The 72,089-nt window shown below is 30.0% G+C and overlaps 3 protein-coding genes across 4 annotated transcripts; all 3 read left to right on the top strand.

Moving 5' to 3' along the window:
• The first annotated feature begins 8,589 nt into the window (after positions 1-8,589).
• Positions 8,590-13,986, top strand: LOC132935724 (repressor of RNA polymerase III transcription MAF1 homolog). The gene is made up of 7 exons (XM_061002339.1): positions 8,590-9,352; positions 9,414-9,582; positions 9,646-9,783; positions 10,401-10,557; positions 11,934-12,136; positions 12,204-12,326; positions 13,159-13,986. Exons 2-7 carry the CDS (start codon positions 9,500-9,502, stop codon positions 13,322-13,324), a joined length of 870 nt encoding a protein of 289 aa, XP_060858322.1. The 5' UTR covers positions 8,590-9,352; positions 9,414-9,499; the 3' UTR covers positions 13,325-13,986.
• Positions 13,987-42,650: 28,664 nt separating this feature from the next.
• LOC132933998 (uncharacterized) lies at positions 42,651-58,832 on the top strand. Of its 2 annotated transcripts, XM_061000279.1 has the most exons (6): positions 42,651-44,441; positions 52,412-52,857; positions 53,089-53,303; positions 53,426-53,613; positions 54,468-55,244; positions 56,908-57,048. In XM_061000279.1, exons 1-5 carry the CDS (start codon positions 43,900-43,902, stop codon positions 54,808-54,810), a joined length of 1,734 nt encoding a protein of 577 aa, XP_060856262.1. In that variant the 5' UTR covers positions 42,651-43,899; the 3' UTR covers positions 54,811-55,244; positions 56,908-57,048. The 2 variants fall into 2 exon arrangements, with proteins under 2 accessions (XP_060856262.1, XP_060856263.1); XM_061000280.1 differs by lacking the exon at positions 54,468-55,244 and having other exon boundaries at positions 42,693-44,441; positions 56,908-58,832.
• Positions 58,833-64,932: 6,100 nt separating this feature from the next.
• Positions 64,933-70,793, top strand: LOC132934596 (zinc finger protein on ecdysone puffs-like). Its single transcript, XM_061000936.1, has 10 exons — positions 64,933-65,555; positions 67,370-67,495; positions 67,554-67,675; positions 67,757-67,877; positions 67,941-68,231; positions 68,301-68,402; positions 68,461-68,542; positions 68,632-69,030; positions 69,398-69,669; positions 69,812-70,793. The coding sequence occupies exons 1-10, from the start codon at positions 65,280-65,282 to the stop codon at positions 70,187-70,189; spliced, it is 2,169 nt and encodes a 722-aa protein (XP_060856919.1). The 5' UTR covers positions 64,933-65,279; the 3' UTR covers positions 70,190-70,793.
• The last annotated feature ends 1,296 nt before the right edge of the window (positions 70,794-72,089 follow it).

Here is a 72,089-nt window from a genome sequence, read left to right as displayed (position 1 = left end):
GCGTTTGAAATTCATATTTTTATAACATTTGATATTCACTCGATATCTCATGTAACGATTTTCTTATTTTGTTGTAATTAAAAAACGTATGACTGTAGATACTTGAAAATTTCACTGAATGTTTGTATTAGCATTTTCTATAGACGATAAAATTTTAAAAATAATTTGATACTTTTTGAGCTGTTTACGGACATTGTCAGTTTTCAATTTTTTTAGTTTTTTTTCTATAAATATCAATAAAATTTTATTTGTTGGGTGAAAAAGCGTGAAAATAATAAAATTTAATTATATAAGGCTCCTGATATATCGTTCTAATAGCAGTTGAAAAATATTAAAAATACATAGGCTCAATTTTTTTTTATAAACATTTAAAGTTCAAATGTTGACAAAATTTATAAATTTATAATTTAATAATTATTTTGTAGTTAAAAATTTATAAAATGTTCAACTTGTATAGCTAAGGATTGAAAATTGAAAACAAGGCTCTACGTAAATAGGTTATATATAAATTACTTTATTCACAATAATATCATCAAATATACTTGGTAATATCATAGACTGACTGACTGTTTTCGCTCAGAATCGTTTTTCTTATACAATGATATAATATCATTGAATTCAAATTTAACACCATCCATTACAGTGACCCACCTACTGTACATCAGAGCGACATCCAATTACCCACCTTTTTTAGCTTACATCAGTTGATTGAAACTTATTATACTAGCTGATCCCATGCACTTCGTTGCCCATTGAAAATCCCAACTTTATATGAATAATAAAATGTTTTATTTTATAATATAACGGTTAAAATATACTAATAGTGATATCGTTACAACAATATTCAATTTATTTTGGATCATAATGTATTTTTATTCGCTTTATGGAGAAAAGTTAGACCATTCAAGTTTTTGATTGAATGCTATATTTTATTAAAGTGCATTTGAATACACAATATTTTTTGTTTTTCCTTCTGGTGTGTACACAAATAAATCAAAAGGTTTTCCTACGCGTGTATGTGGATACAGGCATACGTCCATTTTTTTCTTTTCATTTTCAAAGATGTTATTACGTGATATTACGTTTTTCTGTTCTTACAGTGATAACCAAAATGCCTTGGAATAATAATAATAATAATTATTATTATTAAGACCTATAGCAACCATTTACAAACAAACATTTCCATCGTAAATCTCAAAACCCCTGTCATTTGAGCAACTCCCCGGGTAGGACATCTAATTTACCTTTTTTAAATTAGCCTATCTTATTCCGGGAGGTCTATAATCTATCTCTGTACCAAATGTCATCGCAATCGGATGAACGGTTTAAAAATGTATAAAGGACACACACACAAAAATTTATTTTTATGGAATATACAGAATTTTGATTACCTTCTACACTATTTTAGTACTTTGCATTGTATATAATTTTATATTACATATTTTTGGCTTTTACTTTTCTTTTTCACATAAATAACAGTGACTACAGTAGCATCAGAAATGTATCCACCAATTATAGAAGTACCTAAAACCCGAGAATGAAAAGGTTTTATGTAGCTCAATGTTCAAGTATATAAAATGTAGTAACTATAATTTACCTACTTTAAAACAATACAATTTACTGGAGAGTCTAGGTAATGGGATTAAGAAATGTTAGGTGGTTCCCCAGTCAGATTTTATACATTGAAAGTCGTAAGTTGAAAATCACGAAGAACCTATAAGAGTATAATATAATCAGTGTTTGGAAGGAACGAGTTCCAAGAGGAACGAATTATTTTTTAAAGAACGGCACGATGAATGAATTCTTTTTATAAAAAAAGAACGAGGAAATGAACTAGTTCTTTTTTTCAATCAAAAATAACAAAATTGTTCGTTCCTTTCTAGTTCCAATAATTTACACAGATAATGATGTAAATAATTGAAATTAAGATTTTTTGTTTTAATGTATATAATGTATATTGCTAATTAGTGATCGTTATCGAGTATCGACGTTAAGACAATCGACATGCGTTAGCCAATAATATAATTTTGAAGAAAATCTCAAAATAGATCTATAAAATATGTACCTATACTTGTAAGTTGTAGTTATATATTATAATTAAAAATTAAAGTAGTATGCATATGAAATAAAAACATAGTGATTATATAAGAATTTTTATTTTATTTGGAACTAAAAAAGGAACCCGTTCATTTTCCAAAGGAACGACAAAGGAACAAATTCTTTTTTTTTTAAGGAACAAGGAACGGAACGAATTCCTTATTATAAAGAACTTGCCAAACACTGATATAATATAATATAATATAGAATTATAAACTTATAAAGTTATAAAAATTAACATTATAGTGTTTTTAAATCGTTGTTGAGTTTGTTCGACAACTCCAGAAAAATCTAAAACTACGCCACTAAGGTAAATATAACTCCTCGTATCTTTGTTTAATTTTGATATCTTACGTTTGATGATTCAATACAAGATTCCCCATGAATAGTTGTTCTTAGAGACAATGTATTTAAAAACAATGTATGTATTTTGAAGAAATTTGATATTAGTAAAACTTAAAATATTGATTTTATTTCTCTTACAATTAGAATTATTTTGTTGCTATTTAAAAAATATTAATTATAGGGACTTGAAACTTTTTGCCATAATGTACGAGTGAAACCTCTAAATACCAGCCATTTCAGTCACTGAAATTTGTTCCTATATTCGGAGGTGTCGACTATGTAGAGAGTTCAATTTGTAGAAAGTTTTAAGTTTGTATAGCTAGTTTCCAAAATAAATTCCACTATTTGGAAGTGCTTAATTGTCCTGTATTTAGATGTGTCCATTAAAGGAGGTTTCACTGTATTATTGTTGTCTATGTACAGTGAATATTCAAAAATAATTTCATCCATTTTAAGCTACTTATGTATACGATAAACCTATTCATACCATTTTACAGTACTAACAACTAACGTTGGTGTTGACTTAAGTTAATAACAATAATAAATAATAAAAATATGTACCTATATTGTATAATATAATATAATCTTATAAAATAGGTAGGTATTAAGGTATATACAGTATTACAATGTGTCCCGCGAGGATTTACCCATTGCGATAATGCGATATTTCCTGAGATAATAAATATATCATAAATCTGGACTACACTTATTTTATTTTTTAATTTTATTGAATTTTTTGGTAAAAAAGTTAAAAAAATATTTTTTATTTTTTTTTTATATTTTTATTTTTGAAACAATTGAAGATAAGCATTTTATAGAGTTTTTTTTTTTGTGAAAATGTTGACTTTTTAACATTTTATTTTCATTAATTTCATGATTTTTAATAATTTTTTTAGTTTATAAGTAAAACGGCAAAAAACCGGTTTTGTCCAGGCGGTGAGTTCCCCTCTACGGCTAATGGGGATATCCACGCGGGACACTATGTTTATATATACTTTAACCTACCTACTGTTCTACTGTATTACTAATCTTGTTAATAAAGGCTATGCATTGTCGTTACCAATTTGGATCTCCATTATTCCCTGTTCATAACCAGTCGGTTCTCGGTGTACCGGTTACAGTCAAGCTTGTCTTATAATTTCTTCAATAAATGCCTTCATGATTTTTCCCTTCCATTATGTCCACAATTTATCTGTCCTTCAAATATATATTACCTAGTCATAAATTAATATTGGGGCTCAGCAGATGACTAAACATTTTTCCACACCTTTCTCTTATGGTATTAGACAACATCCTCCCCCCTTGATTTAATACTTGTAAGTTATGCTTTTAATTTCTGTCCAATATATTACTAATAGAAAACAAAATTACTAAGTATGAACTGAAAATGACACACTAAATATTATACAATTCTCTTTATCGTTTTTTGTATGAAATGATGTATCATTGAACTCAAATTTAACACTTCCATTAGTCATTACAGTGACTGAGATTACTAATTACTTACATACCGATAGCAGAGTGACTATTCCTGTTTTTTAAGTTTAAAAGCAGGCTGACCGCTTATTATTGCATTGTGTTTGTAAGGTAAAAATATTTTCATAGTATTGATTCATCAAAAAATGAATAACAGAACTACCTACATAACAGATAATAATTCCTGTATAAAACGATTTTCCATACTCCGTATGTAATATGACGTATTGTATAATATATATATAAATATTACAATATATTATATTAAAAGTTAATAATCATAATATATTTTATGTAAAATATAGCTTATAGTTATATTGACACATTATTTATATCATATTATATCATAAATTAAATTAAATTAATTTTTATTATAGGTATAAACATATTATATCAATGCTAATTATAGTAAATTCTGTAGCTTATACTAACTACTACTTATTTAATATTGTAATTGTATCATATTTAATATTATTATTATTATATATTGTGTCATTATAAAATACAGTTGGACAGATAATTCACTCGACATTTTTGAGAGATATAAACTTTATTTTTTTAGATTTGATCATCGTGTTTATTATTTATATAATAATAATAATAATATTATATATTATAATAGTATCTACCTAGTTCCTATACCTATTGTGATATGATTTTTAGTGCTCCAAATTTCTGGGAGCTAAAATAGACGAAGTATACACTAGAATGAAGAAATTTATAATATGCAAACAATAATAGTAAATAATGTTAAAAAGCTGGTAAGTCTGTAAGGCTCTGTGGTACATTAGCAAAATAATGAAAATAATTAACTGTGGCAAGTTAAGTTAATTAAATTAAATTGTCTTGAATTAAGGTAAAAATAAACAAAAAAAAAATTTAACTGGATAAGTTTAAAGTTGAGATAGAAAATAAACTTAACTTAACTCTGTTAAAAAAAAGTTGATTTTTTTCAAATTTCAATATTTTTTAAGTCATCACGTATAACGCTGTGTAAAAAATTAGATTATTATAATATATTAGAATTAGAAAAAAATGACCAAAATCGAAAAAGAGTCATCGAATCAGTATTGTCTAGTTGGTTCTGCAGACACGAAAATAAAATTAACTTAACTGCATGACAATGATAATTAACTATAAAAAGATAAGTTACAACAATAAACATTTTAACTGAATAAGCTAAGTTAAGCTAGTTTAAAATAAAAATAATTAACTATAGTTAAGTTAAAAAGTTTAAAAAAATGAATTGACACTTTCACAAAATGTTTATATTATCATCTTATATACCTACCTGATGACATTTTCAAAATATTTTGACTCTTTTTGAGCTATTTAAAGATATTTAACATTTAAATATTGTAAGGTAGTGGACAAACAGCATTGAATTGTAAAATACGGCCTGGTATCGCAACAGGCAAAGACCTAAGTATCTAAGATTTATGATTTTAAATTATAAAAAATATATAATATTTGTTTGAAAATTATATAATAGTTGTCATAAGAATTATTAAATACTGTAGTATCGTCCTTTGGTCGAAATTCTACCAGAAAACCATAATATAGTAATTAATTGTAAGATCCATACGCTCTAAAGACTAAAATCTTGCATTTCATAGCACACACACAATATGTGTCGGACGGTTCGGTATCGTCGTTTGTGCTTCTTCTCCGTATTATGCGAATGAAAGTTTTGCGGAAAACTATTATTTTATTTTATTGTATACATTTGTTAAACCATTGCTTTTTATGTATTTCATACTAATTGACTTCGACTGAAACATTTTTTTTAATTTGAATTTACTGTTAGTTGGCATTACTGCTGTTTTTCTATTGTTGTATTTTATCCGCCTTAACGGCAAGTGGTAACATATTTTGTACAATATTGTTTTGTCTTTTGTGTTCAACTTGAGTACTTGACAATATCTTTCCAAGGAATAGATAAATCATATACCATATATTACTATTTTCTATTTTTCTCCCCTTATACGTATAAAAGAAATAATATGTTACTCGTTTTAGAAGTACTTACATGTATTTACTTATAACTGCTGGAAAATTAAAATGATATAAACCTAATATTATAAAATAAAATGTTTGATATACTTTACTTTCATAAAGTGTATTAAAATTGATACTTATTATATTCATAAACTTTTTTAGAAAATGTTGTGTGTGGGGGGGGGGGGGGGGCGGCAGAATGTTATTCGCAGTTAAGCCCTAATTATAAATGGATATAAATGTACTGTTATAGTATTAAAATACGAAAATTTAGTCCTAGAACCGCGCCTGTTAAAAAGTATTGGTAGGTAGTAGGTACGGTAGTAACGGTAAGCTTACAAAAGCTAATATAGATAATAGCATGTTATAACCGTTATAGGTAGGTACTGTAATTATAGGTGCCTAATAGAAATAACAAACTGCAAATCGTTTCGTTTATATATTTTTTCTGACTATACTATAAAATGTATGATATAAAAAACAAATAGGTATTATTGTATTAAATATTATACTTTTGTTAGATTAAAAAAAATTATAATTATTACTCATTATAATATTGTCATAAATCATAATTATTTATTGCATATTGCTTTATTATATTTTAACTATATTTATTATAAATCTACCTATATGTTTAATATAAACTATTGTCTATTACGCAGTCTTGTTATTATTGTTATTGGAATTGAATTCCGTAAATAAGGATTATTACTATTATTAATTATATTTTAACTTAAAACTTTGATATATTTTACATTTTTAAGTTATATTTCTTACATATTTTTTTTTAGAATTCTGAGTATTATACAGTATAGTACTATAATAGTTGTAGGTATCTAATATTAGTATTAATTTGCATTAAAAACCTAGAATATCACCTATGTTTTTATAAAATTGTTTCACATATTCATATAGTATATATTTATTTCATATATCATATAAATGATGTTCATCAGCGTACTTCCCATATAAGTCCTTGTTTCTGCTTACTGTCTTTTTACATTATAAATGAGTTGAGTACTATATCCGTGAACATAACATTTTGTTAATCTACTATTATACTATACTACTATGTTGCGTCGTTGCGAGCATATATAGAGATCAAGGTCTAAAACAATATTATTTAGAAACAAAATGAATAGGTACTAATATCACATCGCTGTTGTTCAGAACGATTTGTGGAATGGTCAATGAACTATTAAGACAAAGTTTATCAAGTGCGACCAGGAAGTCCATATTACTTGTGAGTTGTGACCCGTAAATCGTGATGAGTACCTATGTACCGTGTGTGGAATATGATATTAGGATGTAGGTATCTACCTAAAACCTTATAGGTATGCCAACGCCTTTCAGTAATCTTCAATATTGATGACCAAATAAAAAATACAAAATTTCAACTGTATTATACCATTGCAGAGTACAATCTATATTTATATTAAATGATTATATATTATTATAATAGTATATACTATATAGGATCTACCTACCGCGGACAAAGATATAGATATACTATAATATAATTTGATACTCGTCATTTAAACTTGTTGTTTTTCTCGCCGTAAATATCGTGACAATACCATGATATAACTATATAACTAGTTATATATAATGTAGTTACCTATACCGCGGGCCGTGGCTAATGGCTATGCGCTACGAAATATGGTCAATGCACTACGGGAAACATTGGTAGGTAACGTAGTTTATACATATTAATACATTGTCCGATCCCCTGAAGTGAGGGTTTGATAGAGGAATTAATGTATTTGTAATGTAATTCTTTTTAGATTTTTATGCCTAATCACCATAGTACCATACGTTTATTTATTATAATATACAGACCAAACTATAATACTATTATTTTGTCTATATAGACGTAATATTACCTATTATAGTCGCAGACACAAAAAAATGAGCATTGGCCCCCGCGACCCGTTGCTCTAACCCATTGCTGTAAACATTGGTTCTCAACATTCTATAGGCGCGCTACAGTCACGAAATATAACGTACAGGGACGAAAAAAGAACACTGACCAGCGACCAGGTGTTTAATAAACTTAAACAATAGTCCCTAGACCCAGTAGACCCTAATTATATTCTTCAAAATCCTTTAATTTAATTCGATAGTTAAAAAAACTTGGGTCATGGTTGATAATCACTACCGAAAATCGCCGCTTGTTGCTTGACGGTCAGCGCTTATTTTTTGTGACGGTATCTATAGATATTTGATATAGATGTAATTTTATTGTGAGTAATAAAATCACTGAAGTAAAAACCGTGGAAAACATTAAAATAATTTCTGTATTTGGAGGCGACGCGGCACGACCGACGATCACTCGACAGTCGACATTCACTCACCCACAAGGCCACAAGTCACAACCCAGTACCCACCAACAAACCCAGGCCACCCCACCAACCGTTAGCGACGCAACACAATGTCACAACTGCATAACGTCGGGTGCGGGCAGCTGTTTTCCAAACCAAAGGCCGTTGCCGTAGAGGTGTGTGCGCGTGCGCCATCGGGCCCCTCGATAACTCGTTCTCTCTCACTCACCGCCTCCCACGTTCACACACGCACGTACCAGTGTACCACCCGACATAGTAACCGTACCGATCGTGTGCGTGTGAGTGCACGCATGCGCGCGCTCGCGAGAGAGGCCCAGACTGCTCAGAGGGAGTGAGTGAGAGCAAGAGAGAAATGTTGATATTGCGGTGGCGTCGGTTGCCGGTGTTGTAGGAGAAGGATGGCACTATGGTAGATAGGCGGGTTGGTACCGCGTTTGAATGATAAATATTAAAGATTCCCGACTGGCTCACTACCAGGCCACCAGCATACAATAACAATAATAATAATAATAATAATGCCAGAAAAATAAATAGTACAAAGGAGTCAAGGTCGTCAACACAACATCCCACAAAATTGTATTATTAGATATTGGCGGCGGCGGCGGCAATCGGCATTTTGGATTGGCGGTCATTTTTATCGCTTTATAGCGTCCGTATCTGAGCGAGTGTGTGTGTGTGTGTGTGAGTGTGTGTGTGAGTGTTGAGTGAGTGCGCGCGCGCAGCGAGTAAACAAAAACAACTCGATAAATAATAAACGTTCAACGGACAAAGCAAGTGTTTCGACTTTCAAGTAAGTGTTGCGCGCGACCGTTGTCGAGGCGATCTGTGCGCCTTTTTTTCGTTAGACATTTCGACCCTTCATATGTGCCCGTACGGCACTCGAAATCGATACGGCGAGTACCTTGGTTGAGATCCATTGTTAGCCATCACCAATTTTTCACCGATCGTCGGCGAACTATTTTAGACGTTTGACCGTAGGCGCACTGTTATTTTATACTGATCACAAATCGTCATTCGTAATTATTTGCCCTTCGGAAGTCGGTGTCGGCGACAGCTTCATACCATCCTGCTCTGGACAGGGACCTTGTCAGTCTGTATGGACGCCGGTGCTATTGGCGTAAAAATGGAACATTTGATGACATACCTGGATTTCAGTAATTGCTGTACACAACGAAAACGGTGCTGCCCGCACAATCGGCGGATATAAACGAGATTGACATTGCAACATTGTAGTATCCACCATGAAACTATTGGAGAGCTCTCAATTAACCGAGCTATCAAGAGCACTTTGTGTAGACCGAGGAGATGTTAAAGTCGTTGCCAGGTAATATTGTTTTTATACTCATCATTCAAATGTACATGTTGGTCTTAATCTTTTTTGATATAGGATCGAAAGCTATTCATGCAAAATGGTAGGCGATGAAAAACACAAGTATAAAAAGTTTTACTCCCAGAGTGGCACACAGCCAGGTGACCTCGAAGCACTGGGCTGTTCACCCAACAGTGATCCACGATATGGAAGAAGGTATTAAAAACCAAAACTTACAGTTTTATGTAACTACAGGAAAAAAAAATGTATTTAAGTTACCTTATCTCTTATATTTTTATATTCATATTTAATACATAGGTATTACCTACATACTTTCTTTTTATTTCATTATAGATTAAAGTATTGACACAAACAATATTTATGAATAAAGCAATGGAATTAAATATTATAGGGAATTTGTACTAAATTACTAAATGTAAATGGTTGTCATCAAATTTGTTTGATCTTACTACTTGATTGAAAACCTAAGGAATTTTTTGTGTCATTTCAATAAAATAATGTTCTGACTTTTTTAGTAAAAATATACTTAAATTATATAGTTATTTAAAAGAAAAAAAAATTTGATTGTGGGCAACACTTGTTTTAAATATCTAATAAGAAATAAAGAGAGTTACTGTTTGAGAATATTGTAAAAGTTAAAACATTTAGATATATTACTCATATAAGTCTAAACTTTTGTCATTAAATAATTTGACTCATAATTTATCCATTATCTATCATTGTATGTTTTTATATAACTTTAATACTTGCTTAATAGTAAGCTTACATTTTAATTCAACTAAATTTAATGTATGATTTATGTATGTTTACAGTCTTAGTGTATCTGGAGATGAAGAAGTTTTGTTATGTGATACAATATCACGTAAATCTTTATTTTACTTGATTGCAACACTTAATGCCACATTTGCACCTGACTACGATTTCACAGATGCCAAGTCATCAGAATTTAGTCGAGAACGTAGTTTGCAGGTTAATAATAATTAATAAATATTATGGTTGTTACATATTCAGAAGAACTAATGATAAAAAAATCCACTGAAATGTAAGAAATTTTATTATTATTTAACAATTCAAGGTGTTAAGTATATTATTCATTTACATTCACTTTTATACTATACTATGAAAAATGAAAATGTTTATAGTTAAGTTCTTGGTTATACATAGTATAATTTTTTGTCTTACATTTTTATGCTTTTTACAATGCATTATTAATTACATCCAGAATTAAGATTATACATTTTTTCTTATATATTCATTTTTATCAAATTTTTAAGTCTAGAAAAACTTTATTTTATGCGATTAAATTCCTGAGTATTGTCATTTTGCTGTCAAATAATCTTAAAGCTATAATAAAAGTATTTTAAATATTACAAGTATAAAAACAATTCTTACTATAAGTCTGTAGTTAAAAATCATCTTGTACCTAATTTTTAGCACACATCACTTTTAAGTGCCCAAAGAATAAATATCCCATTTGCTGACCTAATAATCATTATTTTAAATTCATTGAATTGTTGACCATTATCAACCATTAAACTTTAAAAAAAGTGTATACAGTTGATTCGTGATATGTAAAATGTTGATAGGAAAAATTATTATTACATGTTTTGTTCTAGTCATGATTGTGATTTTTTTTAAATATTTACAATTTTTAGCCACTATTATAATCAAATATTACATTTTAAAACACATTTGTATAATTATTATCAAGGCTGGGCAAGTTAATGATTTTTTTAAACTCAGTTAAGTTAATATGCACCAATAACAAAAAGTTAAAAGTTAATTTAACCCTAGGTTAACTCAGTTAAGTTAAAAAGTTAATAAACACTTTTTGTTAACTTTTTATTAAGTTAGTTTAAAAAAATTAACTTTTTAACTTTTTAATGCCCAGCCTTGATTATTATTATGTCAAATGTTGTCTTTTTCTTCTTTGTGCGAGACAAATTTAGGAATCAGTTGCACTTCATCTGAAAAATTATCGTTAAATGTTCCAGTTATTTTTATAAGCATTTATTTCATCAAATTTATAAAATACAACATTCGATTCCAATTTAAAGTGATTTTATATAGTTTAACTTTTGTAAACCAGTTTTAAAGAATACATTTTATATATACCCCTTATTACCAACTTAGAATTATCCATGCATGATTAGATACCTTATATTTATTGTGATGAATAATGAATTGAGTATAATATAGGTAATTTAAAGCGACAAGAAAAAAAATTCAAGTTATAGTTCTATTTAGTTGCTATAAATTTAATAGCAAAAAAAATGTTGTTCTTATAAAAGTTATTATTTATTACTTATTATTTTAATGATATTGTTTTTCCAATATATTTTTAGTGGGTCATGAGAGATGTGGATAATAACTTATCGGCAGTCATTGTAGAACCTAACACAGCAACATCATGTGTTGCATCTAATCAGATTATTATGATGAATCATCTACAAAGTAATACAGCTCCCAAAAACTACTCACAGTTACGTGACAAACTCTGGGAAGTAATCGACAAAGAAATTGGCATGTCACAATGTGACATTTACAGGTAATAACCTTCCTAAAACCAATTATATATTTAGACACATTCTATATTCATTATGTGTCACTTACAGCTATACACCTGACATGCGGTCAGATCCATTTAGTGAAGATGGATGCCTGTGGTCGTTCAACTATTTCTTTTACAACAAAAAACTAAAAAGAATATTATTTTTTACTTGCCGTCGCATTATTAGGCAAGTTTTAGAAATCCATAGTTATGATTTAAACTGATAAGTTCTAAGATTTATAAAGTTTTAATTGATATTTAATTTAATTTTTGTATAAAAAAATAATGTAACTGAAAACACTAAAAACTTATGTACATTATATTTTCTCATTGAATCTATTACTTCTCAGATCAGTGGTGTATTGGTAAATATATTTATGGGTATACGCACCAATAAAATATGTATGTAACCTAAACGATTAAATTATATCATCGTATATATTATATAATGTTATTGCAGTTCAATTAGTACATAGTTTTTAACACTATTTTATTAATTTTTGTATAATGTAACAATAGAAAATAAAACAAAATCAACTCGAATGTCAAAAAAATTAAAATTATAATAACATTATTATTATAGGCACAATCTATAGAATTTTCCACAAAGATTTTTTGAATTCAATATTGGGTTTACTAAATTGAACTTAAAGTCTTAAAATACATTAAACACAACGCATATTGTTATATAACTTATATTCAATACCTACTTCAATTGATAAATAATTCATTAATACATAAATTCATTAATACGAATAACGTTTTTTTCCTATATGAGATATTAAATAAATTTTAAATCTTATTTGGTTTTCTGGTTATTTTGGAAGCGTATACCCGTAAAATAAGATTTTACATTGGGTATACGCCGAAAATCGAAAATCTTCTGATGGGTATACGGCGTATACCCGCGTACCCGTACCAATACACCACTGTCTCAGATTAAATTGTATATTATTTATTGATATATAATTCTTAACTTTTTATGTTGGATAACTTATTTGTTATTTGTTGTACTTTAGTTCTTCATATCCCATGGACTTTGATGGATCGATAGGAACAGGATCAGACTCTATGTTCTTGTCTGATTATTATGATGATGGCAGTGCTGAAAGCAACAGTAGGCATCGCAGAGAACGAAGTCCTTTAAACAACAGTCGCCGTCGAGGTGGAAATGGTAATTTCTGAATGACAAAATGAAAAAAAAAATAGTCTTAATATATTTTATCTTGCTGTCTCTCTTTTCTTTTTTTATGCTTTTAAATATGTATTAGTACACATCATTAAATAAATAACTATATTATTCAAAATATAATTATAATATTAGATATAATATAATATATACACAAATATTGTGTCATTTTACACATTTGCACTTTTTAATTGATATGTGTGAGTATAATATTAAGATTGTAAATTGTTTTACCTTTGTGTGGTAATATAATAGTGTGGTGGATCTCAGTTATTGCATATTTATATAGTCATGATTGAATTTTATTGTCGGCAATTGCGTTGATATTTATTTATATTTAAATTTATTAACAAACCATTATACTAAACATTATTTAAGTATGGCATTATTATGATATTAAAGGTTTATGAAATTTTATTTCCAAAAAATAATTTAAGTATATTTTATCTATGAATGAAATTGTTTAAATCTAATATTATTTATGACAGTAACAAAGTATTATTATTATACACCTTTACGTACCACTGAAAGTTCTGATCTTTACCTTAAAACTGTTTTATTTTTTGTACTGTTTAGATAAAGTTTAGTTTGTATGACCATAGTATTATGAACAAATAATTTATGTACTCAAAATGTAATAGATTTATGAAATAAAATATATTGTCTAAAGATAAGTTATATAATTATGTTTGTTTTATAACTATTCAATTTGATCCATTATTTTTCCATTAAAATTAAAGTCTTAACAATTTTAAACTTAAAAATTATCTTGCTAAAATTAATTTGAATTTGAATGATATAATTTTAAAGTGTATACGCAATACAATTATACTAGAGTTGCAAATTTTAGGTCAGTTTACTGGTGACATTTTTTTTCATTACAAATTATTTTTCAAACCGGTTTTTAAGACGAAACTACCATTCATGGTTTTGTTTACCTAGCTGATTGATAAACATTAGAAATAAGTACTAACTTTAAATAGTAGCATATACATTTTCTAAAATTGGTTACCTATTAATTATGAAATATGTATCATTATTATCATATTATTTTATTCAGTAACTTATCCGTATTACCTATTTGAAGTATAAACCTAATAAAAAAAACTAATAAAATAATTGTGTAAAAAACTGTACTTTAAAAAATATTGGTATAAAATACAAACATTAATTATAATTACAACATTATTTAAGAAAGTTTAAAAAAAAATATATTTCCTTATCTCAACATTTTTTACTATATATTACAGTATATCATGTTCAATAAATATTTATAGTTATTTAACTTAATATAATAGTATATACATATGTAGTTAACTTTGTTTTTCTCATAAAAATGAGTTGGGAGTTTAGGACAACATAAACAAAGAAATAAGGACTATGATTAATCTGTAAGATCTCATAACATATTGTACTGTACAAGCTGCTCTAATTCGAATATAATATATTTGACTTATATACTTATAACAATAATAAATTATAACTTATTAAATATTAAATTATTATAATTTCATAGTTCTGCAAGGATGGGAAAGTTAACTAATTGTTTTAACTCGTTAAGTTAATAAAGAAAAATATAAATTAAGTTTATAGTTTACAGCTTATACGATGTATAGTTAAAAGTTACTTATCTTTTATTTACTTGTATACCTAATTTCAAGTTCATTATAAAATAAGTAACTTAACATAGTTAAAATCCTGTTACTTATTATCATGTAAAATTTAAAATTGTACCTTTTTTTAAAGTTTAACAAATAACAGAAATATAATATAGGTACAATAAAAAAAAAAATTATTCATTGAAATTAATTGTTGCCAGTAATTAAGTAGTTTAATCAATGATAAAATCTACCATAATAATTAAATTATATTAATGTATTTTTCTACAACTAGGTAATATTTGTATAGGTACTAATATAGCATAATATTTTACAACTTTTTCCGAAGTGATAAAACCTTTAAATTTTTTTTGAGATTGAAAAATTACTTGCATTTAACTTTAAATTGTAATTCATATTAATAAATACATTACTTATTAACTATATTATTTGTTTTACATTTTTTTAGGAAAATCTATTATTTAGTTTTTTTTTTTATTAATTTTATTCTGTATGGGTTTAATGCTATAAATAATAAAATAGTACTCGACTAGGCGAGCAACTTTGGTATTACTTTAGATTTTCAATATTAGTTTTGCATCCCATGAAAAAATGATGCCATTGTTAACCAAGCATTCATATTTTAATTATCAGCAAAAACCTTTGCCATGATAATTATATATATAGTATTTATATTTATGTATTTAATATAGTTAAGTGTTAAAATTACATTGTTAATACATAATACTAAAATGTATAGTAAGTACTTAATACTTATTAATCTTAATTGTTCGAAAAATATAATAGGTTATAACTATTAATTAATAATGGGTATACAAATGTGTATTGAATACTGGATACATTAGTTATAGGTATTTTTATTTTCTCAATAATGGTTAGGTACCATTTACCCTTGAGGCACTATCTGTTATGTTTAATATCTATTATCTATATTATATACTATAGAAAATGCAATCCTACTATTATTATAAATTATTAGTTATTACTTAGGTAGTTAGGTATAAGTTATAACTTATTACTAGACTGTATACATTGATAATACCTAATTTATTCATTTCACATATTTTGTGTACATTATTTTGATGAATATTATGGAGTCCATAAATAGAACAAAACACTTTGACAGTATAATTTAGATATTTACGGAAGTAAGGTTTACAAAATATATGTACATGTCAGAAGGCCAATAAATGGGTAGTTCTATCACTCTCGGAGAGGGAGGGCATCTCAAATGAGTGGCTCCGAGTAGGATTTACGAACTGCTGAGTTCGATGGTGGGAAATACGCACTACTATAAGGTGCTTTAAGTGTCTTAGTACTGGGCACGAACCAAATTAATGTGCAGGATCGGATAGGTAGAAATGCTGTTGAGATAGTGAAATTGAAGGTCACAAGGCAGCGAGATGCACAGCCAGCGCACCCCCAGAATAAATTCCCACCTAGGGTAAGTTAAAAATTACATATTATCTAATATTAGTATTATAATGATATTGATAAAGTACATGCAGTTTAAAATTCTCAGGAAGGCACCCCCCCCCCCCTTCCCCCTTGTGCACAGCCCAGGACGTGGATAAACAGGTGTTTACAGTGTTTCTTATAAAAGCAGCAGATCCAGTAGTTATGGCAGAGTCGGATTCACAATGATTCGGGTGCTCCAAATGAATGTGGATGGTGGTAGAAATGGACATGACTTCATGGAGGCAACGACCAAGAAGCTAGGGGTGGACCTACTAGGTAGTTGTAAGCGCACAATATCGGAACAAGTCAGAATAAAAAGGGTGGTCTCGCGCTCGTGACGAGAAAGTAGTGGTCAGAATCATGAATCCAAACCTACAAGTAATGGCAAGCTTGGAAAACGAAGTGGAGTTCCAATGGGTCACTGTGGCAGCGTTCCTTCTTCGCTAGCCTTACCAGTCCCCATCACTTTGCCGCGAATCCGGCATAAAAATCTTTATGTGCCTTCGATAGGTGGTGTGATTTGTAGTAGACTACGTTGCCCTTACCGAACTTCACCAATGTTCGTGATCGGTTTTATCACTACCTTTTTGCCTAATATACGCTTTTCCCGCATTACCCTATGTTCTTGTGATTTTCCTGTACTTTGTACTGGTCACAGCTACGTACCGTGTCAACTGGCCATATCCAGAGAAACCAGGACTGCCGTTGAATTTGGATTTTTTAGGGCCTGTTAATGGTAAAATGTTTGTAGTAATAATTGATGCATATTCCAAATGGCTATATGATAAATTTATGAGTAATATCACTCTACTGAAGCGACTATTAAGATTTTGCGGGAGTATTTTTCACTTTGGGGTATACCTGCTATATTAGTAACGAATAATGGTCGTTCTTTGACTTCTGAAGCAATGGAGTTTTCCATGTTAAAACTCCTCCATATAATCCTGCGTCGAATGGAGCAGATGAAAATTTAGTTAGAACTTATAAGAATTTTTTTAAGAGAAGTGGTATGACGTCAGATATAGACACCGAAATTGCCAAATTTATGTTATCTTACAATAGTACTAAACATTTTGCTACTGGTACTACTGGCTGAATTACATATGGTTAGGTTAGGTTATATTTAGGTTAGGTTTATTGGTAGAAAATAATTTACATCATTTGACAGACTGGTGCCAAGAGCAAAGAACAAATATGATAAAAATATTTTAACGGTAAAGAGAGCTCACAAAAGAGGAAAAGTGAAAATGTTTGAAATTAAGGATACGGTCATTTGCCGGAATAAGTGGTGTTTTATGGAAAAGACATGTTAATCAGCTTTTAGATGGTACTGGTGTTAAAACAATTTTCTGTATTAAAAATATAACAAATACTTTGTTGGAGTCTAAAGCTGTTAGTATTGATGTGAAGGTAGGATCTGAATTACCACCGTTGCTTGTGATAGAGGAAGAGAGAGAGAGGAGTTAGTTTAGTTAAGGATAATCCTGAGACTGAGCATAATGTTCTAAAGTTATAGAGGAGTGGAAGAATTAAAAATTTGAATTTATAAATCTATAGTAAATTATAAGTTAACGTAAAAGATCTATAAGGCTCAATGTTATTTTGTTTTATTTAAGTATGGGTCACGCTCAAACTGACCGAATTGCACAATACATGAAAATATGGACGTCGGTTTAAATACGCCGCAAAATATTACAGCTGAAGCTAGTATTTGGAGACAAATACAAAATGACAGTGTGTTGAAACATATGATAATGGAACTGTGATTAATCAATGAGAAATTACAACTTCAGATTTCTGAAATTAACACTGGGAGGAGGGAGCTCTAAAGAAATTTTGAACTCCCCTAAAACAACAATCAAAGTGACGAAAGAAGTAGTGGGAACATCTGTAAAAATCCATAAACCACCTCCAATAACAGTATGTGGTGCAAATGATTTTAAACAATTAATGATTAATTTAAAACTCGAAGAAGCTGAGGGATACGAGGAACAAATGAAAACTTTTCTAATGGTGAAATTAAGATACTGACAGGCGACGAACACCAATTTCGACAAACTATAAAAGTATTAAATAAAAAATTTCGGGCGGTAATTCGTGGATTACACCCTGAAACTGACCCTTGTGACATTAAAAGCGAACTATCCGAACTAGGACATCTTGCACATAATGTTACGAACATTCAAATTAAAAAAAAAGTCGAACCTAACAACAAGCTTAATGATCGAACTATTGTAAGGCTTCCATTATTCTTTGTGGATTTGGAACCACAAGCAAACAACAAAGACATTTATGATATTAAAAATTTTTGCTATCATATAATAATAGTAGAATCTCCAAGAAAAAAATAGAAGTGCCACACTACAAAAATTGCCAAATATTTGGTCACACTCAATACTACTGTTTCAAAACACCAAAGTGTGTAAAATGTAGTGAAAGACACACTTCATTAAATTGCCCAAAGTCTAAGAAATCAAAGGCGAAAAGCGCAAACTGTGGTGAAGGACATATCGCGAATTAGAAAGGGTGCATCACAATTGTCATATAAAAATGCAATAGAAAAAGCTCAACCAAAAAAAACTACAGCAGTACAAAGACTACAACAAAATCCTGCGAAACCAGTCACTCAAGGAGTTTCTTTTGCACAGGTGGCTAGTTCTTCGAACAAAAAACAAAAGAGTCTACTGACTTAAACCATACAAAAATAAATGTACCGTCGCTATCTGATGTTATGGCAGCATTAATAAAATTAAATGAGAGTCTGGACAGGCTTGCAAATAGTATGCCTACAATAGCAGACGAAATCTAAAGGTTTGCAAGCAAACACGAGACGAGGCTAGATCACCGTGTCAATCCATTGGCCATCCAATGATTAGATAACTCCAAGGACATCAGCTGTCTTAAGCGTCCGAAAAAATACGTCTTAGTTTAAGATTTTAGATTAAGGCAGGAGCCACTTCATTGGAAGCATAAATAATATAAGAATGGATAGGACATAAGAACTTATCACATGAAACTTTAGTGATACTATTTTTAAGGTTATATGGGGCAAATATTGATATGATAATTGATATTTTTAATATTTTAAATATTTAACAAAGTTTAGAGTAATTTTCCAGGCACAAGTGGCACAGCAATCAAAATACAAACTTACAAATATCTAAATATAACTGACTATCATGTTATCATTATTATTTAATAAAATAGTTTTGCACATAACCTTAAAAAGCCCCATATCGTCTTTCTTTCTTTACGTTCTCTCTCCCCCCAAAAAAGCACACGGCCCCATATGGAACTTTTCTGGTATAGGCATGTCCTATCCATTCTTATATTATATATGACATTATGACTGGAAGTGACTCCATCAACGTGTAAAAATGTATATATAATTTATATCTAGTATGTAAAATATATATAATTATTATTATTAAACATATTCATAAAGACCTTTGGGTCGTTTATATAATAAAGCCCCAGGTCATTTAAAAAAAAAATTTAAATTTGTTTCCTATGCTTAGTGGGAAGGAGCTGTAATGTATGTAAATGTTTAACGGTACACTGTTGGTGGCACTGGGTGTCAGTTGTCAGTGGCAAGAGTGGTATCTGTTTCTTGATTTCTTCAGCCAGTACTTATTAATTATTATGTTGTTGAGTGGTATAGAATATAGATTAATTGTTCCAACTGTAATGATCACCACATGTTATTTTATTATGTGAATTTATAAAAGTAATATAAGCTACAATTATGTGAATTGATAAAAATAATATGCTACAAAATACGAACTTCATAAAACAATACGATGTAACACAAACTGACCAATTAGTTGTAACTTGTTTGAGCCCTGGTCGCATAACAGCAGTTAATCGCACTGAATCCAGATAAAGAGGTTATCGACGTATATAGAAATCATAAGTAATACGATCGACGAATAATAAATGGTAGGAAAAAAATTTCTAGAGCAAATATTTTAAATTACCAATTAAATTTAAACTAAACATTTATACATAATATAAATATATATAAAATTATAATATATTTTGAAATATACCTAAAAAATATAAAAACGAACAAAAAATTACACAATTTCTGAAAATACAAAATACAAAGTAAGTATTTTTAATAAACGGAACTCTTAGGTACTTGAAAATCATTTCTTGATACTTTCCTAATATAATACGATACGACAATACGATTGATTTCATAATAGGTATACGTATATTATAAAATCAATGTTATTACTTATTAGTCTAGGGCCCGGATGTCTATGACTTTTGTATATTTTTTTGGAATGTAAAGTGTAGACGATACTTTCCAAGCTTAAAACGTGTTTCAGTCATATATGAATCCATACAACAAATTTTTATATTTTTTTTGTTGTAATTTTCGTTGAGGTATACATCATTTTAGTGACTTTAAGGTCAGTTTTTGGAGTTTTATTTTTATTTTAACATTTGAGAGAAAAATTACGAGTTAATTATTTTTCATTCTTATATTTTTCAAAACGTATAAGTTAGTATGCCTATTACCTATTATTAAACTTCATTTAATTTGCCTATCTATTAAGAAAATTTTTTAATTGTTTTCTAGATTAAAACCAATTTTGAAATTCAAATTTAAATCAAAAGCATTTATGTTTATAAATTATTAAACTAAAAATAAGTTTTTGTTTATTAAGTAGATAACCAAAAATTTTAATTTTAAGTTGTTTAATTTGTGTTAAATTATTTCATTAGTCATATATTTATAAACTAGTAATTTTGATCTATTCTGACGACGCCAATCGATGTATCCATGTTTTTCCATTAGAATCTAATTCGATTTTGTTAATTTTGGCAATAGTACGTTTTGGATTTCCACCCCTCATTATTAAATTATTATCCAGAACATTTGGGATAGGTATACCCAAGCCCGGAACTCTGTGATATAAAAGGGCGTGAATTTAATAGATAGGTGAATTTACAACTAATTTATTTAAAAACTAAAGGAATATTTGTTAATTAACGTATAAAGTTTAGAGTAGGAATGTTTAGAAGAGATTTGATTTATGTTTAATAATGGTGGTGATCTTTATGCATATTAGATTTAATAGCTATAAATTTATGATAATGGTTTTAAACGCGTTCAAGCGTCGTTGCCGATTTTCATACGCAAAATTACATAGTGTTCATCCTCCAACAATATTGTACAAACAAGATTGATTATATAATTAGTAATGGGAGAATAAAGAAAATAGCAAAATAGGATTTTATTAAAATTAAAATTATTATTTAGGATTACGATGAGTATAAACTCTATATAAATTTAATTCAATATTTAAGAACAATAGGTTATAAAAGTCAATGTGTTAATGTGTTAAATTTAAAGCATTTATAAATAATTAATTTTTTAACGATTATTTTACCAAATTAATAACAGACAATTTTATTTATTTATTTATTATTTTATTATTATTTAGTTATTCTCATTGTATTTATTATTATATTATTAACATGGCTCGGAAGTTGTAGCATTTAAAATGTTACTTTTAGCTCTTAAATATGCACTTAAAAACTTAAAAAATAAGCAAAAATAGCATAAAAATCAAAAAAATATGAATTTAAGTTGAAAAAAAGGTGGGTAAGTGGATGTTGCTCTGATGTACAGTAGGTTACAAGTGGGTCACTGTAATGGGTGGTGTTAAATTTGAATTCAATGATATAATATCATTGTATAAGAAAAACGATTCTGAGCGAAAACAGTCAATCAGTCTATGATATTACCAAGTATATTTGATGATATTATTGTGAATAAAGTAATTTATATATAACCTATTTACGTAGAGCCTTGTTTTCAATTTTCAATCCTTAGCTATAAAAGTTGAACATTTTATACATTTTTAACTAAAAAATAATTATTAAATTATAAATTTATAAATTTTGTCAACATTTGAACTTTAAATGCTTATAAAAAAAAATTGTGCCTGTGTATTTTTAATATTTTTCAACTGCTATTAGAACGATATATTATCAGGAGCTTTATATTAAATTTTCACGCTTTTTCACCCAACAAATAAAATTTTATTGATATTTATAGAAAAAAAACTAAAAAAATTGAAAACTGACAATGTCCGTAAACAACTCAAAAAGTGTCAAATTATTTTCAAAATCTTATCGTGTATAGAAATGTTCAAATATCTACAGTCATACGTTTTTTAATTACAACAAAATAAGAAAATCGTTACATGAGATATCAAGTGAATATCAAATGCTATAAAAAAATGAATTTCAAACGCTCATAAAAATTTAATTTGACTTTCTTGTAGACATTTTTTTTTTTGATAAAGGTAGACAAACTTATGGATAATCTTGTATTACATTTTCAAATCTTAGATTTAAAAAGAAAAATTGTTATGAATCCTCAACTCAAAATAATTTGTTAATTTTCGTGATTTTTCCGTATTTTGTCAAGATTTGAACTTTAAATGCTTATAAATAAATACTGTGACAAAGGATTTTTAATTTTTTTCATCTGCCTTTGAAACAATCACCTAGGAGCCTAAAAATGTATAAAGTGCTTAACTTTTATGGCTAAGGATTGAAAATTTAAAACAAGGCTCCACGTAAATAGGTTATATATAAATTACTTCATTCACAATAATATCATCAAATATACTTATTTCATAGGCTCCTATCATAGGCTGACTGACCGTTTTCGCTCAGAATCGTTTTTCTTATACAATGATATTATATCATTGAATTCAAATTTAACACCATCCATTACAGTGACCCACTTGTAACCTACTGTACAGCAGAGCGACATCCACTTATCCACCTTTTTTAGATTCTGAGCGAAGCGATGAATGTATTGATTCTACAATGATGTGTGTTTTTTTTTTTTTTTTTTAATTTTTTTAAATTTTTTAATTTTTTATTTATTTTTTTATTTTTGTGTCTGTCATCACCTTTTAGGACAGTAAAAGTGCTTGGATTTTCTTCAATAGTAACTTTTCTGATAGGAAAGTGAATCTAGTTGGTACTTTGGGGGGTCAAAAGTAAAAATTTCCCAGTAGTTTTCACAAGCGACGTGAAAAACAAAAGAAAAATTAAGGAAAAACGGGAATTTTTACGCAAAATCTGTTTTCGAGAAAATCGATTTTGGTTTTTGGTGTAACTCTAAAACAAATGACCGTAGGGACATGAAATTTTGACTGAATGTTTATATTAGCATTTTCTATACACCATAAAATTTACAAAATATTTTGACTCTTTTTGAGCTGTTTACGGCCATTGTCAGTTTTCAATTTTTTTAGTTTTTTTTTCTATAAATATCAATAAAATTTTATTTGTTGAGTAAAAAAGCTTGAAAATTTAATAGAAGGCTCCTAGGTTATTGTTTCAAAGGCAGATGAAAAAAATTAAAAATCCTTAGTCACAGTTTTTAATTATAAGCATTTAAAGTTCAAATTTTGACAAAATACGGAAAAATCACGAAAAATAGCAAATTATTTTGATGAGAATTCATAAAAATTTTTCTTTTTAAATCTAAGATTTGAAAATGTAATATAAGATTACTCATAAGTTTGTCTACACTTATCAAAAAAAAAATGTCTAGAAGAAACTTAAATTAAATTTTTATGAGCGTCTGAAATTTATATTTTTACAACATTTGATATTTACTCGATTTCTCATGTAACAATTTTCTTATTTTATTGTAATTAAAAAACGAATGACTGTAGATACTTGAAAATTTCACTGAATGTTTATATTAGCATTTTCTATACACCATAAAATGTTGAAAATATTTTGACTCTTTTTGAGCTGTTTACGGACATTGTCAGTTTTCAATTTTTTTAGTTTTGTTTTCTATAAATATCAATAAAATTTTATTTGTTGATTATATTTTTTCAAATTATTCTTTTTGGACATACGTATGTTTCTTAAATTATTTACTATCCATATAAATAAAATAAATAAAATAGTGTTTTAAACAGTATATTTAACCGGTTAACTGAAACAATTTGTTAAAAACAAAAAATACAGTTTTTCAAAAAAGAGCACATTATTTACTTGGATTTTACACTGCTTAAGACACATGTTTTATTAATTTTAAACAATTAACAAAACATTATGTTTTAAACGTATCAACCCTGGGCCTGGAATACAGTCATATAATATTTTGCAACGTAAACTTATATATTATATTAGCTTAAAGGTTAACAGAAAGGTCAATATTATTGAAAAAATACAGTGTCCACCCCCTGGATTTTAAAGACGTCTTTGGTTGTAGAGATAAGTTACACGATAGAGTAGATTTTCTTGCCTATAACCATGTTGGCTGTTGTCCAAAATATTGTTGATTAGTTTTATTAGGTACCTATGTGGCTAAGAACCAATTTTTCTAACAATTTGCAAATCTATTCAAGTTCATACATTTATTGATAATGTTTAACATTAAGCTTGTTACCTTTTCTAGAAACCCGGTGCGGTAGGCGGTAACGACATGTTCTGTGGTACTGGTAGGTAAATAATATTATACTATTTTTAATTTTTATATGAACGTATATAATTTACCTATCTCATTTATTATTATAATTTATTTTCCTTTATTTGTATTAAAATATACCAGCTATTAGGTTTTTAATGCTATAAAAAGTAAAAATTACCATTTATAACAACATTTTAAGTTGAAACCATTGGCCCTGGGGATGTGTAACACCCTAAGTTCAGACCTACGTATATACCTATACCAATTACCAGTTAAATGTATCAAGAGGTATAAGACAGTGCTAATTATGATTTAAATATTTGGTCGTCCGGGAATCGGGTCACAAATTAAACATTTTTTAAAGAGAAGTAAGTACAGTAACTAGACCACAACTTTTTTTTATGACGATACGATATTTACTCCACACATACAGCCATATAGGCCGTACACGCTCTAAAATTATGATACGAACAACCAGAGCCGTCAAATCTTTTCAAAAATAACTTCTATAGATACTATGTTAAATCCAAATATCTATATTATTGAAATCTTTCATCTTTATCGCACGTACAAATGTGCAATCAAATATTTACATTAAAATTAAAAATATAGGTACATAGAAGGGCAGAAAACTGACTTTAGTCAGACAGTATTATATTCTAAAAAATGAATCAAATTAAATAAAGAAATACTATGCAATGACGAAGGTTTGATTTTGTAGAATCTGTATCTCATTTATAGTAGTTTTTAGCTTATTATTAATATAGTTATTATAATTTATGATTGCATGACTGTATAATTTGTACTTAATTTAATAACTTCGTGGTTTTTGTTAACTTTTATTAAATGAAAAATTAATAATATGTTTTATATTGAATTAAATTTATTAAATTTATAAAATTATAAGTTATTTTAATTGATATGATTGATACCCTTTAACCATTCCATATTTTTGCTAAAGCCCAATAATCGGGCAATAAAATATTAAAATATGTTGTGTACGAAGCAGGTAAATAGGCTCAATTGACAACCAATATTTTACCTAAGTTAAATTTGTTACTGGTTAGGTATAAAGGGTAAACTTGTAAAAGTAATTTATATATAGTAACTGACAACTGTCGTAGATGGATACAATTATTTTTAATAGTTTCTGATAGAAGTAGTAAATAGTAGGTAGGTGCGTGTATATTATGCTTATATTTAAAGAGCGATAATCCTTCTTTGATCTAAAATGATCCAATTTCAAAATTATCAATCATTCTTAATCTATTCTCTAAATTAATATCATTAAACATAACTAATTATTGTTCTTCCTCCCTTAACAATAACCCAAATGCTCTATTACATGCAATAATCTAGCCTTGGTTAAAAACACGATATTGCAATCTGCAAAATTTTTAAATGTCATCATAACAAATTAGTTGCGAAATTAATTTACACTGTTATCGATAACCTAGAGAAATGGTCTGCAAATAAATGCCTTCCTCTAAATATCGAAAAATGAATATTCATACGCCACACCCCAATAAAAAACCCAAATCATTTAAATTGTTGTACATCAGGTACAACTCTATAGATATTACACAATTTCAAAGATCTTTGGATAATATTTGACTCTAAATTGCATACAGTAATTTGTAATATTGCACTATTTACGTTATCATATTGTAATAATACTCACAGTCCGTATATTTGAAATTGATAAATAAATATGCAAATGTTGCATGTTACCTAACTAATATACGGATGTATACGTCATATAATACTATTTAATATAAATATAATACCTATACGGCTATATTATAAGCAATATTGTTGTTATTGTTTTTGCAATAATATTATAATAGTAATAATAATAAAAATCATTACCTACCTATATTATATAGATGTCTAATTTATATATTTAATTGCATAATGTGTTTATTTAGTATCTTATTTCATAGTATCAAAAGTTATCTAAGCAACATTATTTTTTTTAGTAATTACACGATGTGTAAAACTGTAAAAGAGACGTATACATTTCATGTAGATACGTGCTTACTTATTTACTAGGTAAGTACCTACCTATCTACAGTATCTAGTATCTTGTATCTATAGAATGGATATCATAATATAAGTAATATGTATAATGCACTCAAACAATTATTGTAGTACTTCATATGTACCTTGTACCTAAATACCTACTATAGGTTTGGTATAATATGTAAAAAATATAACCATAATTTGGCATGAATTTGATAACCGCATATGATCATAAATCATAATAGGTAGACAGGTAGTTATTATTAAATTTGATATTATAATATTCACAATCAATGTTACCTATATGAAAATGATTAGTATTAATGCAATTTATTTAGTGCATAATATAATGACAATGACGTTGTAATTTGCGTTATTATTGTGCGATAAAAGTTATTGAATTATTTCCAGTTTTATTATTATTTATTAGTACTTTGATAATAGTACATTATTTATAATTTTATTCTTAGTACTTCGATAATTATTGTAGATATTGTTTGATTATCAAAAATGAACTAATCCACGTTTACTCAGTATTTTACGTTCATCGATGACACTTATAACTTTTAACATAATACTTTGAAAGATTTTTCCTTTTTTCTTCTTTAAAATGTTAAACAATAGTGAAAAAGTTGATATGATTTTAATTTATGGTGAGTGTCAACTTTTTCACTATTATTTAACATTTTAAAGAAGAAAAAAAGAAAAATCTTTCAAAGTATTATGTTAAAAGTTATAAGTGTCATCGGTGAACGTACAATACTGAGTAAACGTGGATTAGTTCATTTTTGATAATCAAACAATATCTACAATAATTATCGAAGTACTAAGAATAAAAACAATATCTACAATAATTATCGAAGTACTAAGAATAAAATTAGAAATAATGAACTATTATCAAAGTACTAATAATAAAACTGGAAATAATTCAATAACTTTTATCGCACAATAATAACGCAAATGACAACGTCATTGTCAATTTAGTTGGTAAATTTATTTTTAAATTAGCTATACATTTTTTTTTAGGTAATTTTGTATTAAATTATTTAAATGCATTTCATTTTAGTTCAAAAATGATTTACTTTTGTATGAAATTCAAGCGTGTAATGTTTTAGGTAAAATCGAAAAAATTTAATTATTTTAAAATTTCCAAAAGCTGTAACTCATTCAATTTTAGGTTTAGAAGTATGGTAAATGGATCAAAATTACTAAGAATAAAATAATCTATCCATATCCGGTGACAAAAATAAGTGTTGCAATTTAAAAAATTTGTATTGTGCATGCGCATACTACAAGAGTTAAAAATTTGAAATTTGTCCTTAAATGTGTACTTCAGTACCCCTTAGCTATTGCAGCAAACCGTATTTCAATCTAAGATTATCGGGCTGAGATATTTAGTGGTACATTTAAAACGGGACACACTGTATAATAGATAATAATTCCACTATAGTTAAAGAATATTGTACTATTTACACAATATTATACATATATACCTTAATTTATAGATCCTTTAATAGTTATACCATGTTTTGTTTAAAATTTACTCATATTAAACAGGTACCTATTACACCAATAAAATATATTATTTATTTATATATACAGTCAATTTTCGATACAACAAAGCTCGATAATATAACAAAAATCTCAATAAAATGAAAGAAACTATCGTTCCCTTGAAAATCTCGCGATGTAGATAACAAAAATGAAATGGATTTTGGACCCCTCGGCCCTTGATAATATAACGAAGTTGTATTTTACCAAAGCTCCCGCGGTTTAACGAATTTTTACAATTCGGATGTTTCCTATTGTGAATTTTTCTGAAGATTATCATGCGATATTTATGTGTTTAAGTATATTATTGCTATTTAAATAAGATACATGTCGGTTAGTGTATGTTTAACTGCTCTACGAAAAAGTAAAAACGCTATATAATAGATACAGGCATACGCGGTGTCCGTGACGACTTGTAAGGTGAAACTTCAAGACTCGTTATGTGAATACATATAAAAGCCAAACAATTTGTTAATGTTGACGAGACCGATTTTTTTTAAAATGTTTACCAGACCGAACTCTAACCTTTAAAAGTGAATAGTATCATGACCCATATGGGAAATAATTAAATGGGTCGAGTCGCGACTCAGGTTCCTTCGCTTTGAGCGGGTATGAGACTAGAACGGGCAAGTTCAAGCAACTCTATTCTAACAACAATTGCAGATTTGTTATAAAAATAAACTTAACCGACTCATGGATACATATTTCTTGTATATGATTTTACATATTTGTATTGTTACAAAAACGAATATCGATTTATAGGGACGTACTTGTGTTGATAAACATTTTATTCCCTTAAATCTATCGTTATTATGAATTATTTTGGTTTATGCTCTTAAGATAACGAATTTTGATTTAACAAACTCTCAATATAAAGACCTTTTTTATCAGTTCCTTGAAATTCGCTTTATCGCGAGTTGACTATAGTATATTATAATATATAATACAGGCCCAGGCTTAATTTAAAACATCAAGCTAGCAGAATTCAAAATGTTGAATGAGATGCTTTAGGTATTTGTGTTCCTGGCTGTATAAATACTTTATACCAGGTATTATACTTGCGTTCCCCATAAATGTAAGACATTTGGTACCCAGCTATCTATATAGTAAATTTTCTATAGCATATTAGCATAATATAATACAAATTATCGAAAATCGACATCGACTGTGTAATAAAAGTCGATAATTTTATGTAATGAACTTTACAATATAATATATGAAATCTTAATAGGTACCTATTTTTTGTATAACAATATGTTTGTTAACTTACGCCGTTGGTTCTTAACTTTTTGTTGCACGCTAAATCCTGTAAAAATAATCTTTGAAGCCACAGACCTCGAGCTTATAAGAAAAAATTATTATTTTAATAACTAATTTTTTTACACAATGTAATTAAATTTGCTCGTTTTTCACATAAAAGTTTATTTTTTCATTACAAACTATACAAAAATATCTTTATAGTATTTATACAACTACCTGTACCTACAAACAAACCGTATGCGCGCATATTGTGTGTGTGTGTACAACCAGAAATATGATAGCGTCGTGAACCCCTGGTGGGTTAACCTACACCGCTGACTTACACAGTTAAACGCATTTTATAATATATTTTTTTGAGAAAAAAATAATATTTCAATCTTAATTATTTTAAGAATTATTTATTTCAAATTTTAACCTGTCCCTAAAGGCTATAAAAAAATGTTATGACAATGCAATTACAATTATTATGATAACAATTTATTAAAATTATTATTATATTTATGTTAGGTACTAGAAAAACATATATACATATGTAAACATTTGTATGGCAGTTTGATGTTTATTTGTCAAAATTGTTATTATATTTAAGACTTTGTTAATAAAAAATACATTTTTATTAGTAACGTAGGTACTTAAATGGTTTTGTATAAAGTACATACCTACCTATTAAATAACTAAATTAGACACCAATAGCATCTACTAATAATTGACATAATATGAAGTTCCCCAAACAAATTTTTCCATTTTAATGTAGTTTTTCAATTGCTGTGAAATAAATACTATATTATATAATAACTATATATTTTAATGTAGTAAATAGTAATAGGAAATACAAATTATGATTAATATTAATATTATGTTGGTTAATATATTATTATATACGAGTGTATATAATATATCAGTGTATCACAACTTTATAAAGCAAACTGCTCCACCACATAGGTTGCCAAGAGACACAGTATACATTGCAAAATCAATATTAATATACATAGGTTAATTATTATTACCAGGTATATTATATTAATAATATTAGCTTTGCAGTGAAATGAAACATCTACAATCCACTCCGGTGCAAGGGCGGATTGGGGAAATATTTTGATGCAGGAAAATATTGTAATATATCGGCGCACAGCTGCTATTAACTTCTTGATGGACACATTTTTTTTATATTAATTAATTTGTCTTTGAATTGAACAAACAATGTTTGCGAAGTATATTTATCTACTATATACAAATTATTGACTTAGAAATCTTATAAATTGTTAACTCATAAATAATACCTATTGTACAACAATATCCATAATGTAAAAGAGTTAACATATTGTGTTATAAATTATAATAATTAATTTTTAGATTCTGAGCGGAGCGAGGAAGCTATAGTGATTTTACAATGTAGTTTTTTTTTATCCTGTAAACAAAATTTCTACCAGAAAGAGTGCTTCGATTTCAACATATAGCTTCTTATCTTTTTGCAAATCAAGATGGTACTTTAGATGGGTCATTTTTTTGTTTTCTCTATAGTTTTTTAATGCCACGGGAAAAACCACCAAAATACCCTTGCTAAGCTATTTTTTTCTAATGCTTTGTTTATCACCATAGAAACGAATAAAATTTTAAAATAACCGCTAAAAAGAGATTTTGTCAATATCATGTACTTTCGAAAATAATTATCAAGGATTAAAAATTTAAAACAATTGTTAGGATTTAACGTAGGTAGGTAAACAGGTAAATAAATTACTTTATTCACAATAATATCATCAAATATACTTAGTTATATGTATATGTATATAGGTATCATAGGATGACCAGAATAGTTTTTTTATACAATAATATTATATCATTGAATTCAAATTTAACACCATCCATTACAGTGATCCACTTGCCACTATACAGCAGAGCGACACCCTCTTGCCCACCTTTTTTTAAACTACTATTATGTATATAGTTTAAATTATATACTCTCAAAAAATTAAAAGCCAATTAAAACAAATTATAAAATAAAATGTAGATAGGTATATTCGTTATATTTTATGTTTCGTTATTGCACAATCAGATGCTATTTAATATTTTCAATTAAAAAACTTAGACGGTTATTGGCAAGTGTTGTTTTATATAACTTGAGACATAGAAGTGAACATAATACGTAATAAAATAGAAGTATAAGTAAAAAAAGTTATATTTAATTAGTTACATTTAACCTCTAGGTATATACATATATTTTTTTATTGAATTTAAGCTAATTTCTTATAAAATTGTATCGATTCTTATAACGTTTTCAAAATGACTTCAAACCATACAAAATTCCTAAAAATGCAAAAAACGAGCACTTTGCAGCGCATGACGGTAATATTTGTAAATCTTTTCTACTTCAGACAAATATACAATACAGCTAGTATAATAATATTCATATTGACTTTTACGTTAATCCGTAAATGAGGTGGATAATAATAAAAAAAAATTCTGTTTTCATGGGGCCCCTAGGCGGGTACTTACTTTACCTAATGGGTAATTCTTCAGTTCACGGAAGATGTAGATAGGCCATGTATCGCACTAATTCCGTGTTGTTGAGTACCGCTAACAAACCAATTTAAAGTAGAGTTGATAATTTTCTGATAATGCTTTAATAACTTTATTATTCTTATTAGTGTTGACTGTTGTGAGTCAAATAAAAACCAATTTTACATAGGTAGGTAATGTTAATTCAATTTGAATTTGAAATAATCTAAAACACTCGCGGAATTGGTGATCAAACAAGTCAAACTAAATTCGTTCTTTTTCAACACGTGAAGTTATTAAAATATGTACATTTATCATTATATTATATCATTATCCGAATCATCGCTTATATCCAACAACAACTCGAGTCTTAAAGATTTTATTTTTCACTAAATAAATGCACACACAAACTATAAAAAGTGGGTAAGTGGATGTCGCTCTACTGTACAATAGGTTACAAGTGGGTCAATGTATAATGGATTGTATTTAACTTGAATTCAATGGTATAATATCATTGTATAAGAAAAACGATTCTGAGCGGAGCCGGTTTGTCAGTCTGGATATTTTATATTGTTATTATTTATTATATCCTGTAAGTTGAATTAATATTAAAATATTATTATTTTTTATTCAATTTCTACGGTGATAATAACAAAGTGTTAGAAATTAAAATTCCATTTTTAGCGGTTTTTCGTAATTTGTTGGTGATTTTTCCCTTAGCATTAAATAACTATTGAGAAAACCGAAAAATGACCTCCCTAAAGTACCATCTTAATCCAATTTGAAAAAAGATAAGAAGCTATATGTTAAAATCGAAGCACTCATTCTGGTAGAAATTTTGTTTACAGGATAAAAAAAAAACTACATTGTAAAATCACTAGCTTTCTTGCTCCGCTCAGAACAAAAAAAAAAAATGTTTAGTGCTGTCAGAAATTACATATAAACAGATAATTGATCATTAGTCATTACAATCAAATTGCAGCGTCAATTCATTCTTTGAAATGTTTCATAAGAATGTTATTAAACTTGAAAATACTTTGCAATTTTCAACAAAGTTGAATCGTGGTATAAAACGAGGAGTATTATACTTAAATAGTTAAATGATATATGGTACAATTTTTTAATTTAATTTCGCAAATTTAATTTTTGTATTTTCATTTTTTTGTGGAACAAAAATATAGATGAAAAGAGAAAATGTTTCAATAGATTTTAGATCCGATATCCAGTTGAGTTTGGAGACAAATATTATAACGTGGATTTAGATTTTGTTTTGGTATAGGTAGGTAGTAGTTAAATGTTTAATTGGAGTATTTTTTGATTTCTTTTTTTTTAAATATATTATATTAGGTAGGTGCTAGAATTGGCTAGATGAGTTGAAAATTTGAAACCGGTATTAATTGATCAGTTAGCAAGTTTTTTAACGCGTTATTGCACGGTTTTTATAAGCTTCTAAATGGTATATGTTAAGAACGTTACAAATAACTAATAAGTTGGCGGTTGCCGGTTATAGGTGTATCTATTGTTTCCACAATTTTGTTTATTGCTAATAGGAAGATAGTGACTGCCAATGAAGATCCTTGGAGAGGGTCTCATTTTTTCGGTAGAAAACAGATGAAAATGAATGAGATACTTTAATATATCAAGCCATCAAGGTATTGCAAAGGCAAAGTTATTGCAGGGATTTATGCAACAACCAGACTATTCTATGAAAACAATACTTCATGAAAGAAACAATTTGGTTTTATTTATTTTATGCGTCATGCATGGAGGTTATAATATGAATATAATATGTAACAAAAAGTTTATGTTTTGTAAGGACCATTGTATAGGTTTCTGTGTCCAGTTGTGCATGGATATAGGTACTCGTGAATGCGCACCCAGCACTTTTGGTGATTTTCCATTTTATCTCCCGGCATTTTTTGGAATTTTCACTTAACCACCCTCTGGACGGAAAAAAGTCGCTTTCCAAGCTTCAATCGTTACGGAAAACTAAACTTTCGATGCAGGCGTGACAATAATTACTTTATTTACAATAGTATTATTATCAAATATACTTAGTAATATCATATTATGCTGACTGACCGTCTTCGCTCAGACTCGTTTTTCGTATTCAATGATATTATACCATTGAAATCAAATTTAACACCATCCATTACTGTGACCCACTTGTAATCTACTGTACAGCAGAGCGACATCCACTTTCCTACCTTTTTTTTATTGTATTTAAGTGTTATTGGTTTTTATCCATTGCCAGAGTGTTTGTTTTTTCCTGGTTTAATGATTGGAATAAATAATCGTACCATTTTTCGATTCGTTCGGCATTGTTCCTAGAGTAACTATTTCGTATTGTTTTTCAGTGGATTGTTTCGAGTTTTATAATGAATAAATATTTTCGATTATGTGCTTTAGTTAGGAGAAATGTATGTAAGTTTGATTTTTATTTTCAAACACGTGTTTTATATATTCAAGGTGCTTGTCGAAGTTGTCTGAAAGACGAACGTCTTCATGCAGAGTAATTTTCTATTAAGTGAATTGATTGACCTAATATTTCCCGTTGTTTATTTATATTTTATTGGAGAGGGATATGTGTTGTTTTGTTTGTTGCAGGGGCTTGTAAGGCCTGTGGAGTATATTGTTAGTGAGGTATGTCGTTTTAAAACTATCATATTGATCATTGATGGTTCTATTTGAAAGAATACCTGTCAAAAAACTGATAAAGGGTTGAGAACATTTTCAATTTGTTTGATTAGTTTATTTTTTGAGGATGATTGCATATCTGTTTTGTTAACTGACTTTGAGGAAAGGATAATTTCCATTTTTCTTGTTTTCACTTTTTTTGCAGGAAGAGATTTGTAGATTTGCAGTTGAAACATGTTATTTTATCGTCTGTGAAACAAAATCAGAATTGTGAATCGATTTAGACGATTTAGTCAACTAATAGTAAAATAGGAATTGTTAACGCATCTTCGCGTTTTATGTACATCTGACGACAAAAACTAAACATCTTTTGGCAATTATTCCGGCTTTAAAGTAACTTATTTGCGAAATAGGAGTTAGTTTTTTTTAGTTGGCTATGAATTACTTGGTTGGGTATGGGTGAGCGAAGTTTGAGATTACTATCCTTTTGGCAGGGTTGTAAATCAACGTATTTGTATTTCTTGGTTGTTTACTAAAATAAATTATTGATGTGTTCTCATTAGGTTATCTAATACCTATTCGATTATAAGACATAAAAAAATACAAAAGCGATTGTTTGAGATTATTCTAGAAACGAGTACCCATAATATTTTTAGGGGAAAACAATTTTGAGTGTAATAACGATTAAAAATTATTTTTGAGGTACCTATAACTATGCATTTCATGGAATTTATCACTATCACTTGTTGTCTTGATAGTATTTTGCCATTGGTGGTTATTGCGGTGTAGGTAAAATCACTTTTATTGTTTTGTGTATGATTCAATTTGGTCATATTATCGGAAACAATGGTTGCGGCAATGTGATCGAAGTCGGTGGAGTTGTTATTGACGGTGGTGATGAGATCATTAACGATAAAGGTATTGACTTCTGTAGGAGGGTGGATTTCGGATTTTCTAGTTGCGACATCGTTATCGCCTACTAATGACGTACGAGAACTCGACTGGCTTTCTGTACGTGTAGTTTTAGATTTATTTAAAGTTGTTATTTTTCTGATATACTATATACATACTTTTTGCGAAGTTTGTGATAATGACGTTGTTTGGTTTTGAGTGAATGGCCTTTTAAGGCGTTTACGTTCATTTTAGGTAAATTCTTGGGTCAGTTAGCAATCATTTTACCAATTCGTCAAAATAGTTACGGGCTTTCGGTGTTTGCTATCGAAAGCTAAATAAAATTGCACTGACGATACACACGTGTGTTTCCGTTGAAAGATAAAGCATCTCCTATGGTGTCAGCTTAGTCTTTAGGTACATATTTCTTGTTATAATTAGAATTTGGGACTGATATTAGACATTTTAGAGTTTAGACAAAAAATAAACATATTATATATATATCTATATACATAAAAAGTGGATATAACAGTAGGCTGTATAGTAGGTTACTAGATGGTGTTAAATTTGAATTCAATGATATAATATCATTGTATAAGAAAAACGATTCTGAGCGAAAACGGTCAGTCAGCCATATTACTAAGTATATTTGATGATATTATTGTGAATAAAGTAATTTGTGTATTTACCTATTTACGTGGAACCTTGTTTTAAATTTTCAATCATTAGCTATAAAAGTTGAACATTTATAAATTTGTAACTACAAAATAATTATTAAATTTTAAATTTGATAAATTTTGTCGAAATTCGAACTTTAATAAAGTTTATAAATAAAAACTGTGACCAACGATTTTTAATATTTTTAAAATGTCATTGTAACAATATAATAGGAGCCTTATATTAAATTGTTAAGCTTTTTTACCCATCAAATAAAGTTTTATTGACATTCATAGAAAAAAAAAATAATAAAATTGGAAACAGAAAATGTTCCTAAACAGTTTAAAACAAATCAAAATATTTTGAAAATTTTATTGTGTATAGAAAATACAAATATAAACGGCCAGTGAAAATGTCATGTATGTGCGTTTATTTGTTTTAGAGTTACACCAAAATCCAAAATCGATTTTGTGGAAAACCGATTTAGCGTAAAAATTCTCGTTTTTCCTTAATTTTTATGTTGTTTTTCCCGGTGTTTTTGAAAACTATTGGGAATTTTTAAATTTGACCTCCCGAATGCACCAACTAGATTCACTTTCCCGTCGAACAAGATACTGTTGAAGATAATCAAAGCAGTTTTACTGCCCCAAACCGTGATGACAGACACAAAAAAAAAATAAAAAAAAAACACACATTATTGTAAAATCAATACATTTATCGTTCCACTCAGAATCTAAAATTTAGTTGCAGATTAAAATAATAATAGTGTTTTGCATATTGCTTGCTATCGGGCATGTTTTGTTATGTATTGGTTACGGGCATGTTTGTTGATTTGTATTGTTATTTTTTGTCAATATAAATGAATGTTTGTATGTAGATTAGACCTCTGGGAAGAAGATAAGCTAATTTATTTAAAAGGGGTTAAATTTGGTTTTTTTTATTCATCGGATTTTAGTATGGTTAGGTTACGGTAGGATTTTGTAAAAACGACAAACTTGGTATAACTTTGATAATTTAGAGTTAAATCATACGCTTACGTACAAACGGCACGAGGTCCGCGATCTATACCGCTGGTAGATTGCCTACCTGATAATATACTGCTGCGAATCAGAATTATTATTTCAGGCAACGGAAAAGTGAAAATAAGTTTTGAACGCCATACACCAAATATTAAATAACGAATAGAACAAAGTTTGAGTCATATAGAGTTGGTAAATTTAACGGGCAACGAAGTGCACGGGATCAGCTAGTATATATATATATATATATATATATATATATATATATATATAATAAAGAAGTACCTACAGTAGATTAGTATTATATACAGAACGTCAATATCTCGAATTTTTCATTATCTCAAACAGTCGAACTCAATTGAAATCTTTTTGAAGTAATATAAACATTATATTAAGACTCAATATCTTGAATTTTTTCTATTTCCATTAAGTTTCGACATAACGAGAGTTTACTGTATGTGCATATTATATAGAAATATTATAAATAACTAATTTAATTAAAATATTTAAAACTATAATATTAAAGATTCATTTGAAAAAAAATACCAGTATCTCATTAATCACATACGAAAGTTTACCACCTATAGGTACGCATGCTTATAGTTGAAACTTTTTAAGTAATAAATAGAAACTACCCATAATAAATTATGAAATGTTTGTGGTAATATGTTTGAGGGCGTAACTTAGCTTCATATATCTATTTTGATTATAATTTTGGACACAACTATAGGTTAAGTTAGGTGATAAGTCATAACTTACCGTTTCTACCGGTAAACGGTACAACTAATAATACGATAATACCAAAACACAGAAAATATCATAAAATGCCTAATTAATAAATATAAATTTACCTAGTATAAAAAAGTAATCTTTGTAAAATGATTCGGGGAAAAATGACACACCATGGTGCGCTGAATATTTATTATAATGATCTTTGATATTTATTCAGAAATCAGTGATCAGTAATTTCAATGTGAATTGTTGTAGAATATTGTTAGTTACCATACCTACTGTTTAACTATATTATACTAAATTTTATTTCAAATATTTTGTCATAGTTATATTCTAAAATTTTCTATTTCATGTAGGTAGTATCTATTTAATATTTACAAGTTTTAAATTATAAAGATGTACCTATCCCTGTATAATTTAACCAATACTTGGGGAAAAATGACTATAAGTATCTAAATAAAAAATCCAGGGAGTCGCTCTCCTGTACAGTTGAATTGTATATTAACTTGCCTCGTTACTTTGTCGAACACAGAAATAAATCCCAGTATTGTATTAAATTTGAATTCAATAATAATCATTGCATACGAAATACTCAAATACTATTTTATGTATGGCTATGTATGTGTTGTATAGTTTATTTATGTTATAATTAGCAATTTATTTTTCTATTTGTCATATTGGCATCTAGTGGTTATACTATTTTTTTTGAAAAAACATTGCGAAGGTACATACTATACATCTTATACTTTTAGAAGCTATTGTAAAATGGTGTGAATAAAGTTGAATGTATAGTTAAAAATGGTGTTATATTTAAATATTTCGAGAATTCCATTATGCGTATAGAAGTAATAATATGGCGTATTGCAAAAGTTTCGAAATACTACAGTTACTATTTTTTGAATAAATCATTAGGTACAACAAAATAACTAAATCATTGTTTTTCGTTTAAATATTCAATTTTTTTACTATTTTAACTTCAAATGTCTTTAAAAAAAACTTGACATATTCGTTTTGGATATTTTTAAATTATAACCATATGCGCCTATTACATTTATAGCTTTTTAATTGAAAAATGGATATTTTTATTTACATTTTTAGAAAAAAACTTATAGGTACTATTTAAAAATTTTAAATACGTAAAAATTTGTTTAGACAAACATCCAAAAAAAACTAAAAAAATATAACTTTATAAATAGCACAAAAATATTTTAAAAATTAACTGTGTTTAGATAGAGCAATTTAAAAGTAAATGGTATTTTTACATTTGACCCCGCTTTGGTACTAACTAGATACAATTTGATAGGTACTAGAAACCACCATCAAAGTTGAAGATGTTTACTACTTCCAAACATGCAGATGACTTACGAAAAACTATTTAATTAAAAAAAAAACATATTACTTTGTAGAACAAATACTTTCATTGCTCCACTAAGAATCTAAAAGGAAGTTAAAAATAAATAAATATAATTGTAATGCTTAACCTTTTTAATAATAGTATTTCATATAAAATATGTGCTAGGTAATCAATCTGAGTAAAAATTAAACTTTGATGCAGATCAACTCTTCAAAGTTATAATAATTAATACTGCAGTCTTCAATTAAGTTTTCCAATTTGGAGTTTTGAGTAAAACACTAGGTACCTATAATATATATTGATTTAATTAAAGTACATTACCTAGGCTATAATAAAGATTAGTTTGTTATTAATTTATGGTTGTAATACAATACCAATATACCATATTATTCAGATTATAATTGCAATTAGGTACTATTTTAGTGCATTTAAAAAATAATTTTGGTCCATAACTAAATATCTAAATTGTATCTATCTAGAATGTAATATGACTGTGACAATAACTAAAACGGATTTTTGTAAAAAAAAATACAAACGGTACCTATATTATGAATTATGAGAAATAATTTTTTCCCATGTGCAGCCCTGGGTAAGACTAAAAGTAAGGGTGAATTAATAGCAATGCGAAATTTTGAGGAAAAAAAATTAAGGGTTGTTGCTATATTACTGTTTTAATTTATTAAACAGCACATGCCGTATAATAAGAACATTATACTGTAATTTGCATTATCAGATTATCCTAATATTATAATAGCTGTGCAATATATTATGTAATATGTATACACTATACACCGTGAATGTACTGGTTTCAGTTTTGACTCATTTATAAGTCCGTGTAAATTTGTACCGGACTGTAGTTTTTAGATAAATACCACTTGTATAGTATTAGACCCGTGTCGGCCGTCGGCTGTCGCGTATATACTCGACTTGAATAAACAGTAAACATTTAAGTCTGGTATCCCGGCGTAAAATGTTTAGCCACGCCTAAAGTGAATTACTGTTCGTTAATCATTGCATTGCGGTGTGTACACAAACAATTAATCGCGGACGTTCCGTTTTTTTAGTTATTCTTTTTTTTTAGGGATACTTTTATTTTTGTACCTTGGTAGATGTAGTGGATCTTTTAAAATAGCCGTCAAATATTGACTATTGTATCGTTTAACGTAGTATTCTGTCTTCATGTAGGTACACATAACACATATATAGTGAGACAATATAATATATTATGCATTTTGAGCATACATATTATATGTATTATTGTATTCTATTTTAATTACACATATTATACAAATTACATATACCTACGTGTGTGTGTGTGTGTGTGTAAATATATATAAACATAATATATATTTATATTATAGTCTCAATACCTATCATAACTTATAAGTTGGGCTAGGATTTATATATGTAATATTAAAATAGTAAAATATGCAATAAAAATATAATGAAATAACTAAACAAGGAATATTTTCCAAACCAAAAAAAATCTTATAATTTTAAAACAAATTTGATTAATTTACTTATTATATAAGCTAAATTATTTATGCTGCTCTTACTTTTAAATAAATCCACAATTTTTTTAAATTTTTTTGTCGAAGATAAAATCTCTGATTTTATGAAACTTAAGCTATGAGCGTGATAATATAGCCTTTTACACTATTTCCGTTTAAATGGACAAAGGATAATGCATTTTGTGTGTTTATATTTCAAATATGTAAAGCTAGGTAAAATATTCGAAATTGTAAAAGGACGCTGCAAAAAAAAAAAAAATACAAATGCATATAAATCCTATAGCCCTTGTTATAGGTATACTTAAAAACATCACGGTCTTCTACAAGTAATGTTAAATTATTATTATTATGCCCAATTCAAATATTACGAGGAGAAACATAAAGTAAAATTGGTTACTGTGGATTTATTTTTAGGTTTCTAAACATAATTTTAGAACACCTTATACATCCCCGCTGTGTCCGTCTATCCATTAGTTACCAGTACGGTACGATTTTTGATATTAAGATAATATCTTTATAATAAATATTATTCATATTATTGTCTGTAGTTACCGTACATAAATTGTGCATGAAACTATAGTTTACTGCGTTCTATTAAAATTACGGTTAAAAACCGGGAATTTGGTACGCTCGCAGAGTTACTTTTCCTAATATTTTGATTTTTATAATTCATTGTTATGACTATTTTAATTACTAATCACTATTTTAATATAATTATTATATAAAATACATCTATAATGACGAACTGGAAAATCTAACACTCATCGTTTTTTCCTAAAACAAATCTGCAGTTAATCTCATATTTTTTATTACTCAAAAAAAATATAATAACTGGTACCGACGACCATCATTGTAGTTATATACCGGCCCCGCTGTCACGGTAACAAAATAATATTATAATAATGATATTGTGTGTGTGTGTGTGTACATAATATAATAATAATACCATAATATGTTGTGCGGCTCTGTGCACGGTACAAGGGCGGGAGGGGGGTGATTGTTTAACAACGATTGCGAGGGTCACCGAAAAAAGGATCTCACACAAACACAAACACACACACACACAAACATACACATGGCTCGCGCGGGTGAAGTGGTGGGTCAGCGGCGGGAAGTGATGGTCTCGGGCGAGTCAGGGCGATATTATTATACCGGTAGCTAGCCGATTGCTGTATCTGCGAGTTAGCGCGGCGGCGGAGGCGTCCTGCGCCGACGACGACGAACCTCGGTGGAACACCGTCGCCGCCGCCGCCACCGCTGTAGGGTGGAACCGAAAAAGTATATATCTATATCGAGTTTATATATACGCACGCTCATGGGCGGCGGCACACGCACGCACGCACTAACGAACGAACGCTCGTTACAGCTGCGCGCGTATCCTAGCAGGGATCATCGATTCCGGCGGTGGCGGCGAGCGGAAACGGCACAGCTTCCACAGCAGCCCGGGACGACTGCGACGCTCACGATACACGCACCCCTCGCCGTATATAATGTATAAAATGCCACTCCGCACGCCGTTCGCACCCACCAAAATCCCACCCCACCGACGCTCGCGCCACCGCCACCACCACCACACGACTCCCGCCCCCGCCGACTTTGCCTGCCACCGCCAGATCCGCAGCCGCCGCCCGAGTCAATAGCCGCGCTTCTCCGCGCGTCCGGTTCTCCCGGATCCAAATTCTCACGCGCTCCACAAAACTGGGTTGCCGCGCGCGGTCGACGACGACGCGCGTACCGCGCACACATCACTGCCGGCTCCACCCTCCTGCCGCGGCCGCCGCGCTTCTGCTGCTGCTGCTGCTGTACACCACCCTGTGTGCTGCTGCTCCTGCTCTTGCTCCTGCCGCTTCCAACTACTACGGCGACGACGACGACGACGACTACGACGACGGCGGCGGCGGCGACTACGACACCGACACCGCCACCACCACCACTACCACCTCAACCGACGCGGCCGCGCTTCCTCGTCCACATCAACCGCCGCGCTCCCGCGACCACCTCGGCCGTGCACCTCGTCGGCGGCAGTAGTATCCGCGTCCCCGGACATAACGTCCGTCCGCCGGTTGTGTCCGCTCACGTCGTTTGCCGCGTATAATATATATATACCATCTATATATCATACACGACGTGTTTTGACCACAGTAGTGCAGCATTATATATAGAATAACGTCTAGCGAAATTGTCCTTTTAATATATATATATATATAAATATATATAATATTATAAGAGTGTGCGCGGGGTGTGTGTAAACACACGGACAACAGTTGTCTCGCGTGAGACCACAATAACTGTTTTCAGCCGACCACGACGACGGGGTGCAGGTTGTGTGTGCAAAAACCGTGAACGTTTTCTCTTATCTTACACATATACCTTTTTATATATATTTAATATTTAAATTTATCATCCGTCCGCATTACACAATACTGCACGTGCGAGGAATATCCGGTACCGCGTACCATCGACTCTAAATGAGTTACCGTCGGCTGCAACAGCGGCGTAGGAGGGCAATCGTCTCGTGTTCCACAAATACATCGTTCCCCCGGTGCACTGGCGGTGGCGGTACGACACCGGCGCGAACAGCAGCTTCAGAGGGTGGTAGGTAGTGCGTCTGCATCAGCATCCACGACGATATCGTCATAATCTGCCGAGACGACCGGCGCGTTATATACACGCACACTATTGCTCACGACGCAACGCTTAGTGCTCAATATAACTGTAACCAAACCATTTTCAATCTCAAATATAATTTAAATACAAAATATATTTATTATTAATATTATACGATCGCCGTGAGTATACACGCGTATAGTACATAGGTATAGTACATAATACACACTGCTGCGCCTTTCCAGTGCCTATAATATTATAATATTCATACGGAGTCCACACCGAGCGTTTCGATGGACAACCACAACAACACCACTACCACTTTCCTGCCACCACCCATCGACGGTGAGGCGTCGGCGCCGCTCGCGCAACCCGACGACGATTTCGTGGTGCCCCTTTCAGCGGCCGGTACCCCCAATACGCCGGCCGACGACGGTGGCACTGGATCTACCGTGTCGCCCGTGTCTCCTGTCCACCTCAATCGTCAGCAACACGGCGCAATGATGATGGACGACGATCAGGCGGCCAACACTGCCGCCGATAGCGGTGCGACGGACGACAGCTCCGTGCTGTTGCCGCCGCCCGACGAGACGGAAAACGAAGAGAAACCGAACAAAGACAACGCGGACGACGAAGACAACGGTGGCGACAACAACGACGAGGCCGCCGACGACGATGACCAGGTGCCCGTTCTGGCCATGTCCGGTATTCTGCCGGCCACGGCTACTGGCGGTGGCCAGATTTCTGACTCGAAGAAAAACGCCGGCGGACCGAACGACTCGCTGGCCGGCGGTGGAACTGGGACCGGAAACGGAGAAAATAAATCCAAAGAGAAGTGAGCACATTTATTATATCATTATTTTCTTTATAAATGCCTGTATGGCTGTATACTATATTATATTAAATTAATTATGTATTTATAACCAATCATTTTTTGATAATATTAAAACTATTGAAAAATGAAATGTATGACTGTGAACCTAGTGTTGGTAGTTGGTATCATGTATGTTTATAGTCATGGAAATTTCGGAGAGAGAATTATATCTGCCCCACCATTTGTTTCTAACCCCTTGTAATATTTTTAGGGGCTCGTGCATTCAAGCGAATTTTTATTGGTTTTGATCTACCAGTATATGGTCGTACATAGTATGTCCTCACATCTCAGTTTTCGGGGTGCTTATGCGCGCGCGTCGTAGATTATAGGGAGTGGTATTTGTGAGAGAGCCAACGAAGTTTCCCTTAATCCGAACTTGGCGTTTCATTAATAAAAATAGTAATAAATCATTTTTATATAAAACGACTCATACATAACACGATACCACAAACACAATAGTATGAAATATAATATATTAAAACGTACAAACAGTCGTACCGCGGCGAATGATTGGATACTTTAATTAAAAATTGTATCTTTATTATAATATGAATAAAACAAGTACTTAATATATTATTATATATAAATTGTTGAGATGGGTACTATAATTATTATAATAGTGATGGAGGTAGAGGTGGAAGTGACGGCGGCGGATGTTGTTGTTACACTTATTTTATATGTATATATATAGGTAGGCGTGTGGCGACGCGATGATCATCTGTGGTAGCGGTGGCAATATTGTGTAGCCAGCGAGTCTGTTGCTAGAGTTGTCTGTTGTCTATCCATCGTCGTTCTTTGAATACATAATATTCAATTGACTAAACTCGGTGCGCGTATACGTAGGTATTCAGTATAAGGTGCGTTTCAATAGAATAGGAACAATTGAGTATTAATTTTTGAATACTTTAGTTCGAGTTATTTTCAAGTATAAGATCTTTTTTAACACCATTCGGCTTTTTTCTTTTTTTGTAAGTGCTTATTAAAATGTACAACAATTCCACAATTAGTTTGGTTAATTATACTCCTCCGCCCGTGCGGTGCGAGTACGTAATGTAGGATATTATAATTCATTAAATTATATAATATATCAATTCATTATACAATACTACAATAGGTTTATCACACATACATACATAATAACTATAGGTACTAAACCTAACGACTTTTAAACGCACCCTAACGTATATAGTCCGTGTACCATTCGTACGTGTGTGCCGATTCAAGAAAACTGAATCGAAAAAAATATATAATGGCGAAATCTAAATCTTCGGGAAGTGGAAATCATCTCAAGTAAGTTTCACGCACAAATACAATATTATAATTTTTAATATAATATCTAATACACATAATATTATATTTTTACGCACAATTATAGCAATAATCGTATAGAAATTCAATTAATAATATTATTATTATAGTATACGCGGTACCCACGGCTTATTATTATTATTATTCGTATACCTACTCATAAAGTCATAAACAGATATGCACGTATACGCATAATATATAATATAATATACATGAATGTATATTATGTACGTAAATTTAGGGTGGACCGTACACACACACACACACATACATACATACACACATATGAATAGAGTGGTTAATCGTAGTATGTTTTACCCGGTGGTAGTAGCAGCCCTACGCGTGGTTCATTGCAATACGTATATATATATATATATATATTATACTATGTATATCTATTTATATATATATAATATATATTATTATACCTATACGTATGTACGACCAGACGCTTTCGAAATAATTTTTAAACACGAGAAATTCAATACGCACGCGCGAATGAAATATTATAACGCATATAAAACAATAATAATATTATAATATCATGTACTGTACAGACCGTTGCACATTTTCATCCTACGGCGGCGACGACGTGTGTATTTTATACGCGTGAGAACTACGTCGTCGGCAGTAACATTGTAAAGTAATAGTTGTAGTTATAATAATAATAATAATAATAATAATATCATTATTAATAATATCACCATACCGTTTAATTGTATATAATATAATAAAACACAATATACGCATAAACCATATATATATATACGACCCGTTGTTACAAATATCCGTACCGGGAGCTGGATGAGGGACCGCACGTACTATACACATTTGTCTGTAATATGATGTGTACGTGTGAGAGCATTAATTGATGTCAATTTGTAGTGTGTGTGTGTGTGTGTGTGTGTGTGTGTATGTGCGTACGTGTATTATATACAAATGTATGTGTATACCTCCCATCGTATTAACTATATATTACAAGCATTGCTTCCGCAGCTAAAAGTTTGCCGTTGCCGCCGATGTATAAATAATAATGATAATACACAACGAGGCCGTATTAATTTGCGATCGCCGCAGTTCGCTATACGTATAATGCATAAGCAAATACACGGTGGAACAAAGTATTTCGTTTTTAATTAATTATAATGATTATTATTGTCAAAAGCTATTACCAAATGCATACGTTGCGGCTTACACCGTCGTTGTATCCCGTTGTTCGTGATGCATGGGGGACGCTGTTAACGTTGTAGCGGTTACCTACCTATATCGTATATGTGTCTGTACACCAAATAGTATAAAATATACAAATATATTAACTATGTGCATATAGTACCTATATACTACACAAGCATATGGCTGCTGTATGAAAACGCTTTCAATAATATCATATTTCTGAGTTAAAACATACATAAACGATATAATATGTACAATAATATTATATCTTATTACTACATTTGAATAAACTACCATCGAAGATCGAACTGTACCATCAAACAATATTTATTATAATTTAAAACACTATAGCCTATAGGTACAGTATACGTTGTGGTTGTGTACCTAAACCTATTCAAAATATTACCTTTATATTATTATGGTTGCCCTAAAATAATATATAGCCACTCCTATTTATCCGTTTGTATTAGAATTAATACGCTGTGAGTAAAATACTTGTGTGATAATATAATATCCCTAGTTACCCCTTCGAAATCGGTTCAGGGGTATTATATTTTATTTTCCAAAGTCCAATATGATAGACGTCCTCCATTCGAAATACTCATAAATAGTATTTGTATACGGCAACCGCCATAAATATAAATGAAAAAACCATACTTATACTTATATATTAGGTATATAGATATTCTTTTTTACTTATATCTATAATATACTTATATATAAAATAGGTATACCTACATCCGAAATAAAACGTGATACGAATGCGATTGAACTAGCGATCAATCAATCAATCAACCCAGTATTATTAATGATAGCTATACCACCTTATACACTTGTTGGGTATAAAATCGTCATATAATATACCTATACATAAGTGTCCATAATACACTTAATCATACACAAAGCGATCGTATATTTTACAAAATTATTTTTTAAAAAAAACTGATCGTCGTTTAATAGAATGCTGAATAAGACAGTATATAATAATGTAATCATATAATAGTTCGATACTTTTTGTACTTATATAATATAGGTAATTAATGTGACATATATAATAGTACTAATTAATAATTGAAAAAAAAAATTATTTTCCATAATATTTCGATGTATATAATATATTTATATTAAATACTGTGGAATTGTATGTGTTAGCATAGTAGTTTGTAGGATTAAATAATTGACGTAGATATACCTACCATACGCTCTCTTGAGTAAACTTAAAACGCAAACGCTTATTAGGTAAATTACCAACCTCTTTATAAATACGATTTAAAAAATTAATTAATAAAATCATACAGATCTCCAATTAAGCATTATAAAATATAAGCATATTCATGATCGCTTATATATTGTTGTGTATTTTATTGAAGAATAATTATAAAAAAAAGCACGGAATGATTTTAATCAAAACACTCACAACCCTCATTTATCAGATAATCTCAATTAAAATGTAAACACTTATAAAATTATTAACAAAAATGTTCTTTGTTCAATATTAACCATTTATACATAAAAATGTTTATTTTTTCAGAATATGTAGTGTAAATTATGGGTTGCTATTTAATTCAGTAAAAACCTAAATAATCACTACTATAAATATATATTTAAAATTTAGAATTATTTTAAAAAATGTATAGTTTTCTAACTCTCAAAAACACAAAAAATGAAGATTAAGATATTATATAATAATTTTTATAGTAAAAGTATATTTATTTATTATATCAGAATTGAATATAATACACCTGCTGTAGGCTGAATACACGATTAAAAATAGTATAACTATATAAGAATAAATAATCGATTTGAATGTTCGAGGATGAATATACTGGCTTACAATATTATAATCATACTGTATACCTAATATCTATACACACGAAGAACTTAATACTTTTCACAGAAAATGCCTATACATTATGTGTGGTAAGTCGTGTCGTTATGTGAATTTAATCGATCGATCGTCAATGCCGCCGCCGCCACCATCGCCACTCCCTCTAATGTATAATAATGTAGTGTTAACGACCTGTGTTATTATTGCTACTTGCGCGGTAACGGGAACGATCGAGGATATCCTCTTGTGGTATTTTTTTTAATTTGTTTTTTTATTTTTTTTAATATAAAACACGTCGGCGTTTCTTCGATAATAGGTTTTAATAATAAAAAAAAAAAAAAATACAAGAGCGTATCGCGCCGATTTCTCTAGGATATTACGCGATGACAGTCAAGTGATCGCAGTTATGATGGTGGTGAATGGTGGTGGTGTAGAGGTGGATGGCGATCTCGATAATCGCGCATGCATAACCGACAGACAAGAGGCTAGGAAGGAACGAAAGGACTTGAGAACGCTAAAAAAAATTTATGGTGAACAATTGAAAAAAAAAATCCTTCGATGTGTATTTTTTTTTATCTTCCTTCGACCATGTTTTACGTGCTGTTCACACTGAACAATGTGCCACAGCCGATCGACGATGAGTTGCCGAAAATACGACTAAAACGAATTATACGTAGAATATCCATATAATGTGTATATATATTATATATATATAGATATACTTATAAGAGCAACAAGAAATAATATAACAGCTACTAAAAACACAGAAATAATTCTATAATACGAATAAGTTAAAACGCCTAATGAATGAGAAAGCGTAAAAAATCGTAGCATGACGATATAGCTATAGTTGACACAATTGTTAAAATAAATGTATTAATATTTCAATCAATATTTGGATAAAATATATAATAACGATAGAAATCAATTAAAAGCTTTTTTTTAAAACAATTAATTTTTTTTTTCAAGATTAATAATTATTAATGGATTCGTGCCCCCTCATATAATAAGGGCTTAAATTATGCATGTTTTAATGTAAACATCTATACCACCTACATAGGCACTTCAAAATAATCGTAGGTAGGTATATTAAAATATTTTATTCACACTTTCGACTAGACATTTTTAACCGAAAGGTCTAAAAACCATATCGTACGCGTTATGAACTTATGAATACAAAAATAAATGTTCAGGATTTTATAGTTGATTGTGGAAACGAGGTCAAAAGCAAATTTATATAAATACGAGGGGCTCTGGTTTAGCACTACAATGAAAAAATAGTAGTATGACACAAATTGTATTTTTGTATTATGAAACCAAGTTTATACCTATATTAAAAAAGTATATATACCGACCAAAGTATATTTGCAATGTTTTATTAAACCATCAAAAAAATATATATATCTGCAGGGAGTATCTCGTATCTGAAAATTATATTTATAACATAATAACGGTGGACTTAGGACTACATATACAGGACGTATATTGTGTTTTTGTCAGAACCCCGTCTCTTATTCGCTCTTTCTCTCTCACTCCCTATTGCTCCGTCTCTTTTATTATTATTATTTTTGTGATACCTAACAAACAAAAGTAAGTAAAACTCTTTTGGTACCTAATGGATTACTTTTGGAATAAAGTTTAATGTAGGTGCAATATATTAATCATACCCGTATTTTATACAAAACTTCTTTCTTGCTTTAATTAGCGAAAAATCTTTAATTACATTTTGAAAGAGCTTAATGAATAATGATGATACTTAATCGTCTTCAATAGACAATAATAATGGTAGAAAATCTAATGAATTCAATCTTTCTTATTAGTTTCATTAATGTAGACATCAAGAATACGCCCTAATAAAGTTTTTTATTTAATAAAGATTTCCTGTTTACACATTTTTATAATTTATTGATTTAATCTTGAAATGAATTCATATATGCGCCATCGTTTATTCAATTTATAAAACAAATACATATTGGAATTTGGAAATAAAATTCAGGGTATACAGTTAATTCAATAAATTTTAAACGGGGAAAACTCTTAGGATATTGAATAATAAAAGTTTGAAAATCAAGACTGTGGTCCAAGAGACTTATAATTTATAGTCCCAGGCCCCAGCGTAGGGCCACTTGTTTTGTTTGAACGTGCGTAACTTTATAGACTTGATAAATATATTTATCGTATAATACCGCCTCTACCAATTCCTAGGTATAATAAAAGTAGAAGAAAATCGTTTCTTTCGGCCGTGTTTATTCTGTACCGTAACAATAAGCTGTTGTTGCGCTTGCCGCCCTTGGCAGTAGCCAAGTAATATAACCTTACTGCGGCGTCCCTTAACTTAAATATTAATTCAATTTATTTTCACCGTCGTGAATTACGAAAAAAATGTAACGCCCTTAGTTTAAGCGTGCGCTCTTGGCCAATGTCCACTTTGCTAGTTGCCACACAAGGCAAATATATATTATATACATAATATATTTTATGACAACGAATTATTCGTACTTCTGCAACATATTTTTTTTGGTTAACAATATTTATTTAGTTCGTTATGCAAATGTTGTTGTGGTCTACAAGTAGTACACGATGATTTATGCCTAATGTTACATATACTTATAAATCAGTGCATTGTGCATACAACTATTATCTATAATCTATATATAAATTAGAAATACATTTTTACGTACCTAGGTATGATATTATTGATATTGAATGTATATAACTATTCAATTTTACGTATTGATACATTTGATCTTAATTTCTAATCAATAGGTATGTGTATAGGTACTATTATATCATCAGGTGCAGCTTTATAATGTTTTTAAAAATATAAAAATAATGTCACTTCAATAAGTTATTTAGATAATGTTACAAAAATGAAAATAAAAACCTATAGAAATTGATTAGGAACAAGTTATATTAGAAAAATTCGAAGTATAAAAGTAAATTTAATGCGTATAAAATAATAGTACATAGTACATGAGTACATCGGAGTAGCAGACAACAATAAAATAAACGAAATAAAATCTTAGTATAATTAAAATGTGATTAATTGTATGCATAAATGAAAGAATCAAATTGTGTGTGCAAAAATAGCAACATTATGATTTGAAACACGTCGAACAAATTTATTTTACATTAAACTCTGCACCCGTATATAATTTCAAGCGATATATAATTTTAACATCAGTTAGAATAGTTATATAAATTACACCATTTAAAAATTAAAATTAAAATAGGGAATTATAGTTATACGCAAATTATTAAAAATTTACAATTTACCATAATTAGTATGTAAAGTTGGTTCATAATGATATGAAATGGTACTTCTGTTGTACTTCATGCGTGTCAATGAAACGCAAATTAACATACAATATCGTATAGAATTATGTTTTCAAAGGGTTCAATTTAGGTAATTCGATAGTTATCATTTATTACAGCGTTAACAGTACCTACCTATTATTTATAATAAATACTTGTATATAGGTATAAAGATAAATACATTATACATATTATATAGTCTTTTAGTATCTATACCTAGGTATAGTCCTGGTACAGTGGTACCGTTAAAAATGTTAGTAAATAGCAACTGTAAAAATACTAATGCGTTGTCAATCTTTATGTGCAGATCACGTTATACGACTGGTAGCGGCACAGGAGCCGGGACGGATGCAGAAGATTCCGGAACAAACAATCCGCAGACGGCTTTGGGATGTGGGACTACGTTTGAATACGTAGTACTGGTAACGGCGTGCTCATTTCTGCTTGTGGCTGTCACCGGCACCACTGTTTATTGGACCATGGCCTACCGAGGTGGATACGACCCCAACTGGTTTCCCTGGCCACCACAGACCCCATTGCAAATGTTATCCATCGGCGTATTTACTTATAAGCACCCGCAAAACATCACTACCGGTGGAAGCGACATCAGTACGACAATTTCAACGACCACGGTGGAACAGCAACAATCTTCACTGTTAAACATATCGTCTTCAAACGTTTCGATCGAAGATCAGCGGTTCAACCTACACCCTACTCTGATGACGATCGGATTCGTCACCTTAACCGGATTCTGTAAGTTAATGGAGACATAAATATTACATATTATAAAACCGTCACGATTTTATTATAATTTAGAATAGATTTGAGATAGGTATATAATATTATTATACTGTAAATAGTGATCATGTGATCACTACTGTACCTTACAGATTTAAAACCATTATAGGTATTGACCTTTTTTTGGAAATCACATTCAATATTAAATGAATATTTTTATTAATTGTTCTACATTTTGGCACGCAGCTATATTGGTGTACAGAATGGCCGCTGGATGTTCGACTTCGTGCAGGGGTAGTTATGTGAAATTAACACACGGACTATTGCATATGGGCACCATACCGTGTGTATTGTTTGGAGGTGTGGCCGCCATGGAATATCATCGTTTGAAAGGTTTACCGCATATGTACTCGTTACACAGTTGGATGGGATTGTTGACCCTTATGCTTTTTGCAATTCAGGTAATAATAAAATAATAATAATACCTACACTATTACTATATCTACACTCGATTCACATTTCACTCACGACGTGCACCGATTGAAAACACAATGTTTAATTTTCAATCGGATTTTCTTTATAGCTCATCCTTGGATTGTTCACGTTCGTTGTGCTGTTGTGTTGTCGCGGTGCAACGGCTGTGTGTCGCTTACGATGTTTTACGCCCATACACGCCACCCTTGGACTGTGCACGTTCACACTGGCCATAGCTACATGTCTCACCGGACTTCAGCAACGCGCCGACTTCTCGATATTCAGCAATAATAATGGGTTCGTATACTTCGTTCCCGCCATAATACTATATAATTGCACTTCGTATATAAATCTACGTCTACCTATTGATTTTACGATTTCATACATGTTTTTTTCGTCTTGACAATTCGTACTCTCCGTGTACGGTATTTTGTGTTTATATATTATATAATATACACATATCAAGCATTGTTCTAAGAATTTTTCCCTATTTCCTTCCAAAATAAAATTGGTCCATGTCTAATACTCTGGTCGCTGAGGAGGTTGAGTAAAGATAATTTTATTAAACTCAATTAGGTAATATTTATATTATTTTTATATTTTATAATACATAATATATTATTATATTCAATTACGGTAAAAGAATTATTAGGTTTTTCATACTAATTCACCATGATACATTCGTTGCGTTAGCCGCGCTTTTGAAATTTCCTACTGGCTACTAACCCAATATTTGGGTACTTATACTATCTGTATAAGAATAAGGCATGGCACCTATATAACATATAAATTGTATATTTGGGGGACGGAGTGGCTGAGCGGACCAAGGCGTTGGTTCAAACCTCGGTTCACGGGCGGAATTTTTCTTAGGGCAAGTCACGGATTGCAGATACCCACGGGTGCCCATTAAAAAATCTGCCAAACCAAAACACACGTGATTATTAACCTACAGTTCCTCCCCTACAGACAAAAAACAAACTGATAATAGCCATAGTTGCCGGGCTTCACAATCGATAAAAAAAAATTGTATATTTGTATGTATAAATATATGGCGTATAGTGGGTATCCACGAATGATAAATAATATATATATTAATAACTGATAAGCAACATTAATTATTTATATATTATGTACTAAAAATATCAATATAGGCAACAGCAACAGCAGAAACCACATCTGCAACATCAGACGACTCCACTGCCGACGCCGTCGTCGTCTTCGTCGTCCTTAAATTCGGGCGAACTACACGGTCGCGCGTTGCCACAACAAGCTATTATCAACATTCTAGGCCTGCTTTTGATGATGGCTCTGGTGTTTGTCACAGCCGCACTGTTGTCGCAGAAGAAATCCTGCCGGAGAAATTCGTCGTCGTCGTCGTTATCACCGTCCACGATGAGATATTGCCGAAATGGTGGGCAATCGTTCCAACTGGTACCGTCTTCGGCAGCTGCGGCGGACGGATCCGATCACGGCGGCCGCAATGGCCGGATGTGATCATTAAAATACTATAAATTGTTTTACGACGACGACGACGACGACCACGACCACGTTCCAACGACCGACCAGACACGCGCGCACCACATACCTATACATAAACATAATATTATTATATAATATAAATATCACATTATTATATTGATTATTCAGTCGACACACGCAATAATATGACAGATCGTACACTAAGGTCTATTATATTATAAAGCACACTATACAAAATAGAACTTATATTTTATAATACTATTCATTCGTTACACCTATCGAAAAGCTCGACGTGCAGACGAAACTCCCGAACTGTGAGCGACGGTGAAGACCGGACGTAACACGAAATGCCGCGAAACGAGCGTTTAGACGCGGTGATAGTGACTTCCGACAACGACGAAGACGACACGAGAACCACGGGACATGGTCTGAGACAACTACCTGTTGCGGTAATAATACAACGGCGTAACGGTGAACGATTGACTCCGTAAAATATAATATAATAATATATAATAATGGTGGATGAATTTGGAAGTCTGCTGTTCGGTATTGTTATTTATATGTTGAATTACAATACCGTAAAATATATAATATATAAGTACGCCGCTATAATATTATGCTTGCGTCGGTGATGTGGCGTCGACGATTTTGACGATGGCGTTGGTGATATTGGTGATAGTGGTGATGGCACTATCGAAGAAAATTTGCACACAAAAATCATATACACCTTCTTTTAACATAATACCTATACTATAACTAATAACCATACTATACTTCTATAATATACGTCATTCTTTCATAGCATACAAGTATACTATGTATATAATGAATGCTATTAAACCTACTTACGTTTTGTACGCTTTAATCCATCATATTATAGTATTTAAAGCTTATACAATAGGTATAAATGCATATTTCATTTTTTTTTTTTTTTTTTGATGATTTGCTCTGTTAATTACTATGTTTGTTACTTCGTTTACTGTGGTGGTCAAATGATTTAATCACGGGAAGGGGGGGTTTTTTTTTAACATGTACTATTTTATCTTAAAAATATAATATATATTAAACTGTTATGGAAGGATTTGTCATTTACACCCATTTGGCCATCACTGTTCGCTTAGAAATCTTTTATATCATACTGTATCTACCTATCTTCTTTCGTGCTACGGTTATCATCGGTTATTGAGTTTGCACTTAATAAGAGGACGCGCTATGCACCGGATTTTCCTCGCATACTAAAACCTTTGCTCATAAGTGCCAAATAAAGTTCATGCATATTAATATTGTAAATTATAATTAATTAAATGTGATATATATTAGTAGGTATTGAATTTGTAATAGGTATGGTAAAAAATAACATAAATAATTACCTTCAAATTAGATACTTATATTTAAAAGATTTGAACTTATAACTTTGGAAAACCCAGTCGTTTAGTCGAATACAACCTTAAGTTTTCTTATATACTTACCGTATATTGTATGTACCTATGTATTTAAGTTTTCTACTACAGATACTTAGTTAGGTATTAAAACAGAGTATCGCGTTTTATCGTTTTAAATTGGTCAGCGCACTCGGCTTTTTACTATACATACAGCAGCTGGTATTTTACTTGTGAATTGTGAGATATTTGTACAATTACAAGTTATACAACACCTCCACCTGTAGTATCCATCTACTTTTACACTCATTCAAAAATATATTTCTTGAGACATGGAAGGGAGGGCTACAACATATTATATTTCTTAGTATTTATTTCTATATACGGTTTTTCAAACGCTTTTGGCATGAAGGTTGATTCCCAAGGAACTTTAACTATAATACTATATAGTACCACTTTTATTTATTTACATACCGAATATATATATATATTAAATACGATTTAGGTACCTACATTGGCTACAGAGCTCATATTTGCGCCATGATGTTTTTACTAGTATCCCCCATATATACATTGTATATACAGGTTACACGGAAAACGCTGAAGTCCCTTCTGTATCAATGTACACATTTTATAATACATTATATTAAGTATATACAATACGTAAAATGTTCCACAGGTACCTATAATATTTTTGTTCAAACCTATAATATTGGTATCGTGGGTGTTTCAGAGGCGGCGAACAGACATTATCCGAGTTGATCAAACAAAAGTTACACTTGAACAAGGAACCGGTAGTGGTTAATGTGTTGGCCGTTTTGTTGGTATCCGTACTGGTAATTGTGTCGTATACGGTACGCCGAGAGTCACTGAAGCGGAGGCCAAACAACAAACCGTCATACACGGCGACAGTCAGTCCACTGCGCGTAAAATCTTCGTCGTCGTCTACAGGAAAGTTTGGATCGGGAAAGCAATCGTCGCAGCCTCCGGTTTGAGGAGCATATACACACATTCGGACATTCCGCAACGATTTCTGCCATCACTTCTATATTTAATACAAACAAAATACAATTAATAACAAAAGTACAACAAATTGTCATCGTCGTGTAATCGGTCTTATACTATATTTATAGAAATAATATACATTCTAAAATTTGTTTCTCCTATATCATCGCAACCGGCCTACATTTTCATTTCCATTTTCATATTTATTTGTTTTTTATCTATAATAATAAGTTATAAGTACTCGATATTATACGTTAACATTCATCGGCCGTGACATTGCGCAATTATTAATGAAAGCTTTAAGTAACATTAACATTATTATCTCTGTGTTCCACATTCCTATTTGTCTTCCTATTTCCACATTTATCTTTAGATAGATACTATTATGCGTTTATTTTTGTGAATATGACAAATCGCTATAACTTACCGAAATTGAAGTAATACCTACTTCAGATCGAGTTTATTATATTCACACGTGTATCTATAGTTAATAGTATAGTAGGTATTAACCTACATAATAACGTAGTTAGACAATGATACAGTTAAATGGAATCGACTTTTTTTTTTAAATATCGCGTCATTTCTACTATTGATGTTTATGTTTATACACGCACTTGTACACTCGCATGTGTACTTATGTGTGTGTACGCGTGTGTTAGATTACTAAATTATAATTACCTATGGAATTTTTTTTTACAACAACGTACCTATTTGATAAATGTATATAGGATTAAGAAAAAAAACAATACGTTCGGCACGCGTGTGTTTGCAATATTACAACTAAACAGTGTCTATCAATTTATATATATAATGTTCATAAAAAAGTAAAAAACACAACATTAATTATGTGTGAAGGTTTAGAATAAACAATTTAAAACAATTCGACCAAATTTAAAACAATCGCGAGTTTTACACATTATTGGATGTAAAATTATTATATACTATTATTATTTATTATAATTATCATTAGCATTTTGTGTGTGTGTGTGTGTGTGACTTTTTTCAAAAATATAAATACATTTAACTATAAGATAAGTTATTATTATCGAAACTATACTAATATATTATTTATAAATTATTAATGTTTTTCGTAATATTTGTATTTGAATTTTTAACAAAAACAACATAGAATATTATTACTATATAAATATATATGAGTAGTCAAGAAACATAGAGATTATTATTATCATTATTATATATAATATATATATATATAATATATACATATATTTATATTTATATATATATATGTGTGTATTTATATATATTTATTATATATTTATATTAATATATTATTGTTTTTGTTATTGATAATTTTTTTTTATTATTATTATTACTATTTATATTTCTAATTTATTGTACGTTTTTTTTTTGGGGTGTTGTAATTAATTTTATTATAAATAGCTAGAAAAAAAATTTTAGAATTTTTACAAAGAAACTTACGCGTACTATATACCATTATTAATTATAGCTACTACAAGTACCGATTTATTATTATTATTATTATTATTATCTAGCATAATATAATTAATATGTGTATTATATATATATTATAATATTACATATACATATTACTATTAACATAAGTATAACTAGTTGTTTTACTATATAATAAATGATAAATACATTTTCAAAAATTCTTTATGTGTATTAGTAAAGTGTTGAAATGTCTTTTAAATGCAATCATTAACTCTGACACAAGTACACAACTTACAAGCAGTTCACATCATAGACGATAAGTAGTCACAAAATCGCATGATCACATGAATGATAAATGCAATAATTAATAAAATATTTGAAAAATAGTAAGGTTAGGATAGCCGAATAGGTTTTCAGGTATTATGGATCCGAAAGAATACATTATAAAATGCCATTTACCTTCAGACAGATTTTCTGTCAATTATACATAATGTGTTTCTGATTTTTTACACATCAAAATAAAGTATAGGTAGTGGTAAACATCAGTATAAAGATTGGTGACATAAATGTAGGAATGTTTTGAATTTAATTCAAAATTGACGTTTTCTATTATAACTAAACAAATTGTGATGACAAATACAAATTTCTACGTCCTCGCTGAAAGTTGGTTTAAAAATTTAATATGAAATGAGATCTTTAAAACCAATGACTTGTTGGTTGTTAATATATCAATTATTGTTAGGACAAAGATTTAAAATTAGGAATATTCATTATTTTACTTGAGTTATTATTATTATTATTATTATTATTATTATTATTTCAAGCTATTTAACACGTTAGCTTTTCTTTCAAATTATTTTAAGGTGTTCAAGGCTAATGTAATTTTATTCACAAAAATACGCTTTATGGAAATAATGATCCTGTTAATCACCAACCAAATTTGATAATTTGATAGTTTTTTTTAAGTAATAGAGGATAATATTCTACAGGCCGCATTGAACTCCATTTTTCAATATTTCAATCTCAAACTGTATAATAATATTTTTTACTTTTTTACATAGAATATTATACCATTATTTGAAATAAAAATAAAAATTGGAGTTCAATGTGGCCTGTAAGAACTAGAAAGTCTTCTTCTTTCAGATCAAAAAATCCGACAAATTCTTTCCGACAACTCTGCAAGGCCTGTGATGAATTATTTTTTTTCGATATAATACACCGTATCACAGTAGATTAGTGGAAACGTATAGTTCAGGTGGCAACTAAGATATAAAATATAATTTTCAAATTTTATAGAATTGAAAACAATTTGAAAAACCGGCACCGGGACCCTTAATACATATACTATACACAATACTTCATATTTTCATAGGTCACAACAAAATTACTAACAATTAAACACAATTTTTAATTATGGAAATCAATTTACCACCCAGCAAAACTAAGTTAAGTAAGGTTTTCAAACGATTGTTTAATCATAGACCAATCTGATGGACTGTGTGTTCCTCACCACAAGACGTAGTTGGTTTGGTGACGATATTATAGAGTAAGAGAGGTAGAGAGAGAAAACTATCGTATTGGAATCATGAAGGGGAATTCGACACTAAGATTTATTATTTCATGAAAATAAAGTAGTTATCACATTAAACTATGTCATCTTATCGTGATTCAGCAATATTTACACAGAAATTAGTGTTTTAACCTAACATACCTTTAGTTTATGAAAACATTTATATATTATAATATAATATACAAGTATACAACTACTATTACTGCTACAATGCTTATATCTCGACTAGGTACTTTTTATTATTAATATCTTTAAACCATTGGAGCTGGGGGAGAATCAGGGTTTATAGCATTGAGTATTTAAATATATTCTATATAGTAAATTATACTATCTATACTTAATGATAATAGTATTATCTATAAACATTGGGGGAGAATTGCCTTTGTTTGATTTCCAACCGAGCCGCCATAATTTCTTTAATAAACCATAAAACATACAATTAAAACATCTACGACTACGACTTACGTCTGACCGACAATAACAATTAAAAAAATATATAATTGTAAAACAACTATTTTAATAATATTATGTTCCTATAGCAAATTAACAATGTTACATGTTTGTGGACTGTGAATTGCACCTGGAAACTGCTCAATCTGAAATAGGTACGCTTCTTAGACTGGCATTCCAGCCCGTAAACTCTATTATAACTAAACTTTATGAATTTAATGTAAGGATTTGCCATTAAAATAATGAAATATAATATTTGAAATGAGAAAATTCAATATTAAAACGAAATCCAAATTTCCCCAGATCAATGAAATCACTTTCAACAATTTATGAAAATAATGTAAATTATTTGTAATAATTTTATATTATTATATATTCTAATAAAATCAAATTAAATATATAATTATTGATTAAAATTTAATATCAACTGACATTTTAAAATGCCTGTAATTCTAGTAAAATAAAACAAAATTTAAATCATTATAAAATAGTTAAAATAGAATGAAAATATTATATACGAGTACAATTTAATAGATACCTAAGGAAATTAGTTTTATTATTTATTAGGGAATGTGTATTCTAGATTCTGAGTGGAGCAATGAATATTTTGGTTTTGCAATCTTCGTTTTTTTGCGTGTCAGCAGGCACATTTTTAGTGGTGTGTTTTGGGTGTTCAAACACATTTTCCCTTGAAATGTTTAGGTTTTTGTATAGTGATGTTTATTAAAAAAAAAGTTACAATTTTCTATAACTGATATTAAAAACACCCCTGGAACCTTTATTCTGCGGGTCGGTAATCACTTATTCTAGTTGGTACTAAAATACCTAATTGGGAACAAGAAAAAATAATTATTGAAAATTGGAATATTTAAGTAAAACCAATATCTATAATAGTTTTAACTTCAAAAGCTTAAAAAAAACTATGCCTATATGTATTTTTAGATTTTTAAAATGCAATAATTACGCTGCTTTAGTGTGTAGATATAGATATATTTACCTATAATTACAAATTATATAGGCATGATTAAAAAATGTTAACAAATTAAAAACAATTTTTATTTGATTTCTTAGTAAAATCGTAACAGGTGTAGATTATAAATATTTAATTTGAATAGCCTCATCTAGACGCTCTTATATCGAAAATTAAATCGTTTTCAGAGTCGGTATTAGTAGGTAGGTACTATTTAATTATTCCCTCCTGATAGGTACCTGGAGACACTACAGCATTATGGATATCAGCTTCCGGTCTTCTGCCTTCAGGTATAGGCTCTTCTCTATGTACATATTGTTTACTTTTATCCCAATAAACAATACTGCAAAGGGGCAAATATTACGAAAGTTGTGCACCCCTTATACAAAAAAAAAGGTACCTATATTAATATATTTTTTTGTTAATATCATATTAATTTAATTTATTTCGATTTATTTGATTTATAGTTTTTATTTCATTATTAGTATTTAGTAGATAATAATAACTCCATACCTCCACCACAAGCTGCTTAGGCTTATAACAGGAGGTTGGTTAAGAGGACGTTGCACCCGCATATTATGTTGTCTCAGTCTTACACACGTATGGTATAGCAAAAACGTTTTGGCGCGGGAAAGAACCGAGAATGCTACAATCATAACTAAGAAACGAAATTTTCACCACATATAAAGGAGAACATTGGCTGTGCAATATCGTTTTTATTTTTTTTATATCACTTATACGAAAAAGTTCTTATTGTTTCAAATGCCATTATTATTTGTGTTTTTTAAACTTTAATAACTTTATTTAAAGTTTCGATAACGAAAAAATAAAAACGATATTGTACAGCCATAGTTCTCTTTTTTATGTGGTGAAAATTTCGTTTCTTAATTATGACTGTAGCGTTCTCGGTTCTTTACCGCGCAAAACAGTTTTTGCTTTGTTGTACATTTGTAAGACGGAGAGACAATAATTGCGGGTCCTCTTGATCAAATCTGTAACTAATTATAATATTGTAAAATAAAAATGTATTTCTAAATAAAAAAATAATAATACATAAATAAATATTTAGTATCAGCTTTGAATTATATACGAATTCATAAAATCGATTATGTAAAGAATAGATAGAATAACAACATACATTGGCATATGATTAGTATATAGAATAGAAAAGTAGTTTCGACCTTACACAATTTATATTTTATATAAACTGTAAGATGGAGCACCATAGAAAAAAGCTGTTAAATAAGTGTCTAAGTCACGAATCAACGACGCAGCCGGAACTACTTGCGTATTACGTCGACAGCGCCGCCATAGTTTATTATGTAAAAAAAAAATGTAGGTAATTCTACTGACAGGAAACAAAATAAAATAAGAGAAAACGTACACTTATCCTTATATATTCGGCAAAACTAGTATTATTAACTGCAAGGGGGGCGTCCGCAGAAATTTGTCAAGGGGAGGGCAAAATATTTTCCTTTTTACATTAATTTTTGTCTCATTATCCTATTAGTTATAAAGTATTTTTGTGACATATTTTCTTTCATATAGACAAGGAATGTAAAAATATTTATGAATTATACGTACATAGTTAGTTAAAACTTAATCTTACAGTATTCATTTTAATTAATTGTTATGTAATTTTAAATTATCAAATACATTATTTTTTAATAGATAAAATGTTACCGTTGGTTTTATAATTTTAGGTAATTTATAAAATTAAATATTTCTAGCCTATTTAGTCATCGATACCACAAACTTAAAAAGTTGTAGCTATTGTAGGTATGCCATCTATGAACATTCAATTTTTTTATCAAAAAAGTAAAAACTTGGTTGACACTGCCGTATTGCACATGGTCTCATCACTACATCTCATAATCTATAAAATTAAAGTTCTTAGTTCTGACTCTGAATCAAAGGTAATAAAAATCACTCTGTAAAAAAAAAAAATGTTTTTATTTTTAATTTAAAAAAAAGTTTATTTTACGATATTTTATATTACAACTGTAATGATTGAGGTTGGGATTATAATGCACTTTGCATTGTTTTCCAAATACTCGTTTTATAACATAGGTACCCACATTGAATTTTTTGAAGTTTAAAATGTATATTAGAATTTATATCTTTAATATTTAAAATAAAAATTATTTATTGCACTACTTAGAATTGTTAGGGCATTTTTTAGTTTTTTAGAACATTAAAATCATCAATAATAATACATTAAATAATTATTTAATACATTTTTATCAACCCAGAAAAAGCCGAGAGAGGGGAAACTGTCCCTACTTCCCCCCCTTGCGGACGCCATTGTTATTAAGTGCAAGTATATTATATTGTAATAATAAAAATGTATACTCAATGCTATAGTAATGATGAATACAGTTAAGTCATATCCATGAAGCCATCCAGTGTTTATTTCAGGGGGTTATCCCTCCGGAAAAACTGTATACTAGTATACTACGCCGAAAATATATTTTTATTTCCCGTCATTATTCACCTATGGCAGAGGTACCTCCAAGGAAATGTACGATACCCCTCTGGGATAGAAGGTCTGATATACACACTGAAGCCATCTATCGCATTTTTTACGAAAACAGCATGATTCCACCACCACACCCAAAATACACTTGCAAAACCCACTAGACGGCCAATACAAATGGAACAGACATCATATGTTATAAGGGACTAAGGGAGCTCGGAGTACAACATACTATTCAGATGTACCATAGCGGCATAGCCGTTGAGACCTGAGCACCTTATTATGTTATTGTTGACACTTGAAATCGTCACTTCAACTATTTATTAAAAACCATCAACACCTGGATGTCTGGCAGTCTGCACAGTGCGCACAACAATATTATAACATGTTCGGTATCATAATATTTTAGTATTCAGCATTTCGATATTTTTCGTTTTCGTAAGGAAGCACTGGTTAAAAATCAATACGTAATAATATTTAATATTTTATAGTGCTATGAAGGCACTCGCCATCGCTGTCCCTGATGTGTTAAGAAATTGCATGTACATAGTAATAATAATCTATTGCTAATGGCGTAGTGACTATGGCCTATGACATGGCGGCCGGCAGCAGCTAGTGCCCACTTCCCACTGCTAGGCACTAGGTAGGCAATACTCGCAGTAGACACTGTGGGCAACAACAGGGCAACGATGCGGAATATTCACTCTATTACAATAATTTGGATATTATGATGATATTATACACAATATTATGTACACAATAATAATAATTTTATTATATTGATCCGGTGCCGCTTAACTGTTATGTTGGCAACACTGCGTTCGTTGATACCGTTGACGCCACCGCCACGAAACCGGCGGCGGCGACACCGCTACACCGGCCCACATCGAGCACCGACTACAACTGAGTTCCGACTGGCGTTTGGACGCCATCTTTTTGTTGTGGTCGACGGCGTCGGTTTTGAGTAGTGTTCAAGTACGGTTTCTTGTGCCGGATTTCTCATCGTTCCTGTTTGTTAACGACGTTCAAACTCATTTCGCACTGCAATTTTTCCACTGATTTCTGTGTTTAAGTAAATACGACGCTGTGCGATCTCTCGTTCAAATCGATTTTTGCTGTCACGTTCCTGTGTCCGGTACAGTTTGTCGTTGAATCAGTCAGCGTTCGCTGATTATTTATCGTCCATTTGCGTAATACTGTTCGAAACACTCCGAGATGGCGTACAACCGACGAAGTGGCGGTGGATATGGTGGTTATGGTAGCGGAGGCGGTGGTTATGGTGGCGGCGGCGGCGGTGGAGCTGGTGGCGGCCGATACAACAACGGCGGTGGTTACCGAGCCGGAGGTGGCTCAGTTAATCCTTGGCAATCTAGCCCTGGCTCCAGTGGTCCATTACCGCGACAGTCACAACAAGGTGGGCATCATCCACCTGCTCAATTGGCAATAGCCAGTAACATAATCAGCAAGTTACTAACATCATCTAATTCAATGGTAACTATAAATTCTTGCTTGTTTGTTGTGCAAATTGAAACTTTACAGGACACCCATTTTAGGGATTTTTTTTTTTGGGGGGGGGGACGCCAGTATTGCCCGCATTGCCACTCGTTCGCTGCGCTGAGCTCGGACAAAAAAATCGAAAATACCTATCCCTTGACTTGCTATGCAACACCACCTCAAGTTGGTCACAGGATAACCGCTGTTTATCCACTCATCATTTGCACTACTATTTATATGTACTAACTTTAAAGTTGTAACTTCGAAACTATGCCCGAAGGCCAAATTCTGACCTAACCATTGTTTTCAATATACTTAACTACATCAGTTTCAAAAAAAAGGTGTCCCGTACATCTTAGTACTTGTTAATTTGAACCTTTTGCTTGACGTAGGTTTCTTGAGTCATAGTTCTAAGGGCCGTTTCACATGAGCGCATATCAAACACGACGTATTGTATGAACACGCGTGTTTTCATTTACATTGGTTAAATTCATACGCGTCATTCCGACAATGGCGCATTTTCTCTCGCACTGAGTGGCGCGTATAAACTCAATCAATGTAAACTGAAAACGCGCACGTCGGTATGTTATTATTACTTAAGTATAAAGTATTAATATTCAATAAAACATCAATAATTAGGTATACCTTGATTTCAAAATACTAGTTTGGTATGGGCATCTTCTCCATCATTGCCTGTATTCATTCCACCTATTTGTGATCACTGATCACCATTGCATATACCGTATTCCACTACAGCCCAACGATCGGCAACTGACAGACCAGAAAACTGGACCGTCAACATACATTTTTATCTTCATATTACTATTATAAAAATATAATGATTTGACAAAAAATTATTTTAAATAAGATTTAGATACCTAGGTACCTCTTTTTGTTCCGTGTGGTATCGTTACTGAGGTGAGAACCACGATAGTATTACATCCACTTCAGTTACATAATTTATTGTACAATAAGTACCATACATTTATACAAAATCATCATACATATACATAATTCATACTCTGGTGGTCAAAGCTTACATAATTTCTATATGATAAAAAATAAATTTACAATAATAGATTAGTTTCATCTAATCTGTCTCTTCAAGACATCCTACTTGATGAACAAAATGTCCTCTACTGACTGATAGAACACTGTAGGATTCTTCAGACTCTTGCGGAACCCACTCGGTCATGTCAGTGGGAAGGTCCGAAAACACAGGTCCACAAAGTAGATCTAGCATATTGACTGCAGTCAAAAGGCACCCAAATCGCAAGTGTATGTCAGCCCTCATTATGTCCCATCTCGGGCATTGGTACAAAGTATGCTCAGCAATGTCCGAGATACTTAGGTACCTAGTTAAAATATTAATTAAATATAATCATTTAAATACAATATTCTTTAAATTACCCATCATTGTACTTATTTGAGGTATAATGATGTTGGCATGTGTTAGGTTAGATAAATGTTTTATACATTTATTATTTAGGTGCCTATTTTAAAGAAAGATTATCAAAAAAGTGTGATAATTAAAGTAAAACATTTGAATATTTCAAATAATTTTGGTAGTGAGGTACTCATTGTTGACTGTCAGTGTACAGTTCCTACAACATGTTTGGTAGGGAGGAAGAAGGTAAGCTGACCGGATGAGTTTCGGTTGACACAGTGGTCATTCCTCTCTTAGGTTATTACCTATAGTGGTATAAGGTATATTAGGTTTCTTATATTTCATACTATTCTATATATTTCACTGATACTGTGTTAAATTAATACAATTATTATATTATTACAAATTATAATGTATATTTTAGTCAGGAAGTGGCTATGGTGGTGGTCCAAATCGAAGTGGAAATTGGGGCAGTGGTGGTCCTAGAATGTCACATATGGGTATGCGCCAAAGACAAGATGGTCACGGAGGATTTAATAAAGATAACAGGGTATTCAATTTAAATAATTAAATTTAATATTGTTGTTTTAATCTAAATAATGTTTTAGCGTCGTGGTGGTGGCGATCCACACAACAGATTTTCTGGTGGAGGCCGTAAATCAGGTGGTGGAATGAAAGATGGAGATAAACGTAAATCTGCAGGAAAAATGAATGATGAAAATAAAAAAGGGTATTATATAACTATTCAAATATAATTAATCTTATGAATAGTTATTTCTATTTGATACTTATTCTTTCCATAAAATTGTAGACAAAATGATCGTGAGAGAACTAAGGAACAATTGGATGCCGACAAAAAAGTGTCTTATGTTGGTGTCCCTTCAGCTGTACTCTATTGTCATGTTTGTTCCAAACACATGTGGGATTCTGAGGTATGGTAAAACTTTTATTGAATGATAATATTGAATAAACTTTTTAATTTTGTATTATTTTAGTCTTTTGAAAAACATGTACGTGGAAGACCTCATGAATTGATGATGAATTACTTAGATGAAGCATACAGAATGCGTGTTGATTTTATGAGACATCAAATAAAAGCTGTTGAAAACCAAAGAGAGATTGATTTGGAACGTGTTACAAACAACAAACATAAATCTAATAGTGGTAATGGTAAAAATGCAGGGGGCAGCTCTGGTTCTAAACCATTATTACGTAGCTATTGCCCTATGTGCGATGTACGTTTTTATGGACCACTAACTGGGCATCGAAAGAGCGATAGACACAGGGTAGGAATTTATATTTAAACATATGCTAAACAAAATTGTATATTACAAATTGTTAATACATTTTTATAGAAACTTAAACAATTTTTACATCCTGAATGCAAATTGTGTGATGCCTTATTCCATACACGACTTGAAATGGATGAACACAAGCTTACCGCTGGACATTTAAAGGTAAATAAAAATTATTCAGCTTGAATTTGGTGTATAAATATAATGATGTTTATTTTAGAAAGTATCCGAAATGCGCAATATTGAACATCCTCACTTGAAAGATGATGAATTTGATCTGATTGACATGATTAAAATTGAAGGTTAATTTTTTTTTTTTATATATATATATTTATTTGTTACTTTAAAATGCAGTTATATCTTAAACAATATGTATTATATGTGTATTTAGAAGAAGATCAGCAAGATCATGATCAGATGCCTGTTGCTAAAAAATATGAGATGCTTGGTGATCGTGACGCTACTAAATTAAAATTAGAGTTGGAAGGCGGAACTGGAGAAAAACATCATCGTGGTGGAAAGAAAAGTTCGGCCAATGCTGGAACTAATGCGGATAAGGCTAATGCTGCTGATACTGCCATTACAACTGATGACAAAGAACAAGAAGAAGAAAACAAAGAAAAAAAGGAAGAAGAAGAAATGGATACATCAGATGTTATTGCTACAGGAGAAGAATCAACTACAGAAGATACAGCTGCTGATCAATCCATTAAAGATGATAATACTAACAATGAATCTGCAACTAACAAAGAAAATCAACCTGCAGCTTATGATCCAAAGGTGGCCATAGGTAAAAAAAAATCTAATGCAAAATTACATGCATATAAAATTATTGTTCAATAATACTTAGTAACAATTCAAAACATATTCCATTTCAATAAATGTTTGCTTAAAAAAGGCAGCTAATAAATAGATGAATCTTTTTGACTATGCATTTGTTTTGTGTTGTGTTTAAAAGTTTAATAAACCAGTTTCAAATTAATTTAATTAAAATATATTACAATAATTAAATTATTGTTCAATAATAATAACCATTTTATTCACATTATCATTATTCTGTATAAAATGAATTAATTCTATCTGAATATTCAATTACTAGTAAATTAGTGATTTTTTTTCAAACCAATATTAATTATATATTTGTATGTTATATTTAGGAAAAGAATTGTTGGTCTCTTCAAATGGATATGTGTGTAGGTTGTGTAATTGTTTCTTACTGGACGAACAACGAGTTTCAATCCATTGTCAGACTGCGGCCCATTACATAAATTACACAACAATGACCAAAATGAAAGAAGCCACCTCAGGAGGTAAAAAACGAGGCATTGATCAAGTGATTGAAAAGGATGATACTGCTAAGCAAGGTGAAGTTGTAGTAAAAGAAGAAAAAGTTGATGCTGTAGCTGAAAAAGTTGATATTGATTCTGAGGTTTGTAATGCTAAATATATTTATATGTATATATTTTTTTTAACTGATGACCACAGAACAGCTAGATCAAGGTCAATGCTGTTCTGGGATATTTGTATATTATATTGTCCAATATTCTAATTCAATCTATTTATGGTTTTAGGAGGGTAGAGCTGTTAAACGCATCAAATTGGAAATTAAAGAAGAACCCGAAGAAGAAAACAATAAAATGGATACAAGTGAACCGCAACCAAGCGAAGTGACTGAAAATACAGTAAAACCTGTTATTGAAGATAAAATAGCTGAAACTGTAAAACCAGTAGTAGCACCAGTACCAGCACCAGTACCAGCAGCATTACCAATACCAGCAGCAGCACCAGTAGTAGCTCCAGTGGCAAAGCCAGTAGTAGCTCCAGTGGCAAAGCCAGTCGTAGCTCCAGCAGCAAAGCCAGTGGTTGCAGCAACAACACCAACTAGAGGACGTGGTGGCAGAGGCCGTGGAGGAAGAGGTGGTGTAGCTAGACGTGGAGCCAGGCGTTAAATTTATAACTAAAAAAAAAAAATTAATTATCAAAAAAATAAAACATATATTTTCTTGCATTTTATTATCCAGTAGTCTCAGTGATTTCTACATTCTTTTTTTATTATAATTATACATCTATATTTATTTGTAATAACAAACCTTAATAATGTACCTTTAATTTATCCACGGACCATAACAATATTTTTTTTTTCCATTAAATTATACAAATATGTTTGCTATTATTATTATAATATGACTAGCAGTTTTTTCTGATATTTATTAAGTGTAGTGATGAATATTACTTTAGTATATATTATTCTGGATATAAGTATAATTTAATCATGTGTGACAAGTTATACTATTATAATATTTAAATTTAAATTTAAACTTTACAAAATAATTATTATTTTGAGTAAGATTTTTTTACATTTTACTATATTATGTGTGTTTGATAACTATTTTAATATTAATCCGTATATTCTATTACAAAATTGAATTTCGTCCTATTTTCAGTTGAACCATTGATTACTGTTGTAGTTTTTAATAATAATTGTTTAGATTACAAATCTTATTTGTAGAGAAAATGGCAAAAAAAAAATAATAAACATTTCTGAGATTCTTATTAATGTATTTTATTTTGTGATTCCTTATTCCCTAGGGAAGTATTTAACAACATCTAATCACTTAAATTATAAAAGATACATCTATTCACAGTGCTTGTACTAATTATATAAAATTAATATGTTTATGCAAAACGTTAAATAGTTATTGTGAATATTATATGAGTTGTATTTCTATTACCGAAAAATGTTATTCATTTTTTAATTAGGTTTTATAATTAAAAATTGAAATTTAATGGTACTTGCTATACTATGATAATTTTTATATCCGTTAATAGACTCAAATATAACTATATACTCAAAGTAAAATGTTTAAAATTAAGAGTAGCATATAATTAATATTTCATGACAACACGTAAGAAAAATAAAACATACGTTACACCAGGCATCCTCCCCCTCCCCTCTGTTTAAACATTTTTTCAATTTTAACCATTCTTCTAAATAATTAAAATAATGTATATCATTGGTGCCCAACCTTTTTAGTTGTGCAAACCACCAATTATGTAAAATAAAACTTTGAGGACCACTTACTTAATGTGCAGGTATAAAATATAAACACTACTCATATGACGAATATAGGCATTTGCGCAACTCAGCGGGGCTTAGCTAAGATTTAGCCCCCCTAAAAAATATCCCTTATTGATTTAGATATAAGCCCCTATGGGTTATTTTAAATAAAGAGTTTTTTTTAGCCCTACCAGAATTTTAACCCTAGTTGCACCTATAAATATAGGGGGTTATTAATTATACAATTATAGATGTGTATAAAATCATAAAAATCTCAACGTTTATGCCAATTAACATTTACTGACCCTTTGCTTATACCCTCGACCAGCATCCGCGGCCTACATGTGGGCCCCAGTCCACGGGTTAGGAATCACTAATGTACATCTAAAATTAATAAAAATAATTTATAATTATGATAAATACAAATACAAATAATTAAAATATTTTAAAAAAAAATTTAGAATAACATAAAAATGTTTAATAATTAAATAATTAAAATTTTTAAATAAAATAAATGTAATATATTTATAATTAGTACAAAATATAGTACTTATTCAAAAATAATTAATTAAATTGTCTCATATGAATGATAAATAAAATTTATGTATATTAATATTAAATAAAAATGAATAATATAACTGGACTCTTTTAAAATAATTAATACAATTCTGTATATTAATAAAAAATTAATAAATCGTAATTACATTTTTAATCAATCTTATTTATTATTTTTATTAATTTTTTTTAAATTGTATTTATTGATAATAATTTTTAATTAATTTTTGTATACA

Source organism: Metopolophium dirhodum, chromosome 1 (genome assembly GCF_019925205.1).
Source record: "Metopolophium dirhodum isolate CAU chromosome 1, ASM1992520v1, whole genome shotgun sequence".
Lineage (NCBI taxonomy): Eukaryota > Metazoa > Arthropoda > Insecta > Hemiptera > Aphididae > Metopolophium > Metopolophium dirhodum.
This window is presented reverse-complemented; position numbering and strand designations above follow the sequence as displayed.

What these genes read in the sequence shown, in the direction of transcription:
- LOC132933998 (XM_061000279.1), top strand. Translation starts at nt 43,900, where the DNA reads ATGGACAACCACAACAACACCACTACCACTTTCCTGCCACCACCCATC. An exon ending in GAAAATAAATCCAAAGAGAA is followed by an intron (nt 44,442 to 52,411) that starts GTGAGCACATTT and finishes CTTTATGTGCAG; the next exon opens with ATCACGTTATACGACTGGTA. An exon ending in ATATTCAGCAATAATAATGG is followed by an intron (nt 53,614 to 54,467) that starts GTTCGTATACTT and finishes ATATCAATATAG; the next exon opens with GCAACAGCAACAGCAGAAAC.
- LOC132934596 (XM_061000936.1), top strand. Translation starts at nt 65,280, where the DNA reads ATGGCGTACAACCGACGAAGTGGCGGTGGATATGGTGGTTATGGTAGC. An exon ending in AACACATGTGGGATTCTGAG is followed by an intron (nt 67,878 to 67,940) that starts GTATGGTAAAAC and finishes GTATTATTTTAG; the next exon opens with TCTTTTGAAAAACATGTACG. An exon ending in TGATCCAAAGGTGGCCATAG is followed by an intron (nt 69,031 to 69,397) that starts GTAAAAAAAAAT and finishes TGTTATATTTAG; the next exon opens with GAAAAGAATTGTTGGTCTCT.
- LOC132935724 (XM_061002339.1), top strand. Translation starts at nt 9,500, where the DNA reads ATGAAACTATTGGAGAGCTCTCAATTAACCGAGCTATCAAGAGCACTT. An exon ending in GATGTTAAAGTCGTTGCCAG is followed by an intron (nt 9,583 to 9,645) that starts GTAATATTGTTT and finishes TTTTTGATATAG; the next exon opens with GATCGAAAGCTATTCATGCA. An exon ending in ACTTGCCGTCGCATTATTAG is followed by an intron (nt 12,327 to 13,158) that starts GCAAGTTTTAGA and finishes GTTGTACTTTAG; the next exon opens with TTCTTCATATCCCATGGACT.